This window comes from Peromyscus eremicus, chromosome 10 (genome assembly GCF_949786415.1).
Source record: "Peromyscus eremicus chromosome 10, PerEre_H2_v1, whole genome shotgun sequence".
NCBI lineage: Eukaryota > Metazoa > Chordata > Mammalia > Rodentia > Cricetidae > Peromyscus > Peromyscus eremicus.
Genome location: NC_081426.1, coordinates 4,349,537 through 4,421,625, shown reverse-complemented (window position 1 = coordinate 4,421,625; position 72,089 = coordinate 4,349,537).

Here is a 72,089-nt window from a genome sequence, read left to right as displayed (position 1 = left end):
CCCTTGTTCCAGTAAATAACCTTCTATCCATGCTCTGACAAGAAATTATAATTAAATTCAATGAGACAAACGTTACAAGAAGACATGAAAGAATGGGGGAGACTTTTTGAGAGGAAGGGCTCCAGTGGAAGAGGAAGGGAATGACATGGGCGTAGGACATGGAAAAAGCTAAATTAAATGCTTTATATACACGTATGGAACTGTCAAACAATAAAACTACAACGAAGACTTATTTATTTTCATTAGAATGGAGAAAACTATCATTCATAATATAAACCTGGGGACAGACAGAGAACAATCACAACCTTCGTAGAGTCTTCATGTAGGAAGCACGGTGATATTCAGGCACTTATGAAGTTAGACTGAACTGGTGTAGAAATTCTCATGGCTGTTTAAACATGGCAAGTAATATAAAGTTATACGCAGATAACAGTTCTTATTTGTGACAGTAAAGAGATGAACCCATTAACAGGACAATGGATGAGCATTGTGTTGCACAGTGGGTAGCAGAACACTAAGATGATAGCTAAAATTTCCACCCACTGATATAGATATATATGCCCTAAACAGTCACTTCCCTTGAGTATGGGCAGGATCTGCAGGTATGATCAGTCTTGTAATGAGGGCATGTCATTTGTTCTAAGAAAGAGATATTTTCAGATAAAATTAATATTCCACACCTATTGATTTTAAGTCAATTAACTTGAGATCATTCATGGAGACCCTGACTTAATCAAGTAAAAGTTCTTAAAATTCACAGTTGGTTCTTTCTGAGGAAAGCAAACTCTCTCACTAGCTTTGAAGGAGTGAGCTCCAGTTTGGTAACATGCTTCCTTCAAACACTGTTGACAAGGAACCCAAAGTCCTCCAGAACTGATGCAGCCGCTGGAGAAAAGAAAACAGGAAAGTAGGAGCCTCAGTCCTACAACCACAGGTCACTCATATCAGTCAGTAATCACAGGATCTAAGAAGGTCCCTAGCTTCAGAGATGTCTGAGATCAAGTGGAACTTTGAAAATGTTTTGTAAATACAAATAAAACAGAGTTCTTTTTTTTAAGATGGTATTATATTATATTTTATTTTACAATACAATTCAGTTCTACATATCAGCCACAGATTCCCTTGTTCTCCCCCCTCCTGCCTCCATCCCCTTCCCCCCAGCCCACCCTCATTCCCACCTCCTCCAGGGCAAAGCCTCCCCAGAGGACTGAGATCAACCTGGTAGACTCAGTCCAGGCAGGTCCAGTCCCCTCCTCCCAGGTCTAGCCAAGCGACCCTGCATAAGCCCCAGGTTTCAAACAGCCGACTCATGCAATGAGCACAGGGCCCGGTCCCACTGTCTGGATGCCTCCCAAACAGATCAAGCCAATCAACTGTCTCACCCATTCAGAGGGCCTGATCCAGTTGGGGGCCCCTCAGCCATTGGTTCATAGTTCATGTGTTTCCATTCGTTTGGCTATTTGTCCCTGTGCTTTATCCAACCTTGGTCTCAACAATTCTCATTCATATAAACCCTCCTCTTTTTCGCTAATTGGACTCCCGGAGCTCCACCCGGGGCCTAGCCATGGATCTCTGCATCCAGATCCCTCGGTCATTGGATGGGGTTTCTAGCATGACAATTAGGGTGTTTGGCCATCCTATCACCAGAGTAGGTCAGTTCGGGCTGTCTCTCGACCATTGTCAGCAGTCTATTGTGGAGGTATCTTTGTAGATTTCTGTGGACCTCTCTAGCACTTTGCTTCTTTCTATTCTCATGTGGTCTTCATTTATCATGGTCTCCTATTCCTTGTTCTCCCTCTCTGTTCTTGATCCACCTGGGATCTCCTGCTCCAAACTCTCTTTCCCTTGACCCTCGCCCTTCATTTCCCTGACTCATGTCCAGGCTGTTCATGTAGATCTCATCCATTTCTCTGTCATTGGGTGATCTCTGTGTCTTTCTTGGGGTCCTGTTTTCCAGGTAGCCTCCCTGGTGATGTGAGTAGCAGTCCAGTCATCCTTGTTCCACATCTAGTGTCCTCCTATGAGCGAGTACATATTATGTTTGTCTTTCTGAGTCTGGGTTACCTCACTCAGGATGATTTTTTCTAGATCCATCGATTTGCCTGCAAACCTCATGATGTCATTGTTTTTCTCTGCTGAGTAGTATTCCATTGTGTATATGTACCACATTTTATTTATCCATTCTTCAGTTGAAGGGCATCTAGGTTGTTTCCAGGTTCTGGCTATTACAAACAATGCTGATATGAACAAAAACACAGTTCTTGTTCTTGCTAAGATGAGAGAAAAGTGCAGTCTACCATTTTTTCTTAAACTCTAGAAACTATCAGAAGCACTTTGGAAAAATGTACTAACAAAGTCTGTTGGTTGGGTTTCCAAAGTAAATACAAAATTCTACCATTTGTCTTTATAACAAAACTACTTCGGTGGTCTAAGTTTTCATCATCTTGCTGATAGCACTGCAGTATCTCTCCTGGTTCTTCTGATTTTCTTTATCCACCTGTTCTCTCCATGCTCAGGTGGGACAGTCTCTTAAAAAGATCTTTAATTGCTTTTCTCAGAAACCTCCAGTGACTTCTCATTGTTTTGAATTAAAATGAAATCCAAAGGGAGCGAGCAATAGAACCTGACTTATCTATATTTTAATCCTACCTATTTCTTACTACTTCTTAGTTGACCCAGTTCTAACCTACTGCTGTGTGACACTATTTCTGGGGAGATGTGAGCAAATCTCTATTCACTTAAGATTGGAAACTGAGGACAGGCCACAGTAAGGATGTCAACAAAATTTAATTTGGTGATCCAATGACTTTTATTGGGGTTACTGACAAGAATATGGGTGAGGGGTTAATTAATAAAGCAAATGACATTAATGACAGCTGCATTAACCAAAACCCACCCTGTAATAGGAGATTGCTCATGAAAGTTGGAAATTTGTTCTCCATTGCATGACTTACAGGCTGTTCAACAGGTTAGAGGGTATCCCTTTTGGACAACTCAAGTAGTTTGGGCATTTTCAAGGCTGTTCCTATGTTGTGAGAGAGTCTTCCAGCAGTCTTAACTGTACATGCGTGCTTGCATATGGAGTGGCCTGTTAAACCTGGTCAATTTCAGGAACTTCCTAAAGCTAGGAATTGTTCACTTTCTGAATTTTAAGGAGGTAATGCTTCATTTCCCTATACAACATGATATATCTTCATTAGCTTCATTTCACCACTTTTTCTGGGAGGAAATTGCTGCACAAGACAATTCTGTTTTTCTTCTTTTCTTCCTCTAATACTTTGTTATGAAAATACCAGATTTACAGAAAAGTTGAAAGAGTTATTACTGCAAAAACCAGTACATTTGCTGTTATATTTGTTTATCATGATTTCTAAACATATCACACACTCATCATCCATGAATCCATTTTTTTCATGTATGTATTTCCAAGCATTTTCACAAATGAGCAATTTACTACTAAGCATTTCAGCAGGATGTTATATTTTATTAGAATTAGGAATTATTTTGATGATTAGATTACCAGGTAAAGGCATTTTGCTGCCAGGCCTGTGAGTTTGGCTCCTGGGACCCAAGTAGTAGAAAGGGAGAACTTGAAAACTCCATGTGGTCCCTGTCCTACAAATAAATAAGTTGTAATATTTGGAATAAAAATATTTTGATGAAAAAATTATCTACAAAATGAAAAAATTAAACTATGCCTTTCAATAAGTCTTAATGGTTGTATGTGATTTGAAAAGTTAAAATTTGTGATACAAAGTATCACCAGCCCTATAAGGGCCCCTCACTCTTCTTCCAAACTCTCAATCCTGTTTGTTCAATAGTTGTCATTTCTGATTTTCTAACTCCTTGTTCATTTTCTAGAAGTAGAGCAATTTTGGTGAGGCTTTTATTTCTTTTCTTTTATAATTTCTCTAGAAAATGTATGTTTGTGGTTTTGTCTACCCTGCTCAGTGAACTATGAACTCCATAACAGCAAAAACCATCTGCTGTTGATTGACTTTTTCACTCATTATTTTTGCAAGTATTCTTAACACATAGGAAATACTCTGTTGTATTTGTTGAGTGAGCAACTATATAGTAGCTAGACGTATAGAAAGACTTCCACACTGATAAAAAGCAAAATGTTTTGTGAGAGTTAAGTGTCCATAGATTAGCAAACAAGACAGCAAAGATCCTTCCTGGAGCTTTATGATTTTGCTGCCAGGGATGTTTGGCTACAGGCATCATGACCGTAAGTCTGTTTAAAGTAATGATAGTATGAGACTACCTTGCAATATATGGGAAAACTAGCGTCCAGTTTGCTTCCCAACCCAAACATTCTGATGGACTTAGAAAATTCACAGCTGCTCTTATTGTAGGGTTTTTTTGTTGTGGCTGTTGGGAGCAGAGGAAGCCCTATGTGAGTGGAGTCCTAAGTGAATTTGTATTTTGAGATGGACACCACCATGTGAACGACTCCAAGGCTTTGGATCCATGAGACAACTGGCAAAGCTGTACCCACACAGGCCAAGCTCAAGGGGAATGACAAAGTGGTTGATGAACAACTGATGAGCATGTGCAGACTATCAACTACAGCTTCCATCTTTTCGGTCTTTACAGCCCGAGACTGCTCCCTACAGAGACCTCTACTGAGACTAGCCAGCTCCTCCCCTTGTGCTGTATATCATAAACACACTGAGTTCCAGATGCCATGGCAGTGGTGGCAGAATCCCAGCTGATCCCCAATTTGCTCCCTGTGTCTGTCCTTTCTTCATTCCCTTACTGTCCATAGCCAAGATTCCAGGACCCAAGCCACACAGGATGGTGCGTGTGGCCTTGCCTACATAGGGCTGCCCTCTCTATTGGATGGTGGTGATGGGTGATGTCATTCTGTATGCTGTGAATATGTGTTGCTCTGATTGGTTGATTAATAAAGCTGTTGGGCCAATGGTGAGGCAGAATAAGATTAGACAGGACATTCCAACTAAAGAGAGAGAGGAAGGAGAAAAGCAGAGCAGAGGAGACACTGCTGGCCACCACCAGATGTCATTCTGTGTGCTGTGAATATGTGTTGCTCTGATTGGTTGATAAATAAAGAAACAAGATGTAAAGTACTGGTAAGCCACAAGCCACATGGCAAAGTATAGATTTATAGAAATGGGTTAATTTAAGATATAAGAACTAGCTATCAAGAAGCCTGAGCCATTAGGCCATACAGATCATAATTAATATAAGCCTCTCTGTATTCATTTGGGTCTGAGTGGCTGCGGGGCCATGGGAGCTGGGTGGGACCAGGAAAACTTCAGCTCCATGGTGGCCTGCACAAGAACACTCTAAAATGGTAAAGTCACTTGGTTGCTATCTACACGTGCCTTTTCAAATGTATTTACTTTGCTTCTGAGTAAAACCATCTTTTATGTTAAATTCATTTGTGATTTTCTTGGTTCACATTTCACTTGTACTCAAATGTCATTTAGGGACAATTTTTAAATACAGAAGTTATATGTGCTCACTCAATTTACCAGCCAAAATATGTCTGTCTCTTTGCTTGAACCCAGAAAAGAGACAATAGATGTGTCCCAACCACATGGCTGAAGATGTATGTTTCAAAGCCTGGCAAGGAATACTTTTTCTCAGCACAAACAAAGTGTTAAGAGATGTGGATATATTTTTGTGAACTAATTTTAACATCACTTAGACTATCTGGCAGACATTCATAATAAACATTTTGAAAGTGTATGAAATGGCTGTAACCCCCCCACCCTCCATCCCCATTACACACTGTATGTCACTCTTATAAAGAAAACACTTATGGCTGTTTAATTGTATACTGTTTCTGGAAATTGTTTTAAGATGTACTTATCTTCCCAGAATTCTCTTTGCTGTTAATGAGATTCTCATTTGAATATATTTAGAAAGTTTCAGAACCTATACAACTATTTGGTGTCTATGCACTATTAAACCTTTGCTCTGTCTTTTGTTCTCTGAGGAAAATTGAGGTAAACTATCCTGTAGCTAGAGTTTTCCTGCCTGGCCCACAGTCAGGACAAATCTCTCTCACCTGCCAGTCCCACAGCCGTTCAGATCCAACCAAGTAAACACAGAGACTTATATTGGTTACAAACTGTATGGCCATGGCAGGCTTCTTGCTAACTGTTCTTACAGCTTAAATTAATCCATTTCCACAAATCTATACCTTGCCACATGGCTCGTGGCTTACCGGCATCTTCACATGCTTTTTCTCATCGTGGCGGCTGGCAGTGTCTCTGACTCAGCCTTCCACTTCCCAGCTTTATTCTCCTCCTTGTCCTGCCTATACTTCCTGCCTGGCCACTGGCCAATCAGTAATTTATTTATTGACCAATCAGCAACACACTTGACATACAGACCTTCCCACAGCACTGTCCATTAGAATCAAGGAACAGACTTGCAAGCACAAGTGGAAACAGGGAAAGACAAGTGGGCTTTCTTCAGATTCTTTACATTTTTGATACTTTCAAAATGGCTAAGTCCTGAAAGATAGTTTGCAAATACATTTTTTGCTAAATGAAAAAAGTGTTTAAGTTTTTTTTTAAAGGTTTAGACTAAACCAAAAGAAAGATTTGAAATTGGCCAGTCTGAATTCAGAACCAGAAAAGATTCAGGAAGCCTGTGCTTATATTGTGATCTGAAAAGCATTTATGAGAAGATAAGAAAGTGATGGTCAGAAAAGAGAAGTCAGGGCCAAAGAAAGACGGACTGTCTCCAGGTTGTCTTTGCATTATTGTAATGTGATTTGAAGAGTTGTTGTCTTCTGATTTATTGAAGTCTGACTGCTTGGGTTGGTTAAGTCTCACATACTCGTGCAGGTGCAAAGCCTTAGGTCAGGTTTTACTTTAAGTACCAGAAAACCTAGGCTGCAGCTCATTGCAGTAGGAGTTAGCTATGTGAGGAGGGAGGGCTTCATTGAAAATCCAGTCTTATTTACTAGGGATTAAGTGTTGGAGTTCACAAACACACTGGTGTCATTTTATATTCAAGAATAAATGTATCTTTTTTTGACAATATGATAAGGGTGATCATTAATTTTCTCATTTGCTTTCATAGTTTGTGGACCTAGAACTGTGGTTCTTTTCTGCCCCATACATCTATTATTTTGGGAGCACATTATAATTAGTGAAAGAACATGATAGAACCTATTAAGAAAGGCTTCTATAAAATTTTGTTATCAACATATTTATGAGGCATATAGCATTATATATGTCCTTTTGAAGTGTATCAATATATGAAATGCAGTGACATGTATACTATGTCATTTTCCTTTTGTAGAATTTCTCCTTTTTTCCTCCCCTCTTTCATTTTTATGATGAAAAGATAAAACAACAAAGCCCATTTTGGAAGTTGAGATTTATGTAGATAAAATATGCTTTTTGTCAATGGCATGGAGACTCTTCTCTTGTGGAATAAACCCATGACTTATAGAATTAAAAAGGAAAGCCAATTTCTGTCTTCAAGAACTGTGAGAAGATGAAAGATGCTGGGAAGTGGTGGTTCATGCCTTTAATCCCAGCACTTGGGAGGCAGAGCCAGGTGGATATCTGTGAGTTCGAGGCTAGCCTGGTCTACAGAGCGAGACCTAGGACAGGCACCAAAACTACACAGAGAAACCTTGTCTCGAAAAACCAAAAAAAAAAAAAAAAAGAAAAGTAAATCCACAGAGAAGATAAAAAAAAAAAGAGAGAAATAGAATGTATAATAACCCTTTGCTTGGTACATTCCATATGCATGTAATGTGTGTGTGTGTGTGTGTGTGTGTGTGTGTGTGTGTGTGTGTGTGTTTGTGTATGTTTGTATGTATGTTTCATGCACCATTTTAAGTCTAATTCTGTGAAAGAATGAAGTTCCATGTATGCAAGTATGATCAGGGTGCAGTGTATGAACTTCCCAAATAACTAAAAAAATATTATGTTGGGGTGAAAAAACAATTGGATGAAATTTCAAGTAACATTTATTATAAACAGTTATTCAAGGACAAACATCAAACATTTAAAAGTCTTCTTATAACAAAAGAAAATAGACTCTGTGAGAGGTGGGGTGCTGCTGGTAAATTTATTTCCTGAACAGTCACTTGATCACTGGAGGATGCTGACTTCACATGTACTTGAGCAAATTTGACTTTCTGCAGGAGATACAGTTTACAAGCTTTGTGATTATAACAAGCCTGTGTGCTGTTAGAATTCTGTGGGGCGTTTACCCAACCACCCCCACAGTTCCCCAGAGTTTTCTTGAGTGCGAGCAGCAGGAAATATTAGATAGAAGGATTTATTGCGGAGAATATCGCGGAGATAAACAGATAGAAAATAAAGGATAGCCTCGAGAGGGCCTGGAACCTATTCCAACGGGCCCCCACTGTCTCTGCCCCAGGGTTTTTATAGAGACGCCAAGGGGTGGAGCAAAAGACCTCCTCCCCCAGCACAGCCAAGTGCAGACCATCTCAGACACCTGCACTTAGGCCCGTGGTCCTAATCATCCTCTATGGGGACCTGCTGAGTAAAGCCACGAGGAACCCGAGAAGGGCTCCCACAGAATTCCATGTTAGTAGATGAAATACCTCCACGTTAAACTTTGTATGGTTTGAAGAGATTTTTGCCTTTTATTGTTTGTTGAAAGCATATAAAGGATTATAGGCAGAATAAGGACAAATGGAGCATGGTTATCTTCAATTTTGGATATAGAGTTTCCCCATGAAGCTCTCTGCTCCTTTGTTTCTGGAATCATTGGATGCTTATACCGTAAACAATGTGAGTGAGTAGTTGAATGTGAAAAGACAGACAGCTCTGTCAGTATCCGAGCTTAGTTTTTTGACTGGGCGAATGAACTGGATATAGTTGACCAAGAATTTCAAAATACAAACAACAGTGTAAAATTTGAATTTCAGAAGTAGATGTTGTTGCTCACATCTATAATATCAACACAAGCTTAAGGCTAGTCTGGGCTATATGGTTGGTTCCAGGAGAAGCAATGACAGAGGCAGGCAGACAGACAGACAGACAGACAGACACACACACACACACACACACACACACACACACATGAAAAAGGGAGGGGTATAAAATAATTCATGTTGTATTTATTTTACATCTTAAAGTGTGTGTAATTATTCCTTTGTATAGCTTTAGCATTGGTGCTATGATGGTGGAGTAGCACAGTTCAACCCATTTGATAAATTACCTGGCAAATTAAGAAAATTAAATTGAGAAGAAAAACATACAGACAAAAAGAGAGACAGTAAAGATCATTCACCAGTCAAATCAAACTCTTTTTTTCCTCACCCAGTGCTAATGGAAAATGCTAGAAGATGCAAGTAGGAAAATTAAATAGACAAAAAACCCTACTCACCTTTAATCCCATGATTTAGACGTGTTTCCTCTTGATTTTGAGTACCTTTGGTCTCTTTTTTTTATATAGAATTGTGGGAAAAACGGTAAGAGTCCAGATTTTCCTTCTAAAGTATCATGACTAAGTCTCCTGTACAATATGCCCAATTCTACAGTCATTTTTCATGGTAAGACACGATTTTTCACAATTGACTACTAACAGATTATGTTAACCCAAGGAATGCTCAATCATACCACAAGGGCACTTGCTCAGCTATGTGCATATCAGCATTGTTGGTAATAGCCAGAACCTGGAAACAACCTAGATGCCCTTCAACTGAAGAATGGATAAATAAAATGTGGTACATATACACAATGGAATACTACTCAGCAGAGAAAAACAATGACATCTGTGGTGGTATTTTACTTGTACTGAAATGTGATTTTAATTGTATGTTAATAAATAAAGTTGCCTGGGGGTCAGAGTTATAGAGCCATAGCAAGTGCGTGGCGGTGGTGGCGCACACCTTTAAGGACCTGGAGGGTGGTACATACAGGCAATGACAAGGCAGTCACGTGTTTAGTTTACAACCAATGAGAAGGCAGAACATCTAGACTATTTAAAGACATACACACAGGAAGTAGGCCCCTTTTTCCGGAGAGCTCTCTTGGCTGAAGCAGGATAGCTGAAGCAGGAAGGGTAAGACTCTTAGTTCTGACCTCTTGGCTTTCTTCTCTGAATTGGCTCTGTGTTTCTTATTTAATAAGACGGTTGGTTACATCTACAGACATCATGAGGTTTGCAGGCATATCAATGGATCTAGAAAAAATCATCCTGAGTGAGGTAACCCAGACTCAGAAAGACAAACATGGTATGTACTCACTCATAGGAGGATACTACATGTAAAACAAAGATAACTAGACTCCTACTCACAACTCCAGGGAGGCTACCTAGAAAACAGGACCCCAAGAAAGACACAGAGATCACCCAATGACAGAGAAATGGATGAGATCTACATGAACAACCTGGACGTGAGTGGGGGCAATGAAGAGCAAAAGTCGAGAGAAAGACCTTAGGGGAGCAGGAGATCCCAGCTGGATCAAGAACAGAGAGGGAGAACAAGGAATAAGAGACCATGTTAAATGAAGACCACATGAGAATAGGAAGAAGCAAAGTGCTAGAGAGGTCCACAGAAATCTACAAAGATACCTCCACAATAAACTAGTAGCAATGGTCGAGAGAAAGCCTGAACTGACCTACTTTGGTGATAGGATGGCCGAACACCCTAATTGTCGTGCTAGAAACCCCATCCAATGACTCAGGGAACCGGATGCAGTGATCCTTGGACAGGCCTGGGTGGAGCTCCAGGAGTCCAATTGGTGAGAAAGAGGAGGGTTTGTATGAGCAAGAATTGTTGACGCCAATATTTGAAAAAGCACAGGGACAAATAGCCAAACGAATGGAAACACATGAACTATGAACCAATGGCTGAGGAGCCCCCAACTGGAACAGTCCCTCTGGATAAGTGAGACAGTTGATTAGCTTGATCTGTTTAGGAGTCATCCAGGCACTGGGACCGGGACCTGTCCTCAGTGCATGAGCTGGCTGTTTGGAACCTGGGGCTTAGCCGGGCAGTGGAGGCGCACGCCTTTAATCCCAGCACTCGGGAGGCAGAGGCAGGCAGATCTCTGTGAGTTCGAGGCCAGCCTGGGCTACCAAATGAGTTCCAGGAAAGGCTCAAAGCTACACAGAGAAACCCTGTCTTGAAAAACAAAAAACAAACAAACAAACAAAAAAAAAAATAGAAGGAACCTGGGGCTTATACAGGGACACTTGGCTCAGCCTGGGAAGAGGGGACTGGACCTGCCTGGACTGAATCTACCAAGTTGAACTCAATCCCCAGGGGAGTCTTTGCCCTGGAGGAGAAGGGAATGAGGGGTGGAATGGGAGGAAGGGGGGGGGAGCGGGAGGGGGAAGAACAAGGGAATTTGTGGCTGATATGTACAATTAAATTAAATTATAAAATTAAAAAAATTAAAAATAAAAAATAATTGCACATAAAAATTTAAGGTAAATTCAGCTAAATTTAAATAAATTTTATTTTGTTACTATTTATATACATGAGAAGTGATGTTTATATGTATCAGTCATATGCTATTTTCTTTCATTATGCTTTGCCTGTATTTTTTTAATATCTATTATTTCTAAACCTTTATTTGTATTCACTTAGATATGATCACACTCCTTATAGTTCTGTTACTTTTAATCCTTTTATTTATTCATTTAAAAATGTTTATGGGTTGTCTATGATTTTGTGACACTGGACACATGAGGTTTACACACACAGTCTTTTATCCAATGGCAAGAGTCATGGGAACATAACAATAAACAGTTATATATGTATATATATATGTATATATAAATATATATATATAAATATAAATAAATGGATTTCTATTTTCATTGATATATGAAAAACACACGGTAACTGAAATGTTTAATCCTGTGAATGGTCAAGGGATATTTCTTCATGAATAGATTTAAACTGAGACATGATAAGTATACCATGTTGGAAGAAGAACATTATTGATCAGGACCAGCTAGTACAATGGTCCTCAGTGAACTGAATACCACGGAGCTTGTCCAGCACAGAGCTAGCAAGGAGATAGACAGGATGAGGAGAAAACTTGAGCTGAGCTCTTTCTGATTTGCTGAGGGCTCTAGATTTTTTTATTGGGTTTTGCAGCATTTAGAATTATAGTAATATATAAAACATTGTTTACCTTTGCCTGAGGAACCTTTTAAATCACTTCTTATTTATTAGGAAACAGCTACCATGCCACTTCCTCCCTGGGAGAATTCTCATCAATCATTGAAGACTTGGAGCCCAGAGGGATGTAAGAGTCAGCGCACTAGAGAAGGGCGATGATTCAGTCCAACTTTTGCTCCACACACACATTTGGGCTTTGAGCAACTTCCACTTGTTTGCTCTGTGGAGTTATATGTCTCTGCTGTGTTATTGTTCATCTTAATGTTTTTATTATTTTTAACCATGAATCTTACAGATTCTGAGAAATTCATTCCTTTGTAACAAGAAGTGACTGGTCAGGGATTGGAGTAAAGCTTGGGAGAACTGGGTCCCATGATTAAGAGAGATGTTTGCCTACAGGAGGTATTACCACAGGTTGTCTCGTCAAAATGCCTTCTGTACCAGAAAGCTGCAGTTTGAAACTATGTAGAAAGTTGGGAAAAATGCAAATATAAGGAGAATTCATATACACATTTTTAAAGAATATTTTGTTTGTGATCATTTTTACTGAACTAAACTACAACCTATTGGTTTCCTTTAATATTCGTACTTAGACATTAACCAGGTAATTATTTAATTACATACATAAAATAAAATTGTAGACCTCTTTACCTACCAATAAACCAAAACCCAGAACCAAGGACTACCACTCTGTGACAGTACTTCACTAGGGGTTTATGACGGGTGTTAAGTAACATCCGCTCTGTTGGAAACCTTAATTTTGACTCTAGTTTTTCCTTTCAACCTGGAAAGACAGGAATTAATGTTTTGATCTTTTATGAGTGGAGAGTGAAGCCCAAGACACTGTATCTCTTTCTCAAAGTCACAGTAAGTGGTCAATTCAAACTACATCTCTTTTTCCAATGTCAAGACCATGACATTTCTGTGACCCTTTGCTGGTTTCCTTTTATTTGAAGAAATTCTTTTTAATATTATTCTTCAGAACTGGGGACTCTCCCTTCCCATATACCATCATTTTAAAATAAAGGTTCAAAAGAACACTTCACAGACTCTGGGCAGCCTAGTGCCAAAGGTTTGACAAACAGATTTGAGGACTAGAGCACTGGGTGAATTTCAGTCCCCATCTTCTCAAACTCGTGTCCCTGAGCCTGGAGGCAGACAGTGGTGTGCATATTGAGAGAATAAAAGTCTGTTGTGCCAACTTGTAATCTAAATTGTCTACTTAATATATGGAAAAACAATTAGTAACTTGAGCTACGGTGAAATTAAAAAGTCAGTTTTACCAGTAAGTTTGGTTATTCTGAATATTTAAATTTTTTCCTGGCATAGTTTGGAGTGAAGCTTTTTGTTTTGTCTGATGAATGCTGTATGCCCTTGTTAGTCATGGGTTTAATATTAGCTCATAATGGAATTCAACTTCACTTTTACCCGACATCTCTTTCTTAACTTTTAAAGCGAAGTAAAGTAAATGCCTATTTAAACACCAGTTTATAATACCTCTTTTTTTAATTTAAAAATGTTAACTGTAGAATTTCTGACACTGAAATAATAACGACTGTTCAGAGTCCACTAGGTGTAGAGGCACAACTACTTGCCTTAGGCAGTAGTGAATACTGGACTCTAAACACCAGCCCCATCTAACTGTTTATCATGATTTCATACAATGCTTTACATTTATTTTCTTATTTTGTGTTCCATGTGTCAGGGGGCATACATGCCATAGCATGCTTGGTGAGATAAGAGGATAACTTGCATGTAATATCTATTATCAAATTTAGTTTGTTGGGATTGGCAGCAGGTGCCTTTACTCACTAAGTCAAATGGAGGGTCCCTCCCTCCCTCCCTCCCTTCCTCCCTCCCTCCCTCCCTCCTTTCCTCCCTCCCTCTTTTCCTCCCTCCCTCTCTCCTTCTTTTCTTTCCTCCCTCTCTCCTTTTCTCTCTCTGTGTTTTAATCTTTACTTTGATGGTGGGATGCAGAGGCAATGGAAGGCTATGGAGCTGGGAAATAGCATTGGAAAAGCACTTTAAAAAAAGTCCAATGTGGCTTTTGAGGCTTCTACAATGTTGTATGGTTTTCCATGCCTTTATTTTTTGTTATAAATTGTACTCTAGAATCCACCTACTATGTGTAGGTGTTCCAAATGACAGATGTAAACAACACTCTAGTCTTAGCAAGCATTTGCTTCTGGAATTTTCTCTGAGGTGCTCGTGTTCTGACTCCAGCCCTGATTATAAACCTTCATGAAATATAATGCCTTGATGAGACCACTCACCCCAGATTGATGAATGATCAGATTAAGTAAATAATTTTTGTGAAGTTTGGATTTCTTAAGTATCAGTGGATGACCAAAGCTTTTGTATTTGAAAAACCACATACTACCAAAGAACAATGAAAGACAGTATCAATATAAGCAAAAGAATTTGAAATACAGATGCGACCAATGCAGGGCATGTGTCTAGAAAGAGTTTTAAAGATAAAACAAATCATTAGTTTAGTATTGAAGAAGTATGGATAAATTCATTTTGACATAGTATATATCAATCGCTAAGATGAAGAATTATGGTACTAAATAGAATATTTAATGTATAATTTAGGGAAAGTATTTTAAATACATTATAAACAAAGGTGTTAGTAAACAATTTTGATATCAAACCATTTATTTGTAATCATAATTTTATCTTGAATCACATAAACCAAAAATATGAAATGCTACAGATAAAAAAAAAGCAAATCAAACCTGAACTTGGACCATACAGAAAGGTTAAAGGCTAATTTTTGTAATGGAAAAAATGTATTTCATTGATGCATTTATAATTTATAAAGGAGAAAAATTACACAGGTAACTAAGATGGAATTAATTCTGACTGTTGAGATGGCTCAGTGGTTAAGATCACTAGCTACTTTTTCAGAGGACTTGGTTCTGTGTCATGTTAGTGGTTTACTACTTTATATAACTTTACTTCCATATATATGGAGGTCATAGTACAAGTTTCTGTATAACAAGAAATCCATGGGGCCTGTTTAATGGGAAAAAGAATTTATTAAGGGAAAAAAATCACTGTACAGAACAGAATTGACACAGGTTCTGGAATGCTATTCTGGCTGCCTGAATCAGTCTCACATCCAAGTCCCATGAGGGAGCAAAGAGAACTGCCTACATGCATCTTAAGTCTTAAGGGTCCATGAGGACACGCCTCAGGGGCAGGTACTTCAAGCTCATAGGCAGGAGGAGCAGTTACCTGCTGCATCTCTTGTGGCAGTTCTTCAAGGTCATAGACAGAACAGCTATCCACTACATCTCCCCCTTTTGTCTAAATCAGAAATTTATAACCTAATAAACTCAAAATTGTGACAATATGCAAAATATCTTAGAGGTAGAAATGTACAGTGCAATAAACAATATGACAATAATGTCCTTAATATGTATCAATATAAAAAATATTCTAAACAGAGTTAGAACATACATATAGTATGACAAATACAATTTTATTTTTGTATCAATATACAAAGTATTTCAAACAGGAGTATATGTGTGTATAATATGATTATAGTTTTGAATTTGTATCAATGTACAAATTATCTTAAATATGAATATAAAATGACTTAGATTTATATCAATACACAAGAATACATAACAGTACAAATTATCTAAGGCTGATATTTTACTAAATTTGTTTATTAGTATATACAATAATCTACCTTAATATACTATACTATACTATCCATTCCCATTTTTCTTTACTTAAAGAGAATACTTAATGAGTCTAATTTTTTTTGTTCTGCCTTAACCCCATTATCATTTATCCATAACCTTGAGAAAAAGGAGACCTTTGGGAGAGGAGGCATCGATTGCTTCCTGCTTTTTAGGGGGTGATAATATCTCTGTGGGGTCCTGTAAAAAAGCTTAGACAGTTAGGTCTAGTAGGACTAGCTGTATAGACTAAAGCTACTCTCAGAGTAATTGGTAAGGTTGTCTGAGATCCTGGCTAGAAGTGTAGTATGATGGACCATCTCATCTTGGAACAACCCTGAAGATTTTTCAGTCCAAAGTTGATCATTGAGTAATGTTCTTAGGTACAATGACATCATTCTGGACTGGGTAGAGTTGTTGTTGTGGGGCCCTATCTTCCTTCTGGAGACTTCAGAGGTTTCTATTGGAAACACTTATTTTTCACTGTGGAAAACTTGAACATTATTAATATAAAAATGGAAAGTTTGGATTTATGGTGAATCAAGAAAGTATTCCCAGAAATCAAGGATGAGCATGTAAAGAAATAGAATCTTGACAACAATGGTCCCTAGATTATTGATTTTTCTCCTGTCTCACACCAGTTGGCTCTTCCAATATGACACAGAATCTCCTAATTTTTCTTTTAGCAATATGCTTGGGTTTAGAGAAAGAGAGAGCTACATTCCAACTCTGAAGCCAATTGATTTATAATTTAATTGGGACCACAACTATCTTAGAATTAAAGCAATATTGATGCTGGGCAGTGAGATATTACCCTGTAGAGTATGTTGGTACCAATAGGTTCTTCCTTTCTCTTGTAGATGTCTAGGTATTCAAGGCCTTATGATTTCTTGAAGATGAGTACTTCTATTATCCTGTGAAGGCAAAAACCAGAACCCTGACCCAACCTTCATTTGCTGAATTTTTCTTGCAACTTGTAGAGTAGTCACATTGGTGGATGAGCTATTACTTCACCTCATGAAGAGGTTTCTCCTGTTCAAATAAAATTTTTACTAATTTTGTTGGTATCCATAGATTTTCTTTTCCTACAGAAACAAAAGCAAAACCACTTCCCCAACATAAGACATATCCTGGTTTCCATTCTGAGGTCAACACATCTTTGAAATAAACAGTGCAGTCTAGCTCAGCAGTTTTTTCTTTTGTTCAATGTCTTTCCACAGCTGTTGACCTTTTTCATCAACATTGAGAAAATTCAAGGTTAATATAGCATTGTGTAATTTTTTTCTAGGGGTCATTGTTACCTGTTGCTGTTTACTTAGCATATCCTTCTAAGTTCGATTAGCACTTTTTGTGACTGCTTGGCCTGTGGGATTATATGGTATGTGTGTAACATACTTTATATTGTAATAAGCAAAAACTGTCTCATTTTATTTGAGACATATAGTGGAGCATTGTCAGTCTTAACTTGTGCAGGTATTCCCATGATGGCCATAACTTCCAATAGGTGTCTAATCACAGAATTGGCCTTTCCAGAAATCATAGGAGTTGCCCATTGAAATCCTGAATAGGTGACAAAGGTATGGTGTACATACTTTAACCTTCCAAATTCTGTGAAGTGAAACACATCCATCAGTCAAATTTCATTTATTTGTATAGCTTTAGGATTGCTTCCTGCAGGTAATGGAATTTGGTCATAGAAGGAATAAGTAGGACATTTTTTTTTTTTTTTTACAATTTCCTTGGCTTGTTACCAAGTGATGGAAAAGTCCTTCTTCAAACCTTTGCTATTTACATGATGTTTCTTATGAAATTCTGAGGCTTCTAGCACATTACCAATTAATAACTGATCAATCTTATCATTGCCTTGTGCTAGAGGACCTGGCAGACCCGTATAGGATCTGATATGTGTTCTATATATAGACTGTTCCCTATTTCTGATGATTTCCTGTAATTGTATAGATAGTGAAGTTAATTCTGTATAATCAGGAATAAATCTGGCAGTTTCCACATGTAAAACAACTCTCTCTATATATTGAGAGTCAGTAACTATACTGAGAGGTTCTGTGAAGTCCATTAGTACAATAAGAATGTCATACAGTTCTGCCTTTTGTACAGAATTGTAGGGGCTTTGAACCATTTTACTTAAATCTCCTGATTTATAATCTGCCTTTCCTGACTTTTTTGAAACAGTATTGGTTTTTGAGGACTTCAGATATTGGTTTTTGCCATACAATGCGAGAAAGGACACATTCAGTTCTTTTTTTATGAATTCTAATTCTCTTGCTTTTGGGATAACCATTGTTAATCTCTCCCAAAAAGTTACTGCAGGTTCTCTGCCAGTATTCATTATCTTTCCATAGTGAGGAAATTTTTTCATTAATTAAATAGACTGTAATTTCTGCTGGGTCCATTCCTATAAATTGACAAAGTCTTAATTTTGATATTTGAATCAAATCAGAGATCTTTTCCATATTAGTCTTTAACTTCTTACTAGGTTTATGTTGTAGAAATATACATTCCAATATAATATCTTCCCTCTGCATTAAAATTCTTGTAGGGGAGTATCTGTAGAGAAATATGACCAGAATGCAATTAAGTTTTGGATTCTTATGATCCACATGTGCCTATCATATTTTCTTTTCTATTAGAGCCAATTCTTTCTCAGCTTTGGCTGATAATTCTCTTGGACTATTTAAGTCCTTATCCCCTTTTAGAGTATTGGCCCAATGTACTACTCCATCTTTATGTATTTCAATGATACCCTGTAATTTGGAAATGCTTCCTAATAATTTTTGAAAGTCATTAAGAGTCTGCAATTGATCTCTATTGAGTTGTACCTTTTGGGATCTAATTTTTTGGAGATCTATCTTATATCCTAAGTAATTAACAGAATCCTTGAAACTTTTCAGAAGCAATTTGTAATTCCCAGTGAGGCAAAACTTTCTTTCCTTCTTTGATATCTTCTAAGGTATCTAACTTTGGATAAACTAATAAGATATCATCCATATATAACAGTAAATTATAGATTATGGAAATTTTGCATGAATTATTTCCAACTGTTTTTGTACAAAATATTGGCACAGGGTCAGTCTATTTAACATTCCCTGTGGGAGGACCTTCCATTGATACCCTTTGACTGGTTTGGAATTATTTTAAGTAGGCACTCTGAAGGCAAATTTTTCTCTATCCTTTTCTTGTAGAGGTATGGTGAAGAAAAAGTCTTTTAAGTCAGTAACTATAATAGGACACTCTTTGGGTAACAGAGAGGGAAAGGGCATCCCATTTGTAGGGAGCCCATAGGCTGAATTTTCTGATTAATAGCTCTCAGGTCTGTCAGCATTCTCCATTTACCAGATTTCTTTTTAATAACAAATACAGAATAATTCCAAGGGCAGGTAGATTATTCAATACGTTGAGAATTTAACTGCTCCTGAACCAGCTGTTCTAAAGTTTGTAGTTTCTCTTGTGTCATAGGCCATTGTTGAACCCAGACAGGTTTATCAGTTAGCCTTTTTAAAGGTAAGGCAGCTGGAGAGGTCAACACAGTTATGCTCTGTTTATGTATAGCCTAAATGGTTGGTAGCTGTTTTTTTATAGTGTCTTATAATATTTTTCCCAGAAACATGAATTGGTTTATATTCCACTTCTGAGATTGGAGAAATTTTAATCTCTGTGTTCCATTGCTGTAACAGATCCTTTTCCCAAAGATTCACTGTCACAGTGGCCACATACGGCTTCACCTTTCCTCTTTGTCCTTCTGGCCGTATGCATTCAAACCACCTCAAACTTTGTTTTACGTGAGATAGGGTTCCAATTTCTAGAAATTGGACATCTACCTCTTGAAGAGGATGAATTGGATGCTATGATCTTGGTGTAATTATAGTCATATCTGCACCTGTTTCCACCAGGCCTTCCAGAACAATGTTATTAATTCATATGCTAAGCTTTGGTCTTTGTTCATTTATGGAAGTCTACCAAAACATATTTATTTTATAATGTTTTTTAGAATTTTTGATCCATCTATCAAAGCTGTTCTATCATCCAGTGTAGTATCATTCTTTACATTAGGCACTGGTTTATTTAATTGTCCTGGGGAGGAATTTCCTCCACAGTGGCTGGAAATGTTTAGACCATGTTTGATTCAGGGGCCTGCAAGAGGTCCCCAAGTCATTTCTCTCCAGTAAAGACTTGCCTCATATGTCTTTTGTTGATCTGCATTCATTGGTCCAATGTCAGCCTTTCCACATCTGCGTAATCCAGAAGGTTGAGGTCTCCTGTTTAGGTTATCTCTAGAAGAAGCATTCCTTCTAGGAGAACACTGTGTACAATTTCTTATATGACTCGATATATCACAGTTAAAATGTTTGGTACTTTGGTACCTCCTTTCACCTTTGGAAATCACTTCTTTCCAAGCCTCAATACCATATTTAAGAGACTCAACACTATTTGTATGTGGAATCCATCCCTCCAAAGGTGCCGACCTGATCTTTAAAGATGTAAATATTCTTAGACATTCTATATGAGCATTATCAAAAGCCAAAGATTAAGTTAATACTTCTCTTAATTCTTGGTCTGATATTGTCTTCTTTATAGCCTTTGTCAATCTTTATAAAAAAAAAAATCGCTAAACAGTTCTTTGGACTCCTGGAAGACCTTCGAATATATCTTAGTTATTCTCCCTGGTTCTGGAATTTTTTCCCAAGCATTTAAAGCTTTTGTATGGCATAGAGATAAGCTCATCAAAGGCAGATTATACATTTATATCATATCAGTGAAATAGCCCTCACCAAGAATTTGATCTTGGGAGATCTCAAAACCTCTAATCTTACCTTGCTAGTCAAGGGCTTTAGCCTCTACTCTTAACCAGTTTTTCCACGGAAGCTGCTGGCTGTATTCTAATATAGCTGAGATTAATTGATTCCAGTCATCTGGTGTGATTCTTTTTCTATAGGACCACATATTTAACATCTGTTTCACATATATTGAATGTATACCGTAGGTAACTACAGCTTCCTTAATGTGTTTTTAAAAACAATATCTCATATAAATAGGTTGCCAGATATATCCACATACTGTTCAGGATGTTTATCATCTGCTGGCTTTTTAAATAGTGCCAGGATAAGCCATTTTATAAGAGCCACCTGGCAATGTTATGACTTACATGGCTTTGACTTTCTGTTTATTATTTTCTTATTAGCGTTTCTGACAGACTCCTCCAAAGCTTGAAATTGATTAACTACCACCCTTTATAGTGTTTGAACCTCCTCTGTTGTAAAGAATTCTAGAAATTTCATGGAATCATACAATTTTTTTATGGTCATCAGAAACATACGATTCCAAAGACTTTGTTCTATCAATTAGCAATGATCTTTCCTCCTTAGAAATTATCTGAATGACATTAAGATTGCTCTGAAGATTTATTGTTTTATTCATTAAGTATTCATATTTATTATCAATAGAATTAAATCTGGTTGTCCAGTTATTATTAGTGGACTGAAGTTCTTGTGGTAAGTTAGCAGACCCCAGAGAAAGAATCCATTTGCTTAAGTCCTCATTACAACTTTGCAAAGTTTGTATCAGTCCCATTAATGTCTCATTAATTTCTTGGTATTGTTATTAAGCCAATATTTTTAATGCTATATTATGAATCACTGTGCTAATTGCAGTTATGGAGAACATTGTATACATTCCAGGAAGGTTGTAAAATTTTGTAAAAGGTTGAAAAATTGTCTTGTAAAATTTTATTCATAGTATGAACAAAGAAGTTTTATAATTCCTGAGTTGTGATATTATCTGTCATGCTGTGAGAAATACTCAAAATTTGTAAAGAAAAAATTTTTAATTTGTTTATTTATAAATCAGTTTAAGGTGTAAAATTATCGAGTAATCTTACCTCAGAGGAGATCCTTGAGAGTTTGTCCTAGGTCTTCCAGATAGATATTTGAGTTCTTGTGATTAGTTTTTGTGTGTAGTAGCAATGTTTGGCCAGCAGATGTGAGAGGTGTAGCGCTAAGGCAGGTCTTGAAGTGTGTTCTGAAGACATTGACCTGTATGGGCTTAAACAGCTACATGGAACACATTTAAAAAGAAGGCTCTGCCTCTTGGCGCTCGCTCTCTGACCTCTGTGGGCCCAAACTGTCTCACCCACTGCACGCTAACATGTATCTCTGACCACAAAAGGACATACAGTTAGTTGCTGATCTCTCGGACTATGGAACTGGCAGTTGAGGAGTGGAAGCCTGCCAGGGCTAATTACCAGGAGTGCAGCTGCCTCATGTTGCCATGCCATTGCTGCCTTGAGGGGTGCAGTCATGTGATGTGGCCCGCAGGGATGCTGAGGGCAGGCTGGTGTAAGTATACAAGTGGAGGTTAGTACAGCTCTAACAGGGACACCAAGAGGGTCTTTAAGGGAAGGATCTGATGAACATGCCCCTGGCTGGTGAGCCTGTGTGCAGAGGACAGTGCAGCAGTGCATAGGGCTGAACCAGCTTGGGAAGGAGGGATTAGGGAGTGTAAATCTGCCATTGTGTGTGGAATACAGATGCAGCTTGGGAGAGAGGGATCTGGCTGCCAGGGGTAAAAGGCTAGCTTTAGTCGAAGTTTCTCTACACCGATAAGGGGTGCCAGATATATCGAACAATCCACAGAGCCTGTTTAATGGGCAAAATAATTTATTAAGGGGAAAAACTCACTGTACAGAACAGAATTGACACAGGTGCTGAACGCTGTTCTGGCTGCCTGAATCAGTCTCACATCCAAGTCCTATGAGGGAGCAAAGAGAACTGCTTTAGTGCATCTCAGGTGGTATGGGTCCATGGGGACATGCCCCAGGCGCATGTACCTCAAAATCATAGGCAGGCAGAGCAGTTACCTGCTGCATCTCTAGGGGTGGTGCTTCAAGGTCATAGACAGACCAGCTACCTACCCACTACATTTGTGGAGTTGATTTTCTCCTTCTAAATTTACATGGATTTCAAGTGTGAAATTCTGGTTGTCAGGCTTGCATTGTTTAGGAAGCAAATAGCTTTATTCATTGAGCAACTCACTGGCCCATAGAATATATATATATATATATAACATTACATTACATTCTGGCCACATTTTTGCTTCCTTCCTTTCTTCCCAGTCCCTCCCTACTTCCTGTGTTCCCACACCTAATTCTCTCCTCCTCTTTTTCTATTCAGGAAAGGCCAGGTCTCCTGTGGATATCAAAAAAATGGCATATCATGTTGCAGTAAGACTAAGCACCTCCCTTGTGTTAAGGCTGGACAAGACAACATAGTATGAGGAGCAGGGTCCCAAAAGCCAGCAAAAGAGTCAGAGACAGCCCCTACTCTCACTATTAGGAATACCACAAGACCAGGTTACACAACAGTGACATACACGCAGAGGGCATAGGTCAATCCCATGCAGGCTCGCTGTTTATCAGTCCAGTCTCTGAGATCCCCTGTGAGCCCAGGGTAGTTGATTCTGTGGATTTTCTTATGGTATTCTTGACCCTTCTGGCTCCTACAATCCTTCCTCCACATCTTCTGCAGAATTCCTGAGAATCCCCAGGAGATCCCTGCGCTTCACCTAATGTTTGGCTGTGGGTCTGCATCTGTTTCCATCGGTTGCCAGATGAAACCTCTCTGATGACAGTTGAGGTGGGCACCAATCTATGGATATAGCAGAATATCATTAGGGATTATAACATTGACTTTTTTCCTCCAGTCATGTTTGATTCTATCTTAGGTCTGTGTGTTATCCAGCCTGTGAGTCTTGGGCTCTAGGCAGTGTCAGAGTGAGCTTACTTTCCTGGCATGGGTTTTAGGCCAGACCAGTAAGTGGTTGGCCACTCCCTCAGCCTCTAGGCCACCCTTACCCAAGCATATCTCATAGGCAGGGCACATGGCAGGTCAAAGATTGTGTAGCTTGGTTGGTGTTCCAGTCCCTCCAACTGAAGTCTTGCCTGGCTGGCCTCAGGAGATGGCCGTGTTAGGCTATCCCCTATCACTAGGAGTCTTAGCTGGGGTCATCATTGTAGATTCCTAGGAGAGTCCCTGTACCAGGTTTCTACCTGACCCTGAAATGCTCTCCCTTCCAGTAATCACGTTCAGTACTCTCCCCTCCATCCCCCCACAAACCTGATTGCTCATGTTCCCATCTCCACCTGCCTGGAGTCCACTCATTAAATCTCTTCTTTTTCCTCTTCTCTGGGAGATCCTGGCATTCCCTCTTGAGACCTCCTTGTTACCTAGCCTCTCTGAGTCTGTGGATTGCAGAATAGTTATCTCTTATTTTACAGCTAATATCCATTATGAGTAAGTACATACCATGCTTGTTTTTCCGGGTCTGAGTTACCTCATTCAGGATGATTTTTTTTTCTAGTTCCATCCATTTACCTGCAAATTCCACAATGTTGTGGTTTAAACAGAGTAATACTCCATTGTGTAAATGTACCACACTTTCCTTATCCATTCTTTGGTTGAGGAACATCAGTTCGGGGGTATTACAAATAAAGCTGCTATTAACATAGTTGACTAAGAATCCTTGTGGTATGATTGAGCATCCTTTGAGTATATGCCCAAGAGTGGTATAGCTGGGCCCTATGGTAGTGTGTGGTGATGTATACCTTTAATCTCAGCATTCAGAAGGCAGAGGCTGGTGGATTTCTCAGTTTGAGGCCAGCCTGGTCTATATAGTAAATTCCAGAACAGCCAAACTTAGGCAGTGACAGAAATGATACAAAGAAGAAAGCTGGTGAAGATGTAATTGAACAAGGGGGGAATGTTCCTGCCCCAGTAAGCAGCAGAACTGGGCAGCTTCAGCCACAGGGTTCTGGCTTTAGAGTTAAGGATAGAAGAAAGGGATAGAATTTGCATCAGCACCTAAGGAAAGTGGCAGGACTCCCTCAGTGGAGGCCCAGAGAGACCATTTTTTGAAGCTGTGAAGTTGAAGCCTGGATTGTTTTGGAGACTCCAAGATGTTAGAGATGCCAGAGTTGTGGGATACCTGATGAGGAGAGCTGCTAAGAGGGAGTGGAACCAGCCCAAGAGAAAGAAATATTTTGCAGTTAACAAAGCAGAATGGAGTTGGAGATCTGAAGAATGTTTTGATATCAGACAAGGAGTTGGAGAGTTTGGAGTTTGCCCAGCTGGCTTTTCATCTTGCTTTGGTCCAGTATTTCATCACTATGCTCCCTTCCCTACAGTTTGGAATGGTAATTTATATTGTAGGCCATTATATTTTGGAAGTATGTGATCTGCTTTTTCATTTTTATTTTACAGGGGATTACAGTTAAGAGATTGTCACAAGTCTCAGAAGAGATTTTGGACTTTTAAACAAGTCTGAGATTGTTACAGGCTGTGGGGACTTTTGAAGTTGGTCTAAATGCATTTTGCATTATGATAGTGTTACAAGCTTATGGGGGCTAGGGAGTGTATTGTTGTAGTTTGAATGTAATTGGCTCCCATAATCTCATAAGGAGTGGCACTATTCAGAGGTGTTGCCTTGTTGAAGTAGGTGTGGCTTGTTGTTGTTGGAAGAAAGTGTGTCACTGTGGGGGTAGGCTTTTAGGTTTCTTGCTTAAGCCTCTCTCAGTGTGACAGACAGTCCAGTTGCTGTTGTCTTCTGATCAAGATGTAGCCAGCCTCAGGTTTACTGGCATACCACCGTGTTCCACACCATGGTGATAATGGATTGGACCTTTGAAAATATAAGCAATTCACCTCAATCAAATGTTTTCCTTGTAAGAGTTGCTGTGGTCATGGTATTTCTTCACAGCAATAGAAACTCTAATTAAGATAGCTGTTTTTTATGCTTCTTCTATGTTGGATTGTTCATGTCTTCCTGTCATTGAATAGCTGGGTTCTGGTTGTGCCATATTGCCCTTTTTGTTACTGACTGTGTTCTTACACTGTCGTTTAGGTATCTTGATTTGGGATAATTATAGATCTAGGAATTGATTCCTACATTTCTCATTGTTGGATGGGTGTTTTGTTCCTTGGTTTCTGTTTCCTCTCTGTTCTTCTGGTCTAAGTGGCCAATGGTTCTGGTGACTATCAAGTCTTCAGGTCGAGTAGGTTCTGTGGGGCATGCAAAATTTCTGGAGTTTTGAGTGGCAATGATGCCTCTGTGGTTCCAAGTACCTGTATGACCACTAGGTTCTGGGTACCTGCTTGGCTCTGGGACTCCTAATATGGTGTGGCCTCCAGTGCAGTAGAAGGTTTCTGCTGGGGCTAGGGTGTTATGCCTGTATTGGGAGTCCCCTGACAAGACCACCAAGGAGCTGACTTCCAATGCAAAAACAAAAGGTTTCTTTATTTGAGCCCCGGCAAGGGCCCTGTCCAGCACTCAAATTCAGCAACTGAAGGAGGAAGTCCCAAGCACCTATTACAAGGGGTTTATATAGGAAAAAATTTACAAGCAGTGGGTTACATGTCTTGGCATTCCAAGATTGTATGGGGAAACTAGGGGTGAGGTAATTCTTTGAAGTTATTGGTTGAACTATAAGCATGAAATTACTAGTGGCTGACAGGATGTCTGCAGAAAGCCCAAGGATGGTGACAGGATGCAGTGTATCTGTAGAGACACCTGGTCTTTGTTAAATTTTTACTGTCTATATCCTGTTTTGCTGAGTCCAGGATATATACATTTAGATTTATTGCTCCAGCCTATTTCCACATGAGTTCAGTCTCCAGTCATCTCTGAGCTCAGCCCCTGGTCAACGAATGCCTTGAGATCGGGGTCAATTATCAAGAAGGCTATTGGTTTTTCCCCTTCAAGAGTTCCTAGATCCAGCCTGGCCTCTGGTAAACCCAAAGTCTATCATGAAGTTTAATAATACATATTTGCATTCAGAAGTCTAAATTTTGCCCATTTTCAGTTCTTTGAGAGCAAACAAGTTTTTTTTTTTTTTCAGCAACTGGGGAAGGGGTGTCCCAAGACCAGAGAAAGAGGAAGAGACCCCACACATTTAAGAATATGTAGATGGAGAAACAGTTTGTTGACTGGAAGTACTTATCTGGAGTCCAGTTTGACCTGTGAGAGATGGATCCAAATCAATTTCTGGAAGCTTATGAGAGCCATTTTTAAGAGGTAAAAGTTCCAGATATGTTAGTATTATCACTGTATGTAGTTTATATTGAAATCCACACTGTAGAGAAAGCACTAGACTCATGCCTTTGAGTCACAGGAAAAGTTTGGATACCTAAGCATGATTTTGGTTAAAAGCATTAACACTCTTTCCTCTGCCCAGAACAGTGAATGTATATATATTAGACAGATGTTTTTAGCACAATGAGAAGCACTTTTAACTTTATATTTAGAAAACAACCAAAGGAAATTTAAAATCTTGTGCTTGTGACTATGATAATAGTGGCCAGTGTTCATTGGAACTAGCTAGATTAGTAGCTTATCAGAACTCCACTGATTAATGTTAAGATGGAACTTTTGAAGTCTCAATATAATAGGAGTATAGAGAGGGAAATAAATCTGAAAAAGTTTTTTATTTCCTTTATATACCTTTAATCATTTTTGTCATAACTTAACCTTTTATGTCTTTAGATCTTGTATAAATTTGTGTTTATATAAAACACATTAGATCTTAAAACATTTTTTAGATCCTTACAGTTTAAGCTTTAAACTTATCCCCTTTTTTTTCCCCCATTCAGTCATTCATCAGAAGACACAGGTGGTTGATTACTGAAGCAGTCATTATAAAGAGAGTTCCTTTAAATAAAGGAAGAGTTAAAAAGTTACTTTGAAACCTGTTTGGTGGGTTTATCTCTTTGAAGTCTGGTAACAAGGCAAATTGTTTTAAGACCTGGTTATAGCCTTAGGAAAATGAGGCCTGTGGCCTGATTTTTCATATGAAGAGAATTGAGAAGGCAGCTGAGGTCCTCGGAGAGGAGTTGGGTCCTTGCTGCTGTTAAAGCTACACTCAGTATCCTCAAAGATCTAAGAAGGATGGATTATGACTGGAAATATAATCTAAATGGTCTACATATCAATTTAAAAGACAGAGACCCATTGCCCAGATGTATTACATTAGGCTCGGGTGGTTTCCCTAGCCTTGTTGGAGGGCAGTACTGTTACGGGAAGCTTAAACATTTTAAATGCCTGGGGGTTAAGTAATGAATTAATTACATTAGTAATTAGCATGACTACATTTATAGTTTTGAACATATTACAAACTTTGGTCACTTAAAAGGTAGGACTAATCATTAACTTTCATTCTTAAATTATCCTTAACAGGATATGTTAGTAGCTTTCATAATCTAGGACTTTGTGTTAACTTTAGCCTTAAAAATAATGATGTTGAGGTTTCTAGCACGACAATTAGGGTGTTTGGCCATCCCATCACCAGAGTAGGTCAGTTCGGGCTGTCTCTCGACCATTGCCAGCAGTCTGTTGTGGGGGTATCTTTGTGGATTTCTGTGGGCCTCTCTAGCACTTTGCTTCTTCCTATTCTCATGTGGTCTTCATTTACCATGGTCTCCTATTCCTTGTTCTCCCTCTCTGTTGTTGATCCAGCTGGGATCTCCAGCTCCGCCAAGCTCTCTTTCCCTCGACCCTCGCCCTTCACTACCCCCACTCATGTCTCATCCAACTACTGAGGGATCTGGATGCAGAGATCCATGGCTAGGCCCCGGGTGGATCTCTGAGAGTCCAATTAGCGAGAATGAGGAGGGTTTATATGAGCGAAAATTGAGACTAAGGTTGGATAAAGCACAGGGACAAATAGCCAAACGAATGGAAACACATGAACTATGAACCAATGGCTGACGGATCACCAACTGTATCAGGCCCTCTGAATGGGTGAGACAGTTGATTGGCTTGATCTGTTTGGGAGGCATCCAGGCAGTGGGACTGGGTCCTGTGCTCATTGCATGAGTTGGCTGTTTGAAACCTGGGGCCTATGCAGGATCGCTTGGCTCGGCCTGGGAGGAGGGGACTAGACCTACCTGGACTGAGTCTACCAGGTTGATCTCAGTCCGTGGGGGGGGTGGGTAGGGAGGGAAGCTTTGCCCTGGAGGAGGTGGGAATGGAGGGTGGGCTGAGGGGAAGGTGAGGGGGGCGGGAGGGGGGAGAACAAGGGAATCCGTGGCTGATATGTAGAACTGAATTGTATTGCAAAATAAAAATAAATTTAAAAAAAAGAAAAAAATATAACAACAGCAACAATAAAAAAAATAATGATTTTGAATTGAAGTTATTTTAGTATTGAAATAAAACTTTTAAATCATAAATACAATCCACAGGGAGACTGGCAAATTTATTAATCCCTCTATCATGCACCATGAATGAAAATAGCCATTCTGTGGGTGAAAATGGAAAAAGTTTATTCCAAACTGTCAATACTGCTTCCTGGGAAAGCAAGGAGAAGAATTACGAACAGATTTTCAGAGTTAAATGAAAATTGAGAATGCAGGCAGCTCTTAGGGAGAGGTAGGGAAATTACAGGAGGGAGCTAAGGGGAGCTATGAGGAGGCAGCGGGGGTAAGTGTCCTGGTAACAAGAATCTCAATCCAGGACATCTCCAAATGGATTGAAAGATTTGTTAGAGAATAATGTTCCATCTCAAATTACAGAGGAGAGGTGTCCCTCTCCATGTGATGGGGGCCCTCTAGGGTGAGAGGAAGCTTCTTGGCACAATGGTGTGGCTTTTGTAGTAAAAGTAAGCAAAGCAGGGAGCCCGTAGTGATACTTTCCCAGTAGGAGGGGCAAGAGGAGTGCTTAGAGCAGCAAGGGTAGAAAACAGCTGGATAAATGAAAAAGTAGAATTGTCCCCAGTGATGCAGTGTCAGGGGCCTGTCGTAGCAGGCAGACTTTGTCAGCAAGGCTTTATTAGTTTTAGCCTAACAACACCTCCAAGTCATTCCTCCACACTCATAAGCAGTTTGCAAATTAACTCTTTCTTTTCTTTCCATAATTATTCACCCTGCTAGTGAGCCTGGCCTAAGGCAACAACAAATCTCATTGGCCACTTTTTTTCTCGAGGGTTGTGTGGAGTGATTTACCGTCAGGCCTTGCAAGGGTGGGGGACTATTAGGATTATGACACTTCATTGCATTTTTCTTAGATCCTAATGAGATAATAACAAGAGTATTGCCTCATGAGGAGGGGGAGCACATATGAGCTATTCATCACATGCCAATGACTATCTAAGTACATCCCAAATAGAGAATTCTGGAGGAAGTGTGTTCTTTTCTCCAGTCTGTGTATACCAGTTCTTACTAGCTATTTCTATTATATCTCATATTTCTACACCTAAAATTCCCAGGTCTGGAAACTTTTCTATTTTTTTACCAGATTCATATTTTGTGCTACATTTACTTTTAATCAATAACAATTCTTAAAATATATTCCACCATATTCTGCATGGATTCTTAAGTGTTTATTGTTTCTTTTTTTTTATATAGAGAAACAATGTTGAGAAGTTCTGTGACAAATATTTCATTGAAAATATAAAATTTCAAGCTCTATTCCATTTTCCATTTTGCTTTATTTTGTGGTCTAATTCAACTAAGCTAATCCAGGAGATGTATTACATTTGCATCTTTTCTGTGAAGACATACTACTGGTGTTTATCTTCTGGGTTATAAGATCATATTCAATTTTCTAGTGATACAGGAATCTGGTATGCATGATGTAAACTCAAGCCCATTGTTTGGAAATTTAACAGCATTTGGGGATGAGATCATCAATGCATTTGTTAAATTAAATCTCCTTGTATTATAACACATTTATTCCTTTGATGTATTCTTAAGCTACTGTGGTAATTTAATCCTTTAATGTCTCTTTAATACAGAAAAGCTAGGGATGTGTTCAACTACATAGTAACAATAAATTATAGAGGTATCATTTCACACCACAAGGCAAATGGTGAATTATTTGATATGCAACTGAATCCATATGGGTTAAAAGAAAAAAGAAAACTCACACTTCTACTTTATGATATTATTTCATGTGTTTTTATATTGTATTAAAGACTTATTTTTAAATGAAACAATAAAGTAACTAAAAGTAATACAGATGAATATTTAAATAATCTTGAGAAGAATGTGGTTTCCTAACCATTAAAATAAAAGCTGAAATTTCACAGAAATGTGTACTTGATAGTACTACATTATAAGACATTTGGCACAAGTGCTCAACAGAAAATCACATTGATGAGCAAATATTACAGATAGATTTGTAATGCATGTCATAAGAATCAATTAGGTTTCTGTGTGAGCAGATGACGTGTTCAGATGAGATAACTGAAGAAATATAAGTAACTGTAAAAATGTGTGAGAAGGGTGGACAAACAAACAAATCTAAGGAATAGTTAGTTCATTGGAGGCCATTGGCTCTACCTGATCTGCAAGGCTGGGAACAGGAGCTGTGGGAAAGAATGCATCTTACAAACACTAGAACCTGCCACAGGTCATAGTGTCAAGAGGACAAATATTGAAAATTCTTTTTACCTGTTCCTCACACTCAGAATTCCATTCTGAATTCCTGACAGCCAAAACCAATCAGAATGTGGTGAAGAATACATCTTCGGAAAGCCCATGTGATACCTGAAATATAAAAACTCCTATATGGATTATGCATACATTCCTTAGAAGGAGAATTGTTGGCTCACCATAACAAAAATAATAGAAAAGCTTGCTTTTTTTCCTCACAAGGAGATCCTTTGCTTCTGCTATTGGAAGGATAGGTGTGCAACAGTGATGGCAGCAGACCAGCTTTTTTTCCTTTCATTTTTCTTTATTAAGAAATTTTCTATTCACTCCACATACTATCCACAGATCCCCCCTCTTCCCTCCTTCCACCTCCAGTCCTCTTTCCCAAGGCACCCCGCATCCCCATATCCCCCAAATCGAGGTCTCCCATGGGGAGTCAGCAGAGTCCAGCACACTGAGTCTAGGCAGGTCCAAGCCCCTTCCCATTGCACCAAGGCTGTGCAAGGTGTCACACCACAGGCACCGGGTTCCAGAAGCCTGCCCATAGACCAGGGACAGATCCTGATCCCCCTGCCTGGGTGCCCCGAAAACAGTTCGAGCCAAGCAACCGTCTTCCATATCCAGAGGGCCTAGTTCAGTCCCATGGGGGCTCCACAGTCACCAGTCCACAGTTCATGGGCTTCCACTAGTGTGGCCAGTCATCTCTGCACGTCCTCCCATCATGATCTTGACGTCCCTCGCCTGCAGTATCTCTCCTCTCTCTCATCAATTGGATTCCTGGAGCTCAGCCTGTTGCCTGGCTGTGGATCTCTGTAATTAGACCAACTTTTGCAAAGGAAGTCATAGCATTGATTTTTTTATGTCCATGGAAACAGGAAAAGAGGAGCCAGGAGAAATGGATAGTAATTTCTGGGACTGGCTACAATTGTATAGGCCCACCCACAGCAATCATGAGGGTACCATCACCAAGGACCATACTAGGAACCAAGCCCATATGTATTTCTCATTTGCTAGCTGGCTATAGGGGACAACCCAGATGGTTATAAATGTCAGTGTGGAAGAATTAACAACCCAAAGGAAGAAACCCAACAGCAAGAAAATAAGTACTTCTCATATAGCTTTGTAGAGGCTGCTCACACTTATTCTATTTTTACTTCATAATGTAATGTTGCTGAAGACCTATAATTCTAGAGTTTGATGGGTTACATAGTGATCAGGACATGGAAGACGGAGTGGGATATGTAACCACAGGCTGTGAAGTAGACAGTGTTGTCACGACTTGAGCTAATATTACAATCTATCCATGTGGGTCTATTAAATGGGTAACAGAGTTTATTAAGATATAAATTGAGGAAATCCACTCATGATCACAGAACGGAGAAGACAGTGGAAGCTGTCCTCTGATCTGACTGAGAGTGATCCACCTCACAGGCAGGAGCAGGGAGAAGGGTCATGTAACCCTTCTCCAACTCCTTATAAGAAGTCATGTGCAAGGCAGGAAGCACCACCTCCTTTGGGCTTTATAGCCCAAGGTCATGGGCAGAGCAAATACCACTACTTTTAAAAGCAGCCTTTTGTTTTGTTTTTAAGCATAGGAGGCCATGGCCTAACTCTAAGAGTTGTGCTGATTTTCCTATTTTGGTTTTCCAAAGACTATAACAGCACCTCAGCCTGTTACAGGCATTTCGGAAACATTTGCTCAGCTAATCAAATGGCCTGAAGAGTAAGATTAATTGTATCAGAACTTGGACTGCTGAAGAGCAGTTCATGCTTTACATATTGTTATAAATAGGCAGCCTGTAAGCTTAAATATTCTATTGTAATGTGGCAACTGCTTCCCTCCAAATTCAAATGCCAACGTGTTCTATCAGTCTTCTTAGTTGGAGGTCATGGAAAGTAAAATAATCCTTTGGTTTAGAGGCCATATTTTGGCATGTCCTGACAATCAAGCTTTTAGAAAATTTGCAGGTATTGCAATTCCTTGGTGCAATGTCAGCAATATAGTGAACTTGAATCATAATTTGTAGAACCTCATGATAATGATAGAGCTCCTGTATGTGTATTGTGAAATATTCCTTTACATTGAGTGAATATTTGTCACTGTGATTGGTTTAATAAAAAATCTCAGTGTCCAATAGCTGGACAGGTAGAGGTCAGGTGGGAAAGTAAAACATAGAATTATGGGAAGAAGAAGGTCAGAATGAGGAGTCTCAAAGAGAAACAGAAAGAAGCAAGATGGGAATGCCATACTGAGAAAAGATACCAAGTCATGTGGCAAAGAATGGATAAGAAATATCAGTTCATTTAAATGTAAGAGTTAGCTAGTAACAAGCCTGAGCTATTAGCTGATCATTTATAATTATTAAGCATCTGTGTGGTTCCTTGGGAGTGTCTTGTGGGACAGAAACTTCCACCAATAATATGTTTTGAAAAACAGCTGATAAAATATGTAACTCCTTTCTGACTGTCCTCAATGGTTGAAAACTGTTTCAGAGTGTCTTTATTGATAAGAACTGTTATGTAAAAGTATTTTTAAGGTGTAATCAGTTAGCTTATCTTATAGTGGAGTAGCTAAATATTTTGGATTCTGAGTCTTATTTTGTAAAGTTTTCACATCTGCTTTTAGCAGTACATTCAACACCTATAAAACATTGTTCCTTATTGGGGCATGCTAACTCAGTTCACTGGGATCTGTTTGCTAACTCTTCTACTAGATTGTCACTATACTTGGAATAACCAGTGAAGTTCAATTACTTACAGTCATTGTTCTAGAGATGTATATCCAACAGAAGTGTCTCCCGGTGATGCAGTGTGGGCTGTTCTTGTTACTTTCCTTTGTTACTAATATGCTATTAATCTCAGAAAAATATAAGAAGTTTCCTTTAAACATTCAGATTCTTTTTTTATTGGAAAGTATAATTTCAATTCACTTTTAAACAAATTGTCTTTAATGATATTAGAAACCTGGATTTTTCTTCTATAGAGGTAATCATCATTCTCCTAATGTTTTATCATATGTAGTTTTGGCATAGAGGTCAAATATCTTTTATAATAATATATTAGGAAAGATTACTGCAGTAAAATTATTAAGTTAATGGCACAAAATTATTAGGAGCTCTTTTGTGTGTCAAGGGGTCAGAATTACTCATTCAATGATTTATCTGATATTTTTCAGAAAAAAGACAAAGTTAAAGCAGCCCCTTTGCCTTATAACTAAAAACTATTTTTTCATATATCTTCAGCTGATGTGTTAATACAATGGAGTTTGTTATCTTTGGCAGTTTTTCAGTCCCTTAAAAGACACTTAGAGCTCCAAATAGCCTAGAATGCATATTAGGTATGATTTCCCTTGATCTCACAAGAATGTTTTTCTTTAATGCTACCATCCTGAAATGTCTCATGAGAATCTCTTATATTTTGTCAGGATGCTTATATTACTAGTAAATATTGATGGTGGAAATAATTTATAAGCTAATGGAAGATACCATATATATTTTGTTACTCTTATTATCTTTTGTTTAACACATAGTGCTATCAGGCACTCTATGAAGGTAGACTGCAAAATATTTAATTTTAATAACTGTTTAAAAGTGCAAATTATTAAAAAGTTAAGCTACATGCAGCAGAATCTATTCTTTGGAAATATATAGTAGAAAAATTTTAATTTTCTGAGTCTGGTGCACAGTTAGCAGATATATAATGTCACTTTTTTGTCTGAACTGATATATTTGCTCAACTGTTACTCTGACTTCAACTGTGCATATGCTATTTTGCCAGTGTCTGTGTCTTCTCTGATGATTGTTTTGCTTCTTCAAAGGTGAAAACATGCTGTTAGACCCCAAATTCCACCACAGCTGCCCAAGGACCAGGTAACTTACTGGGATCCTGGGAGTTGGAGTCCTTGGAAACTAACAGAAAAGCCTCATGTGAAAGTACAGTGGCCCATATAAGCCCCACCAACACATGTCTGGAAGCTACTTACTTGGAAAATTTCCAGGTGATGGTCCTGGCCAGATTCTGTCTTGTTCAGAATTTTAAATTTTAATAAAAGCTTGCTTAAATTAGGTCAAAATGGTGAAACTGAGTTTTCTGGAGAATTTCAGGATTAACAATATATTAGCAAAATCATAAGTTTACACACTACCACCTGGGACCATGAACTTGGTTAACTTAAAGGAATTTTTTCTTTCCTTAAAAAAACAATTACTGAGCAGTTTCTATTTTGCTTTAATAATCTCTAACATTTATCACACAGGTGGAAATGCTCATTTTGTATGCTGAGATGTGCTAAATTCTAAAAGTTCTAGAAACTTCTATCCAGAAACAAAAACAAAAAACAATCAATTTAAACTCTCTACCAAGGTATCAGAGCATCTTAAGCCTGTTCTTGTACCAACTTAATTTCTTTTTCATTTTTATTATTTTTAACTAGAATTTTTTATTAGCTTCATACATGCATCTACATACCCATGCCCATTTCTTTCCTCTCTCATCTCTTTTTAAAAAATATTATTGTTATATGAAACATATATTCATACATGTCTGAGTCCATCTAGCTTTGCTCATAAGTACATGTGTCTAGGACAGACCACTTGTGATTGGACAACCTATGTGGAAGCTTGTTCCTAAAGGCAATTGACTGTTTCTTTTTCAACAGCTATTCACCTCCCACAGCTCTTCATTGTAGGTGTGAGCTCCTGTGTCTCTTTTTTCCTGTTCCCATGTGCACATCTCTTACTGCTGTAATTTTGTTAGTTTTATTCAGGGAACCATGTAGTTGAGGTTTCATGAGTGCATTTTCTTTGTCATGTTGAGGAATATGATTGCTCCATAGACATCCTTGACCTCTGGCTCTTTGTAGTGGGTAGCCATTCCAGCTTTAATCTGGAAGTTCCAACCCCCCATTGAGACTTCGGCAACTGTCACGCCTACAAGGCAGGGCCAAGGGAGGTGCCTGGGGACCCGAGATCTGGATCGGCGAGTGCTCTCTCCGTTCCGGGACCCTGGATGGTGGAGGTGGGCCAAGCAGAGCTCCAGAGAACACCCCTGGACTGCGATACACCTTCCCCAGACCCTATGACCTACCTATCCCTGAATTTGTAAGTTACGCCATTAAATAAATCTCCTTTTAACTACGTGGAGTGGTCTTAATAATTTCACCAATGTCTGGTGCTCATGTGGGGAAAATTCCAAAGGCCTGGGTGGCTCCTGCCCTCAGCCTCCTCCCCGGCTTGCGGGAGCGGGTACCTAAACCCGCCTGCAAAGTTCCATATAACCAGGGAACGCCTACACGGTTCCATTCCTGAAAAAGGGAGCAGCTAGTCTGGTCTCAGCTCCCTAGCTTAGCCCCGAGACCAGCGAAAGAGGCACTCCCCCGCTTCCTGAGTGCCGCCGGCTCCCGCCATCTTGACTCTAGCGAGCTGCAATCAGCCAAGATCACCAGCAGGCCCTGCTTTGGAGCTGTACCAATGCCACCTGCTGGCTGAAAAGTGCTACTACACCCCCCCAAAACCACGAAAGGTAAGTAAAAGTACTTGATAATTTTACACCTTAAAATTGACTAACAAATTTTGAGTAATTCTTGTAATATGGCTGACAACATTACCTCACAAGAATTTGAAAACCTTTTTGCCTGTATGATGAATGACATCTTCCTGGAAATATATGACCTTCCTAAGGCATATCTGGCCTGTACCATTTTGGCATTCATTGTAATAATCCACACAGTGTTCAAACACTGGTTTAATAACAAGAACAAAGATGAGTCATTATTGGGACTGATACAGGCTTTAAGCAAGAGCAATGAAGGCTTACAGCAAAAGATTCTCTCTCTGGAATCTGCTAACCAGGATTTACAGGCTTTCAAAAATAACAATGAAGGCTTACAGAAAAAGATTCTATCTCTGGAATCTGCTTTTAAGGATAGCAATGATACTATACAGAAAAAGGTTCTTTCTCTGGAATCTGCTGATCAGGATTTACAAAACAGGCTTGTACCAAAAATTGATCTTATTGATAATAAATGTGAATATTTAATGGACAGAACACTAACTCTCCAGACACTATATAAGGAAGAAAGATTATCATTAATTGATAAGATAAGGTCCACGGAATCATGTGTTTCTGAGGAACATAAAAACTTCTATGATTCCATGAGAAATCTGGAGTCCCTTGCCAGAGAGGAGGTTCACTCCATAGAACAGACCCTAGGTGCTCGTTTGCAGACCTTAGAAGAAACTCTCAGTAAACATGACAAGGGACCTAATAAGCAGAAGGGCAAGACCATAGAGGTTGTAACATCTCCAAATGGCTCTCACACAATGGCTTATCCTGTTATCATCCATGAGAAGCCAGCGGATGACACACACCCCGAGCCATATAATACATATACATTACAACCAATTTCAACAAGGGACTTTAAAAATACAAAGGAAGCAGTAGTTACATATGGGATACACTCCACGTACGTAAAACAATTGTTAAATTCGTGGTCTGCCTCACATAGAATCATCCCAGATGACTGGCATCAGTTAATTTCAGCTGTTCTAGAATATAGTCAGTAGCTACAGTGGAAAAGCTGGTTGAGAGAAGAGGCAAAAAATTTAGAACAACAAGGTAAACTCAGAGGTTTTGTGATCTCCCAAGATCAAATACTTGGTGAGGAATGTTTTGCTGACAGGAATGTACAAGCCATTTATGATGAGCATACAATATCCCTATGCTGTACAGCAGCTCTAAATGCTCGGGAAAAAATTCCAGAACCTGGAAAGCCAACTGAGGTATACACAAAGATATTTCAGGGGCTGCACGAACCCTTCACTGATTTTTTACAAAGACTGAACACAGCTATAACAAGAGCTGTATCAGATAAAGAATTAAGAAAAGTATTAATTGAGTCCTTGGTGTTCAACAATGCTAATGCAGAATGTAGAAGAATACTTACACTATTAAAGATCAGATCAGCTCCTTTGGAAGAATGGATTCAGTATACTAATGGTGTTGAGTCTCGTAACTACAGTAATGAGGCTTGGATAGGAGAGACAAATCCCAGAGGTGAAAGAAGGCCCCATGTTACCAAATGTTTTAAATGTGGTACACCAGGTCATATAAGTAAAAACTGTACGTGGGGTACTCCTAGAAGTAATACTCCTTTTAGGAATAGCCTAAACAGGAGACCCCAACCACCTCCTGGATTATGTAGAAGGTGTGGCAATGGCCGACATTGGACCAATGAGTGCAGATCAAAAATAGATATACGACATAGATATAAAGACAACCCTTTAATGGCGGAAAATGCCTCAGGGGGCCTCTTGCAGGCCCCCAAATCAAATGTAGTATGAACATTCCCAGCCACTGTGGAAGAAATTCCTCTCCAGGACAACTGAATAAACCAATGCCTAATGTAAAAATCAATACTGCAATACAGCTCTGATGGGTGGATCACAGTTTACAAAGAACACTATAAAACAAATATTTTGGCAGAATTCCATAAATGATCAAAGACCAAAGCTTAGATTTCGAATTAATGGCCTGGTTACGGAGGGCCTGGTAGACACAGGTGCAGATGTGACTATAATTACACCAAAATCATGGCATCTGAATTGGCCTCTTCAAGAGGTAGATGTCCAACTTTTAGGGATTGGCACCCTATCTCAGATAAAACAGAGTTCGAGATGGGTTGAATGCATAGGGCCAGAAGGACAGAGAGGAAGGCTGAAGCTATATGTAGCAAATGTAGCAGTAAATCTTTGGGGCAGAGATCTGTTACAACAGTGGAATACCCAGATTAAAATTCCTACACTTTCAGAAAAAGAATACAGATCAATGCATGTTTCTAGGAATAATATCATCACATGCTATAAAAATCAGTCACCAACCATTCAGGCTGTTCACAGACAGAGCACAACTGCTGTTGAACTCTCAGATGTACCAACTGCCTTACCTTTAAAATGGCTAACTAATAAACCTGTCTGGGTTGGACAATGGCCTTTGACAAAAGAGAAGCTACAAGCTTTAGAACAGCTGGTTCAAAAGCAGTTAAATGCTCAACACATTGAAGAATCTACCAGCCCTTGGAATTCTCCTGTATTTGTTATTAAAAAAAGTCTGGTAATTAGAGAATACTGACAGATCTGAGAGCTATTAATAAAGTAATTCAGCTAATGGGCTCCTTATAGACGGGGATGCCCTTGCCCTCTCTGCTACCTAAAGAATGGCCTATAATAGTTAATGACTTAAAAGACTGTTTCTTTACCATACCCTTACAAGAAAATGATAGAGAAAAATTTGCCTTCACAGTACCTAATTATAACAATTCTCAGCCAGTCAAAAGATATCAATGGAAGGTCCTCCCACAGGGAATGTTAAACAGCCCTACTTTGTGCCAGTACTTTGTGCAGAAACCGTTGGAGATAATTTGAGTAAAGTTTCCACAATCCATAATTTATCACTATATGGATGATATCCTATTAGCTGATCCAAAGTTAGATACATTAGAAAGCATGTTTGAAGAAGTAAAAAAAGTTTTGCTGCGCTGGGGACTGCAAATTGCTCCTGAAAAAATACAAAGAGGAGATTCTATTAACTACTTAGGATATAAGATAGAGCTACAAAAAATTAGACCCCAAAAGGTACAACTAAGGAGAGATCTATTGAAGACTCTTAATGATTTTCAAAAGTTATTAGGAAGCATTTCCAACTTACTGGGTATCGTGGGAATACCCAAAGATGGACTACAAAATTTGGCTAATACTCTAGAAGGGGACAAAGAATTAAATAGTTCAAGAGAATTATCAGCCGAAGCTGAGAAGGAATTGGCTCTAGTAGAAAAGACAATTCGAGGCGCACATGTGGATAGTGTGGATCCAGAACTTAAATGCATTCTTGACATATTCCCCTCCAGACATTCCCTAACAGGTATTTTGATGCAGAGGGAAGATATTATATTGGAATGGATATTCCTACCACGTAAACCAAATAAGAAATTAAAGACTTATATAGAAAATATCTCTGATTTGATTCAAAAAGGTAAACTAAGACTTTGCCAGTTGACAGGAATGGACCCAGCAGAAATTGTAGTACCTTTAACTAATGAGGAAATTTCATCACTATGGAAAGATAATGAATACTGACAGAGAGCTTGCAGTAACTTTTTGGGAGAGATTAACAACTACTACCCCAAAAACAAGAGAATAGAATTCATAAAGAAGACTGAATGGGTCCTTCCTCACATTGTAAGACAAAAGCCAATTTCTGGAGTCCTCACATTCTATACTGATGCAAATAAATCAGTGAAAGCAGGATATAAATCAGGAGACTTAAGTAAAGTGGTACAAAGTCCATACAGCTCTGTACAAAAGGCAGAACTGTATGCCATTCTTATGGTACTGATGGACTTCACAGAACCCCTCAATATAGTCACTGACTCTCAATATGCAGAGAGAGTTGTTTTACATATTGAAACTGCTGAATTTATTCTTGATAATACAGAATTAATGTCATTATTCATACAATTGCAGGAAATTATCAGAAAAAGGGAACATCCTATATATAACACATATCAGATCCCATACAGGTTTGCCAGGACCTCTAGCACAAGGTAATGATGAGATTGATCAGTTACTAATAGGTAATGTGCTAGAAGCCTCAGAATTTTATAAGAAATACCATGTAAATAGCAAAGGTTTGAAGAAGGATTTCTCCATCACTTGGCAACAGGCTAAGGATATTGTGAAAAAATGTCCTACTTGTTCCATCTATAACCAAATTCTATTACCTGCAGGGAGCAATCCAAAAGGTATACAAAGAAATGAAATTTGGCAGATGGATGTGTTTCATTTTGCAGAATTTGGAAGATTAAAGTATGTACATCATACCATTGACACCTATTCAGGATTTCAATGGGCAACTCCTATGAGTTCTGAAAAGGCTGATTCTGTGATTACACACCTATTAGAAGTTATGGCCATCATGGGAATACCTGTACAAATTAAGACAGACAATGCCCCAGCATATGTCTCCAATAAAATAAGACAATTCTTTGCTTATTACAATATAAAGCATGTTACAGGTATACCACACAATCCCACAGGCCAAGCAGTCATAGAAAGATCCAATCGAACTTTAAAGGATATGCTAAATAAACAGCAACAGGTAACAGTGACTCCTAGAAATAGATTGCATAGTGCTTTATTAACCTTGAATTTTCTCAATGCTGATGAGAAGAGAACAACAGCTGCGGAGAGACACTGGACAACAGACAAAACTCCTGAGCTAAACCAACTGGTTTATTTCAAGAATGTGCTGACCTCAGAATGGAAACCTGGATATGTTCAATGTTGGAGAAGGGGTTTTGCCTTTGTTTCTGCAGGAGGAGAAAAGCTATGGATACCAACAAAATTAATAAAAATTCAATTCGAACAGGAAAAACTCCTTGATGAGGAGAAGTAAAAGATCATCCACCAATGTGACATCTCTACAAGCTGTAAGAAAAATTTAACAATCAAAGGTTGGGGTAGGGTTCTGTTTTTGTTTTTCCAGGATAATGGAAATACCCATCTTCCAAAAATCATAAGGCCTTGGATATCCAGATTTTACAGCAGAAAGAAAGAATCTATTGGTACCAATCTACACATGGTAAAATCTCACTGTCTAACATCTATCTCTCTATCAATCTAGAAAAGTTGTGGTTCCAGTTCAATTATAAGCCAAGCTGGCTTTGGAGATGGAATTGGCTCACTCCTTCTCTAAACCCAAGCATATTGCTAAAAGAAAAGTTTGAGAGATTCTTCAGTCCCATATCAGAAGAGCCCTCTGGTGTGGGACAGAAGGAAACCAATAAAAAGGGACCATTGTCTTCTAGATTCTAATTCTCTCCATGCTTACTCTTGATTTCTCAGAATCCTTTCTTACATGTTATGTCCTCTTTAAATCCAAACCTTCCATTTTGATAACAAATAAGTTTTTCCAATAGCAATCTCGGAAGTCTCCAGAAGGAAGATGGGGCCCCAACAACAGCAACTCTACCCAATCCAGAATGATGCCATGGTAATTATCATCATACTACACTTCTTGCCAGAATTTCAGACAATCTTACCATTACTCTAAGACTTGCTGCAGAACCTACAGTTAGTCTAACTGAGATTTAACTATCTGAGCTTTCTCACAGTACCCAACAGAGACAACATCACCCCCTAAACAGCAGGAAGCAATTCTAAGAAAACGACGCCCCTTCTCCCTTAGGTTTCATAATTCTCAGGGTTATGGATGATGGTTATAGGGTTGGGGGTGGAGGAAAATGTTAGACTCAGTATTCTAAAAAAAAAGAGAGAGAGAAAAAAGGGAAAAGAAGAAATGGAATGGATAGGTATAAGATATTATGGTAGATTATTGTATATACTAGTAAACAAATTTAGTAAAATAGCAGCATTAGATAACTTGCACTGTAATTTGCACTGTTATGGATTCTTATATGTTGATACAAATGTACACTATTTTTATATTCCTGTTTAAGATAATTTGTATATTGATACAAATACAGAACTATATTTGTTAATAATGTACATATATTTCTACTCTTATTTGAAATATTTGTATATTGATACAAGTGTAAATTTAAATCTGTCATACTTTATATATGTTCTACTTCTGTTTAGGATATTTGGTATATTGATATTTATTTAAGATTATTGTCATATTGCATATCACACTATATATCCCTACCTCTGTTATAAATATCTTGTGTATTGTCACAATTTTGAAGTCATCGTTCTTTACCATACATTTGCTTATAGACTGTTTACCTTGTTTACATGAAGCCTTAGTCCTTAGGTTATTTCAGTAGATAAGACTTATAGATTTATAGTCACCTATGCTTGTCATCTCTATAGTTACATTAGTTAGGTTATCCAGATTTATGGATACATAGGTCAGATGGACAGGTAATCTTCAAACACTTCATAGACCTAGAGAATATGTCATTTAAATAACTTCAAATTCTGTTGATGTGAGACACAATTGCTCCTGGCTGCACCAATTTGATCCCAAGATAATATTGGGCTTCTAAGCCATTTCCATTTGGAAGTTTGTCTTCTTGGCACAAAATGGCCTACTGGGCAAAGAACTGCCCTTGCCTCAACGGCTGACAGTACAAATGCAATGCTGTCCTTTCTGGACAAGCGGGACACAAGGAAAGCGACCACCATACTCTGCCAAGACAGGGTAAGATGGTCTTTCAGAATTTCTGCTTCTGAAAATGGTCTGTCAGATACTTTAGGCCTGTAGCCAATTTGAATGCACCAACAATGCTGAGAAGCATTAGGTGACTGTCCAGGCTGCCAGCTGTCTCTGTCTACTCTTGCAAGATTCCCGAAAGTTGCTTGCATCGATCTACCATTTCTCAGGTACCACTATATTCTTTCTCAGGTCTTTGATGGGACTGAAGACTAGCAGTTATAGTTACAACTTAGTAGATAGAACATATTAAGTATTAGATTCAGGTTCTTTAGGATAGGATACCTTTTGGAATGATCTTTGTAACATGCCATTTACCTATGCTCTATACTTCTCTGGATTTTAGTATGTGTTTCTTGCTTGATATTGTTTGCATTGGTTGTAGTTCCATCTTATCTAGGTCATTATCCCTCATTATTCCTGGACAATATTTGATAACCATTCCTTTGTATATAGTCTTGTATTAGGTTAGAACTTTCTTATTTAGACAAAAAGGGGGAGATGTAGTGGGTAGCCATTCCAGCTTTGATCTGGAAGTTCCAACCCCCATTGAGACTTCAGCAACTGTCACGCCTACAAGGCGGGGCCAAGGGAGGTGCCTGGGGACCCGAGATCTGGATCGGCGAGCAGTCTCTCCGTTCCGGAATCCTGGATGGTGGAGGTGGGCCAAGCAGAGCTCCAGAGAACACCGCTGGACTGCGATACACCTTCCCCAGACCCCACGACCTACCTATCCCTTAATTTGTAAGTTATGCCATTAAATAAATCTCCTTTTAACTACATGGAGTGGCCTTAATAATTTCACCAAAAGCTCTTACTGTCTTTCCACAACACCCCTTCCTCTGATTTTTCCTGAGCTTTGGATTTAAGGGTTTCATTACAGTTGGAACAGTTGGCATTAGGATACTTGCTATCTGTATTTTGACCAGTTGTGGATCTATTTAATTGTCTCCATCTGTTGTAAAAAGAGCCTTTTTTGAATGAAGGAGTGCTACACTTACATGTGAGTATAAGGATAAGTATTTAGAAAATTGTTATAAATTATATTTGTTTAGGAAAAAGAAAGAAGTAGGTTATCCTCTCAGGTCTGACCTCTACAGTCACAGGTATCTAGCTGCTTAGTTTTGAAGTACCAGCTACAATTTCCCTCCTGTCAAATAGGCCTTAAGTCCAATTAGACAGCAGTTGGTAACTTTAAGATAAAAGGGTCATTATTCTAACAGTGTAGATATCTTGATCAATCATTGTTGTGGTTCATAGGCTTTATAGCTAGCTAGAACTATTGATTGCTCCCTGGCAACTCATATAACACTTTCAAATACTATGAGCACTGAACTTCAAGGAGGTGAGGCAGCGTCCAATCCTGGGAGTCATCCAAGGGCAATGACATTAGCTTACACTGTTTAGCTGTTGCTTGGGCTCCCTGATCAACTACCCCAAGGGAGAAATCTCATCCATGACACTGGGATTTTGTTAGGAAAGCTATGTGTAGCTAGAGTTTTCCTGCCTGGCCCACAGGCAGGACAAATCTCTCTCCCTTCCAGTCCCACAATCACTCAGACCAGACCAAGTAAACACAGAGACTTATATTGGTTACAAACTGTATGGCTGTGGCAGGCTTCTTGCTAACTGTTCTTACAGCTTAAATCAATCCATTTCCACAAATCTATACCCTGCCACACGGCTCGTGGCTTACTGGCATCTTCACATGATGCAGCTTGTCCTGGTGGCGGCTGGCAGTGTCTCTCTGACTCAGCCTTCCACTTCCCAGCTTTATTCTCCTCCTTGTCCCACCTATACTTCCTGCCTGGTCATGGCCAATCAGTGATTTATTTATTAACCAATCAGCAATACACTTGACATACAAACCATCCCACAGCACTTCCCCTTTTCTTTTTTTTTTTTTTTCAAAAAGGAAGGTTTAACCTTAACAAAGTAAAATTACATATAATTTGGGAATTTGGGCGTAGCTTCTCTTACTACTTCCTGCTGGAGGGGGGCGCTGTATCTTATGGGGACACAAAGAAAATTTTAGGATTATGGAATAGTCTATGAGGGTGTATCATCTGAGCCAGTTGCCTTGAAACCATTCTGGATGTTGGATCATCTGGGCCATGGTGTCATCGGAGACCTTTCAGGGGGTCTTGGCTGGTCAAACCTGATGTATCTTAATCTGGAACAAATCTATAGCCTCTGGCTTTCTGTGGAAACAAAAGCAGAGCCTCCTTTCCAAAGCAACACATCCTTACATCCAAATTTTGAAGTCAAGGTATCTTTAAAATGTACATATTGGCATAACTCAACAGCTTTTACAATCAAATGTTTTTTTGCAGTTAAAAATCCCAAAGACAACACAATCCAGATTCTCTGTGTAATATTCATCTTCTTGTGGCTTATTTTTTATATTAATTTTACTGTCTCTTTAAAGATTTTATTTTTTAAAACTATGTATTTGTTTCTATAACTGTATATATCACCTTTTTTTGTCTCTTTCAAGCCTACGTATCTTTTACACACATTGTAAACTATTACATCTAAATCTGTCTTATTGTAAATCTATTGCTTTAAACTGTAGCAGCTGTGGCTGCTAGCTCCGCCCACCTCAGCTTCCCAACATGGTGGTGGTTCATTTACTGCCAGCTCTGGGAACTATTGTGAGTCTATGCTTTTATCCAAGCAGCGAGTAGCCCAAAAACCTCCTTTTTTTGTTTTGTACTAGCAAAGGCTAAATCCACCATGCAGCTTAATGTGCCACATGCAGAGGCCTCATTCCCTCCATACGGTGGCAGGTCGAGCGCGTACACTAGGAACCCGCCAGTAGGTCAAACCGGCAGCTGCCGCTCATTTGAGAGAGACAATTAGGAAGCTGTTTTTAGCTCTGTTTTAGAATCTTTTCTCAGGTTTTAGGTGGAAACTCTTGCCAACACGTTGGGCACCATTTGTAGATGTAACCAACCTTCTTATTAAATAAGAAACACAGAACCAATGCAAAGAAGAAAGCCAAGAGGTCAGAGCTAAGAGCTAAAATCTTACCCTTCCTCCTGCAGTGGTCCTACCTCTCCAAACCAGAGCTACTTTCTGTGTTGAAGTCCTTATATAAAATTTCTGTTCTGCCTTCTCATTGGTTGTAAACCCAACCACACGACCGCCTCGTCACGGCCTGTCTGTATAGACCTCCAGGTTTTCCATGATTGGTATTGAGATTAAAGGCATGTGTATCCAATAATGGCTGTATCCCTGAACACACAGAGACTTACCTAGCTCTGCCTACCAAGTGCTGGGATTACAAGTGTATGCCACCACTGCCCTGCTTTCCTATGGCTTGCTAATAGCTCTGACCCCCAGGCAACTTTATTTATTAACATACAAATAACATTTTAATACAAATAAAATATCACTATAGCTATGTCTATCAGGTGGATTATTATCACCCCAAGTAGTATAACTTATTTAAACAATATATCTATGTTTGTATAAACACATATATTTATATATTATATCTAACTTTAGGCAAATATAACATAATATGATTCTCTATGTTTTATCTAATAACTGATAAATTAAACTTTAAACTAAAACAAATCAGAAGAAATAAAGAACAGTTCATTCTAATAAAAGAAACATTAGCTGAGAAGACACTGCAATCTTAAAAATAGGTACATCAAATTCTGGCACTTCATAAAAGGCATTTTTTTTCTTAATCAATTTTTCTTTTCATCATATTATTTATATTATCTTGTCTTAGTTATATAAATGTTATAAAATACATAGGTTTTCCTTTTTTCACACAGTATGTGAACTTTATTTTGAAAGACTGACAATCTAAAATAAATTTCCTAAAATTAAAGAAATGATATTGCTGAAGCTAATTGGCTTTGTACCTTTAATAATAGCACATCAGAGTTCCATCAGAAAAAATCTAACTTGGATGTAATGAAATACCAATTATTATGACTTTTATGTATTGACACATTTTATTTTCACATTTACTGTCTAAAATGTTTAGATATTTATTAATATTTAGTTCTTGGTTAATTTCTGCAACTATTTAAAAGGCAATACCTGTTATTGTATATGATAGTTTATAGTTTTAAGTATCAACTGCTACAAAATTTTACTCAAGCACTGGTAAATATAAGTTTACACTCATATTAGGTACAGAATTTTAACAGTTACATTTAGAATTTCAAGTGGAATCTAAAAGTTTATCTGTATTTAACCCAAGTATTTAGGCATTTATAATTTTCAAAAGCAGGTCTTAATTGTATTGCTGATACACTAATACTGACTAAATATGATGTTAACCTATAAGACCATTTACTGGTTAGATGAATGTACACATGTGTAAACAGCAATGTTGAAGGAAGCCGCAGCATTCAGCAAGTGAATGAAAAGAAGGCAGTGCTCCCCCGCATTCTCGGCTTCCGTTCTTACCTCCAGGTTTCTGCCTTAAGTTTCTGTCCTGACTGTGCTTAATGTTGGACTGTGACCTCAGGGTTGTAAGATAGAATAAACTACACTTCCCCAAAAAAGATAAGGTTGACATGCTAGATTAAACAAAACATGATGAATTCAAGATGAGCTATTTTTTAATCTTTATTTACCACCAACTTTTGCACGTCATATATTTCTTATTGATACTTTTTTTCTGTGTCTTTCTATGTCTATCCTTCCATGTTCTCTTCTCTCTCTGTCGGGCTAATTATTTTTAAGAAATGGATATCATAACCACATAAAAGTTATATTTACTGTGGAAAATTTTAATTATTAACAGAATAACTATGAAAATAGATTTATCTAATTCCTTTTTATATAAACTTTATTTTATTGAATTAAAATTAATTTATCTTTTGAAGACACTTTCAAATATGGTTGGTGACAAGCATAGACTTTCACAGTTTTAAGTTTCTATTTAATATTTTAGAACTTTTTTATTGTAATGTGTACCTTGTTTATCTTGCTTGTTTATGCATGTTATTCATGGTACCATTTGGCCAGCTTTAATTGGAAAATAATTTTGAAACATTTAATAGTGTGGTTTTTCTAAAAAGTTCATGGCAATGTGGGTGCAGCAAAGTCGTTTTAATGAATTTCACCTTTAAACAATTTTAATTGCACCTTAGATTATCTCTCTTCTTCTTCACATACATTCAACAATTCATCAATTCTTAATTTTTGTTTACATATTAAGGAAATATCTGTTTGAATCTATTTTACTTCCATAAATATTAATGAACTTATTTTTAAGCACTTTATTTGGAACTGTAATTTCCACTAAAATAAAAAAGTATGTCCCTAATATAACTAGTATTTTATAAAAATTAATAAGGCCTAGAGATGAAAAAAGATTAAGAAAACTCACTCACAAAATATTTTTTTTTCATGTAACCATTTTCTGCTGTTTTGGCACATAAGCCAACATCAACCAAAATGCTTTCTTTGTGAACTGACAGTGTTTACTGTCTTTTTGCATCTGATTTAATACTGACCTTGAGTTTTTCAGGAGCGCACTTCAATGGCGCACTAAATTGAATAAAAGATTGAAATCATCTACAAATGGTTACCTAGTTTTGAATTGCAGTTTTCTTCATTTTTTCTTTGCTTTTCCTGAGAAAAATAAAATGAGATCTATATCATCCATTTGTATGATATGTTTCAATCTACATGTGTGCTGATATTCTAAAAGTGAAGATGCTTTAGGAGCAAACTTTCAAAATTTCCCTTTTATATATGTAAATATAGTGTGGAAAACTATATGTTAGTAAGTCTAAAAGAATCCTCAAGTGTGATATAAAAACACTAAGTGCAATGAAAGCTTTGTAATTAAGTTAAATTGGCAGTTTTTTTATTTATCAGTAGTATTTTATCTGTGTACAAATATTTGCATCTAATTACAATTTTCAAGATCTTATATTTAACAGAGTATATTAACGATAGTCCTGCTTTAGATGACATAGATGAGCACCACATAGTTAGCTTGCCAAAATGCACAAACTGGTAATTGGATGCATTAGTTTTCCAAAACTACTGCAATAAATTACCACAGATTCAGTAGCTCAAAATAAAATACATTTATGTGTTTCAGTTGAGTTGTTCTGAAGTTAAAAAATAAGCCTTGCTAAGCTGAAACTGATCTCCATAGAGGGTTCCTCCTTGGTGGTAACTCTACTGGATACTTTACCTCCATACCTTCCCCAACTCTAGAGGAACCTACTTGGCCCCTTCAGTAGAGTTTTGTGCTTGGTTATTTGTTTTTGTTTTTATTTTTGTTTCATTTTTCATGTAGAATCATTTGTATACTAATTTTTGGACTTCTTTAATCTACAAGAATCCTAATAACTCCACTGAGATGATCTGGGCTAATCTCTATCACAAAGTGAACTGCTTAACAACCTTCTTTCTATCTGCTACCTCATCTACCTCTAGAAACATATCACAGGCTCCAGGATCAGAACACATACACCACTGAGGGGCTATTATTTTGTCTGTTATAGTTGGTTGGGGGAGTTGAGAACTATATTGTGTATTTGCAAAGTTCATGTTCTTCTTCATTTTGTTCTATTGATTATTAAATATCAGTCTTAAATTGTCCTTTTAGTATAATCTCATAGCTTAAAATTATAGTTTCCATTAAAAATTATATCACTAATCTGATCATTATTTTGCACAAACTTGTAACATGTGGAGATTATTTAAAAAAAAATAGTGAGTATATTTCACTGCCCTGAGAAAGCCAGTGATGTTCAGTAACTTTGAACAGTTAAGAGATGGAGAGGGACCTGGCATTATTTGCTCCTTGGTAATGGTCATGATTGGTACTAGAGCCACAGGCCTTGGCTATAGAACAACAGTTTACTGTGAAGCATCATGCCATATCTAAAAACCAACAAACAAAACAGAATGCATGCAAGAGGCAGTGGGAGGTTGTATATGAGAAAGATTCTCTTTACTGAGTTGGTCTCCAGAACAACTGCTCAGCATAAAGGTTCCTGAGAGCATCAGCATGTAATATTCCTACTTCTGTTGTGACTGACTCCCATCTACCTATTGCAGCATAGGGATGTTTTTAGTTTAAGGAACTTGATAAGAGAATGCATTTGAATTCTAAAAACTAAGGAGTACTAGGCAGGTGGAACCAGAAACAGTAACCAAGGCAGAAAAGCAAATGAAATGGGCACAACTGACAGCACTACTAGCAAGGGGCTTATGAGTCTTGAGTTCAGGAAGTAATTAGATGAACAGGATTTAAATGTATGTTAGAGGAAGATGATGTGTAAAGTGTCCAATGTGATGCTAAGCCAAACTGTACATCAAGGACTGTTCAGTTACTTATGACTCACAACAGAACTGCGTGGAATGTTGAATTGGTCTGAGCACAGAGAGAAGATAGAACTAGAAATTTAGCTGTGGGAAGCCAAGAGGATGTCAATGCTAGAATAATATCTGTCTCTCTGTCTCTAATGTATATGTCTCCTTAATTATGTGTCTATAAGACTTGAGCTCTCATTTCACTGTGGCTGTCCAGGGATTTTACCTCTGTACTCTGTTATTGGGCAAACTATGACTAAAATATTGTCCTAGCAAGAGAAAGCCACCATGAGCTGTATGTACTCTTTGCTCCTCTGGGTATTCATGGCAACTCTTTTTTGTTGTTGTTTTTATAAATTAACTAATTAATTTTTATGTGCAAGGATGTTTGGTCTGCATCTAAGTATGTGCAACACATGCATATTTGGTGTCCAACGAGACCAACGAGGTGTGTCAGATCCCCTGAGACTGAAGTTGTAAGCATCTGTGAGCCACCATGTGGATGAGGAAATTGAACCCATGCATAGACAGAGTTTTTCTCTCCTGTAGCCACTCTCAGATAGTCACTCATAGGCTTAACACTAATTACAAATGCTCAGACAATAGCTCGTTCTTGTTACTAGCTAACTCTTACATTTTAAACTAACCCACATTCCTTATTTATGCTTTGCCACATGGTGGTGCCTTTATTAGTATGTGTGGCATGTTCTTCTCCTGCTCCCATTGCATCTGGCTGGTGACTCCAGACTCAGTCTTTCTTCCTCCCAGCATTTTCCTAGTCTCGCTTTCCTGCCTAACCTTATTCTGCTCAGCTGTTGGCTAGTCAGCTTCTTTATTAAATCAATCACAGTGACATATATTCATACAGTGTAAAGGAATATTCCACAGCATTTCCCCTTTTTTGTGTAAATAAAAAAGGTTTTAACTTTAACATAGTAAAATTATATACAACAAAACAGTTATCAAGTAAGAATTACAGTTACCATATCCAGTTCATTTATATTTGGCAAAATTAGAGAAAATACTCTATCATCTTATCTTGGTGAGTCTAAAGTTTTACATTTAATTTACCTTTTTATTATAGATAAGGAAAATTATAATTATAACTATCTAGTCTTAAATTCCATCAAAAGCCCCAGAAGGGTGAAATGTTACCTAATGGCAGGGACATCAGCCTGCCTGGAGAGTCACACAAAGTTCTGAATTCTGAAGGACTATCCTACCTTGTTTTGGTTAAGTTCAACAGTCACATTCTTTTGCATACTGCTGGTTCAGTTTGGACAGAATCTGTTAGCAATTGAGGCAAGGGAAGTTTCTTTGCCCACATGAGTAGCTTTTGCCATAAAGAAAATAAACTCCTTATGGAGTTTTTTTGATGCCCATCATCTTTGTTGAAGTAGATTGGTTCTACCAGGGCAGATGTGTTTCACTGTCATGAAAGGCCTTATGTTATTAAACATATTTAATGCTATATTCTTCAGGTATTTGAAGTATTTAAGACTATCTATCTATCTATCTATCTATCTATCTATCTATCTATCTATCTATCTAAATATATCTGTATATAGCCTTGAAAACATACCTAACATGACTCTAAGTTTTACTGTTATAGATGACTAATTTATCTGTATTTCTTAATTATGCATTATATTTTTAAATCAGTTATAAAATCAAAATATCCTAAATAAGAGTAGAAACATAATAGAGTATAGAAAAACTAAATTTAAATTTATATTAATAAACAAAAATCTACACCAATGTAAAATATTTAAGACTAGTAGTTGCTTTTTTTAGTTTAAAAATAGGTTAAATAATTTACCCTTTTATTCTATCATTTCTATATCCCCTTTTTCTTTTCAGAAAGATATCCTTGAATATTATCTCCTTTGTTCAGCTTTTTTCCTGACCATTACCAATAATAACTTGTAACCAACATCCTTTAAATGATAATAAATATACATAACCATCTTTTGTGAATATGGACATCATTCTCTAGACTACTTCCCACTGTTTGTGGGAAATGTTATCTTTGGAGGACCATGAGAAAATTTAGGACTACGGTCAAGTCTGGACTGGAGTATTCTGTGAGGCTGTATCATATCAGCCAGCAGCCTTGAAGCTGTTCTGGACCCAGAATCATGAGGAGACTATAACAGAGGCATTTTGAAATGCTGGATTGCCTGGACCATCTGTTTTCATTGGTGTTTGGTTGTTCTGAAAATACATAAACTTTTAAAGGTAACATACATATTTGTTACATAAATATCGACTGTATATTGTACAAAAGTCAGCCAAAGATGATTTTTTGTTATGTGTTTGAGCTGGTAAAATATACATCACATGTCTTGTAGTTCTTTTAGGTTCATTTCTTTATGTCTGCAGTCAGGATTTCAGGGGGTCTTCCTTGATCAAACATGATTTTCTTTAACCCAGAATGAATCCAGAGCCTCTCATTTCCTGTGGAGTTAAAAGCATAACCTCTCCCCCAAAGCAACACATACTTTGACTTAAATTTTGAAGCTAAGATATTTTTAAAATATATAGATTGTTTGAGTCTGGCAGTTTTCATAATCCAGTGTCTTTTTGCAGCCAAAAATTGAAAGACAACAGAATAACATGCAGGATCCAGACTGTCTGTGTATGCCACATCTTTATGTGGCTTACTATATTCTTTATTACTCTATTCCTCTTTTAAGGACTTTGTCTACCTTTTTCTTTTCTCTCCTAAACCTATGTATATTTTAAACACAATGTAACCTGTTTAGTTATTTTTCCATTTGAATCTGTCTTTACTGCATGTTTGTAACCTTTTCTGTCTGCATGAACAAAACCCCTAAACCTACCAAACAATACATGCCCATGTGAGAGACTGTGGGAATAGCTCATGGCATCCTGGCAGTTACCAGGAAGATATGTCTCTGTACTGCAACAGGTACGAGAGACACAAGACTAGGAAGTCATGCCTGGTTCTGTTTCTGTGTGTTTAGAATGTTTTAAAAAACTTTCTCAGGTTTTATTTGGATGTATGTACATGGCGCTGGACATTGGGCACCATTTGTTGGCAGAGTTTTCTGTCCTGCAACCACTCTCAAATAATCAGTCAGAGGCTTAATATTAATTACAAATAATCAGACAAAAGCTTAGGCTTGTTACTGGCTAACACATTTTAAGTTAACCCATATTCCTTATTTATGCTCTGCTACATGACAGTGCCTTTATTAGCTTGACATGTTTGTCTCCTGCTCTCTGTGGCTGGCTCGTGACTCTAGTCTCTATGCTTCTTTCTTCCAGCATTCTCCTAGTCTGGCTCTTCTGCCTAGACTTATCCTGGTCAGCTATTAGCCAGTCAGCTTCTTTATTAAACCAATCACAGTGACATATATTCACACAGTGTAAAGGAATATTTCACAGCACCCACGTCCTCTGAAAGAGAAGTCAGTGCTCTTCACTGAGCCATCTCTCTAGCCCAGGAACTCTTGCAATTAGTTCTTCAAGAGAATCTGCCAACATCTCACTGCTTGCTTCTCAGCCATCCCATCTCCAAATTATCATAATAATGAATGATTCATTATGGTTTGTTTTGAGAAGAAATATAGTTGAAAAATCAGAACTCATTCCTGTACACTGGAGATGCAAATTTGTCAGTCATACCTATATTTCTATTTCATTTATGGGAATATTTTTTTTTAGAAATATTAAATATTCTTTATTTGATATTACATAAAAACCATACTGAAATGCCTTCAGTAAGTGAAAGGTAGCATCTTTTGACACAAGAAATTCTGATTAAACTGCCATAGAAAAGAATAATATAGATAATTGCTTCACTCTTTCAAACATTTCCTGTAGCTGGATAATGATGACAGAAGGACACATAGGCATATCTTGCTCAGCCCTGAGCCAGTGAGATGATTGTTTCCAGTGTTCAGACATGTTCACACAACTAGTACATAAGTCCACGTGTAAAACAAAACTGTAGTAGCTTCTGAGGTGGTATTCCCATCTTTGTGGGAAGTTAAACATTACTAATCAAGCAAAATCTCCTCTTTAGAAAGGAAAAGCAGGGGTCTTATTCAGTAAGCTGGACCTGCTACTTTTAAAAAGATCATATTCACTTTTACCATAGGCAAATTTTACTTAAACCCAACAAAAATGTTCTGCTAGCCCTTCGTGATCATGTATAAATGAAATCATGGGACAAGTTAAAAGCCATGAGGCAATTGGTTTGCAGTAAGTAGTGGGTATTACTACTTACTGTGGATTACCAGTGGATATTAGTCATTAGTAGCTTGGTTTACAGTCAGTAGGCAGTGGATACTAGTCATTACTAGCCTTTTTAGTGTAAGTCATCAAATCTGCCTATTCTCCTGCCTTCTTTTTTTTTTTTTTACCTTTTTTCAAAAATTTTTTTATTTTTATTTTGCAATACAATTCAGTTCTACATCATTTATGGGAATATTTACATACATATTCCTTTATTGGATATGAGAACAATCCAGGAAGCATTAAACCTAACCCTAAAAAATACAGATAAGTTAAGCTATGATTCTGAGAACAGTAATAAATCGGTATAAAAATACTTTTATGAAAAGGCTAGTCTTCCAAGTTGAGGTTTATTTGAAAATGAGTGACAGAGTTGTTTCTAATTAAAAGCAAGAGAAAACAATACAAATGATATATTATAAAAAATACTGAGACTGGCAATAATAATACATTCCTTTTTTTTTGAGACAGGCTTTACTGTGTAGTCCTGGTTGTCCTGGAACTCACTATGTAAACCAGGCTGGCCTTGAACTCGTAGAGATTTGCCTGCCTCTGCCTCCTGAATACTGGGATTAAAGGTGTGGGCCACCACTGCCCAGTCCATAATAAATTTTCTAACTTCATAACTCATCAATAAAATATAAATCAGAGCAAAAACTAGACATTGCTGGATTTCCTGAGACTGAAAGAAGAAAATGAAAATGTTAGGAATTTGTGCAGATGATGAACAACAGATCCTTCATATGTTTGTGGTAAATTGGTATGATAGCTTTGGAAAATATTTGACTAAATGTTCTGGGTGGAAGGTTAAATCATTTTAGAAAATATAGAATTAAGACAGCTATGGAAGATAGGGTCCTGGTGGCAAGAGGCAGGCAGACATTATATGTTTTAGTTGTAGAGGGTAAAGTGCACATTAGTTGTATTTGCTAACTTAAAAAAATAATAAGACAAGTAAAAATTCAGTCTTTGTAACATGTGATGAAATAAACCTTGGAACATCTATATTTCTGAATTCTGTGGTTAAGTTTTAAGAGCCTCTAAAGAACATTTAAGAGGAATGACATTGTAGAGGTCTAATGCTATGCGTTTCAAAAGAAGATGATATGGTTGGACTGGACTCTTCCATGAACACCCAACTTCCCATGTCATTGTCTCTACCTGAAGGCCAGATGCTGCCATTTACTGCAGAAAAGATAACTATGTCTGCTTGATCTTTCCTTTAATTCTGAAAACAAGTCAGATCTTTTAAATATTTTATTCTCAAATTAAATTGCCTTGCATTTATCTGGGAAATGTAATCAAAGAATTTCCAGGGCTGTATTTGAGGAAATTGTGATTCCTTGTAGATAAGGTGGTCCTGGGCATCATCACTCCTAATAGGCTCTCCAAGGCCCTCTTGACTTATAGTAAAGGGTTTTCCCAGGTCATGCTGTATAATGGTATCAACCTATGTGTTTTTATATTCATAGAATTTAATATTGTAGACTATATTGTTATACTGGTTAATGAAAATATATTATTAAAACTGGCAAGTAACAAAAACTGGGAATATGTAACTACATTCAAGAGAATCCTTTTTCCATAATTTCAAATATTAATCAACATCATAATTATTTTTTTGTTCTGAGCATCATTATAATTATTAGTTCTGAAAGACAAAATGTTGTTGATAATATTATTTTAGTAAAAACTAAATTTCACAATCCAGGTAACTGAGTGTATTTTCAATTGGTCTTCCTGATTCTATAAATTATATATTTAAGGTATTTATTTGGAACCGTTCTGATTTGAGGACAAATGATTATCCATAAATATATAATTGATATTCAGAAATCACTGAACAGATCTTTTTAAAATTAATTGTGCTCTAAGATTTTGTGGTAGTTTGAATGTATTTGGTTCCCATAAGCTTATAGGGTGTGGCACTATTAGGAGGTGTGGCCTTGTTGTTAGAAGTGTAGTCTTATTGGAGGAGGTTGGAGGACATCATGCCTTTAGTCCAGACCTTGAGGCTGGAGGGCACACCTTTAATCTGGGCCACACCTTCTGGAGGAAGTGTGTCACTGTGGGGTGGGCTTTGAGGTTTCATATACTTACGTAACACCCAGTGAATCAGTCAACTTCCTATTGCCTTTGACTCAAAATGGGGCAGTCTCAGCTCCAGCACCATGCCTGTCTGCATGCTGCCATGTTCACATTCATGACCATAATGTACTGAATATCTGAAACTATAAATGAGCCACCCTCAATGAAATGTTTTCTTTATAAGAGTTGCCATGTTCTTGGTGTCTCCTCACAGCAACAGAAGCCCTAACTTAGACAGACGTATAATTTTTGAGTTGATCTTGGAACTTCTTTGTAAAGAAAATATGCTGTTAGAGATTCCTTGCTAATTCTCAGAAAGAGCCAGGCAACTTAGCAAAAGTAAAACTTTCAATTGATCTTAATACATCTCTCAGGTTGTATATTCTCAGCATGCCATCATCAGTAAGTAAATAATGTGAATATACTCTCCACTTTACAGCATATTTTAAGGTATCTGCCCTCATGTTTGTAGTCAGATGGTAAGTGAATGAACACAAAAAGGGAGAGGGAAATGCATGTGTCATCGGGTTATTTTCTCCACACACTAACCATCCTGACTTACATTTATTAATAACAAAAAATTCCAACTTGATGACAAATTCTAAATGCATCTTCAGTATACTCTGTTTATCAGATTGTTTCTGTTAATTATCACCATAATATTTTCACTGGCTCACAAATTTTCCATTCTCACTTTTTTCATAGATTACTTATTGTCTGTCAGGAACATGACTGGAAACTTAAAGAGGGGCATGGGAAATAAAAATAACTGTTTACAAATACTACAAGGGAGTGGGAGCTTCTTCACGCCCTAATGGTATAATGAAAAGCACTTAGTGATTATGAATCTGACAATGATTGATATGCAAAGTGTAAATATCACCTAAACTTAAGAGTAGCACACTACCAATAGATACTCAACATGGAAGAAGACTTGAATAAATATTAGTCAAGATAAGAGATGACCAAGTACAAAAGATATCCTCAGCTTTACTAAAAGTCACAGGATTTATTCATCTCTCTCCTAGATATCTATATATAATGAAATTAGGACCTCAAAGAGGCATGTGCACTGTCAAGTTCACAGCATTATTTCCAGTAGGCAAAGAGGTATATTTTAATAAAATATGCTGATGAATACAATGCAGTTTTGCAATTAAAACATTCAATTTGTGGCCTACCTGCTGAAGACAGATAAGTCCTGTTCTTTTTACAGTAAATATATGGTAATAATCACAGTCAGAAGAAGAAAGGAGCATGCTGCTGCTCACATGTTTTGCTAAGGAAGGAATTATGGTGTTGCACTTCAGTGGATGTGTAGTTTCAGTCATGCAACAAGAAATCCTAGAGAGCTGCTGCTCTGAAATGCACATATAATCAGCGGTGCTGCACTGCACACCCAAAAATCTTCCAGGTAGCAAATCTCATGTAAGCTATCACAGTAAAAGAACAGTAAAGGACTTGGCAAACTAATGTGAAGCGGGAGAAGAATTGAATTCCAATAGCTTGAAGTCATCACAGTTTCCTGAGTTAGCACTACCAAAGCTGCCCATTTTCCATCACATGAACAGGAAGTGAAAAGACATGGAAATTCAGAAATGGGAATAATGAACAGTATGAATTCAGAAAGTTAAAAACTTTTTTATGTAGTTGTTTAATAATAGAATAGAGATAAGAGAGAAAGGTCAAGGAAAGATTAAAGATATAAAGCTGAAAACAGTTTGAATTTTATCTTGTGCAAAATCAAGGAGATTTGAAATGACTTTTTAAATGTTTTGTTCTTTTTTTTTAAACTATTACATTTAATATATATTCAGGCTTTCATTGTATTTTAAGATAATATTTAACTGGTTTTAGAGCAAGAGATTGCAAAATGTTTAAATGTATTTTAAATATTTATGCGCACATATATATTTATATTAATACATTAATGTAATGATATATATATATTTATATATTTGTCTTAATATAGATATTCATAAAATATTTCTCTTACTTGAGAATAGGGTAAATATTTCAAGACCAGAATCATAGATCAGTGGAAAAGCCTTTTTTAGCATGTGTAAAGGCATTGGATTTATTCTCTCGCACTAAAAAAAAGACATTTTTCCCAATAAAAGTACTGCAACTAAATATTTAAGATATGCTCGTAGGTGACTAATGAATGTGTGAACAGCTTGTATCAAAAGTTTTGTGTTTTCTCAAGTAGTTGATTGTAGAGTGTAGCTTCACGAGGAATGACAAGGTAAGACTGTGCTGTTCAGAAGTGAGTCTTTTGAATGTTCTGAAAAGAAAAAACACCAAATGTAATCTATTTTGATGACTGATTCCATGAGATGCTACTTAGCAAAGCTAGTGAAATACATATATATATATATATATATATATATATATATATATATATATATATATATATATATATAACTTAGGAAACTGTATGGAATTCATATATCTGTGTTGGGGAATTGAAAAGATGATGTTCAATACTGATGGCATACGGAAATATAGTCACAGCTTTGTTCACATCTTTCCTTTAAGGAATCTTCTATATGAAAAGATATTACAGGAACAAAATGGAGAGAATCATTCAGGAGAGGTGGCTTTTCCACAAGGTCACCTCTAAAAGCACAAAAAAAATGTCTTAGCTGTGTGAGAGCTACTGCATTTGCAAACTGTTTCAGAAATTAGGAAAACAGATTGAGATGGAGTTCCCAAGATCATGCTGAAAACTCAAGGACATAGTTTTGAAAACAGAGTACTGAGTGGGAGAAATAGTTTTCCTTAAGAAAGAACACACCAGCTCAGTGCATGCATGAGTTGGCTGTTTAGAACCTGGGGCTTATACAGGGACACTTGGCTCAGCCTGGGAGGAAGGGACTGGACCTGCCTGGACTGAATCTACCAGGTTGAACTCAATCCTCAGGGAAGTCTTTGCCCTGGAGGAAATGCGAATGGGGGGTGGGCTGGGGGGAAGGCGCGCGGGGGGGGGGGGGTGAGCGGGAGGGGGGAGAACAAGGGAATCCATGGCTGATATGTAAAATTAAATTTAATAAATAAATTTTAAAAAAAGAAAGAACACACCAATTGGTTATCCAATACCAAATTGTCAGCCCTGAAAACTTAAACATACAGGAAACATTATATAGACAGAGCACATGTGTGTGTGTGTGTATATATACTTGAAAGAGACCCAGGAAGGATATATGGAAAGGTTCAGAAGAAGATAAGGAAGGGGGGGTGATATAATTATATTGTAATATCAAAAATAGTAATTAAGAAGAGTACAAACCTGTATTCTTTTTTATTAAGAAATTTTTTTATTCATTTTACATACCAATGAAAGATCCCCCCTCTTCCTTCCTCCCCCCTCTCCAGCCTCCCCCCTTCCAACCCACTCTCCATTCTCTCCTACAAGAAGGTAAGGCCTCCCATGGGGAGGTACATTTAGGAAAGGCAGGTCCAAGTCTCTCCCCCTGCCTCAAGGCTATGCAAGGTGTCCCATCATAGATAGTGGACTCCAAAAAATCTGCTTATGCACCAGGGATGAATTCTGGTCCTACTGCCAGGGGACACCTTAAGCAGACTGTTTCACCTACGCAGAGGGCCTAGTCCAGACCCATGCAGGCTCTACAGCTGTTGATCTAAATTTCATGAGTTCCCAATAGTTCAGTTTGGTTGTCTCTGTAGGTTTTCCCATCATGATCTTGATGCCCTTGCTCACAGAATCCCTCTTCTCTCTCTTTGATTGGACTCCTGGAGCTCTGCCTGGTGTTTGGCTGTGGATCTCTGCATCTGTTTCCATCAGTTACTGAAGAAAGGCTCTATGATGACAGGGTATTCACCGATCTGATTACTGGGGTAAGCCAGTTCAGGCACCCTCTCTACTATTGCTGGTAGTCAAAGCTGGGATCATCTTTGGGGATTCCTGGGAACCTCCCTAGCACTTGGTTTCTCCCTAGTCCCATGATATCTCCCTCTATCATGGTATCTCTTTCCTTGCTCTCCCACTCTGTCCCTGTTCCAGCTCGAACCTCTTGCCCCCTTATGTTCTCATTCCCCCTCTCTTGCCCTCCATTACCCCCCATTTGCCCCCAGTTTGCTCATGTAAACCTCATCTATTTCTTCTTTGCTGACTGATCCATGCATCCCTCTTAGGGTCTTCCTTGTTAGCTAGCTTCTCTGGAGCTGTGAGTTGTAGTACGGTTATCCTTTGCTTTACATCTAGTATCCACTTAAGAGGGAGTTCATACCATGTTTGTCCTTCTGAGTCTGGGTTACCTCACTCAGGATGATATTTTCTAGTTCCATCCATTTGCTTGCAAATTTCATGCTGTCATTGTTTTTCACTGCTGAGTAGTACTCCACTGTGTAAATGTATCATGTTTTCTTAATCCATTCTTTGGTTGAGGGGCATGTAGGTTCAAACTTGTATTCGTAAGGTTGCAGATTCTGTTTCTCATTTATAGGATTCTCCTTACACAATCTACATTTAGAAACACTGTCTAGCTCTGCTATATTCTTCATCCAACTTGTCTTAATGTTAATCTCTTATGAAGCCATTAAGAGATGACAATTGATACTGATTTGTCACTCTAAGTAATTGAAGGATCACATGTGAAGCTTGCTAGTTTTCCCAATAGGGTTGTTTCATGAGTCTGAATCCCATACCTGTTATTCCAACCCGCTTGCTGTCATGTTTTCTGAATGTGCTTCTGTCTGAGTTGGTTTCTTATTTTTCCAAACTGCATTATCCTTTGGGACATTAGCAGTTCTCCAGTTCCTAGGCTAGATATTGTTAGGACACCCCTCAGTTATTTTGAGATGTGTTTTTTCGTGTCTAGGTTGAAGTCATTCATTTTTAGCACAAATGCTGCAGCAGGGAATGTCCTCAGTGTACCCCATGAGTGAGTCTTGAGATACAAATGTTATATTGTGTGTTATATGAACTTTTTTTCACATGGCAAAGGTTATGCTGAAAAGTTCTTTTCCAAACAATTATAATTCCTCTTTAAAATTTACATTTCTCTAGTAGGGAAAACTTTTAGGCTCCAAATATCCTATTCAAAATTATTTTACTATTTGATTTTTGACATTCATTGATGGACCTTCCACAATTATTACTATATTGGTCTGTTAATATGCTTCTATTTTGTTTATTCTTTTTTCACTGGTTCACCTGGCATTCTCCTATAAAGAATCATTATTTCTGATATGCTTTTGTAACTTATTGATTCATTCATATATTCGTGTTAGTAAGGACTCATGTATGTATGTTTTTATTTCATGTCATTTATTTGTTACTACGTTGGTGGCAGATGTAGCTCTTGATGTGTCCTTTGAATTGGCTCTTGGGCTCACTCTACACGCCCCATCCTTTTCTGTGTATGACCTAACTCACTGGCAAATCAAGATGTTTTGTTATTCTGTTGTCCATTTTTCTCTTTCAGTTCTGACACTGGACCAAATTGTACACTGTGGAATAGTATTAAGAAGTTAAGAATTGGGAAAAGTGGATTTTGGATTAAAGTTAGGCATAGGTGTCTGGACATGAGTTATGATCAGATGAATGCATTCCTTAATCAGAACTTCCAGGGCTGTATGATGGAAACAATATAGCATATTTTTGCTTTGTTACTAATCTTATAATCCTGTGTTCTGTATTTTTACATAAATAATAGGAAAGGGAAATTGCAACACAGTCAAGAATATACAGTGTATGAGTAATGACTGACCTTGTGAAGAGTAAAGTATACCAGCTTCATTTAGATAGTAACATGTGATCACAATTGAGAAGTTATATTATTTTTTAATTAAACATTTTTATATATTTTAATCATGTTGAGAAATTATATCATAGTGGAAATAGAATGCTTCAGAAGTTATGAATTTGATATTTAAGTGTGTCTTAACTCCATCATTGAACAAAAATATGTAAAAAAGTAAAATATTTTATTCAATTGAAGTATACTTGTGAAAACTGGGTTGCCTATTATGCTGATAAGTTTTGAAATCAATTTGACACAACTGATAGTCTCTTGACAAGGGAGTTTTGATTGAGAAATGGTCTAGATTGGGTTAGTTAGCTTTTGAATATTTCTTTGCAAAACTGTCATGATTACAAAATGATGGGAAGAACCAGCCCATTTTGGGTGGCACCACTGCCCATGCCACGGACCCCGAACTATAAAAGAGACAGGAAGGTTACATGAGCAAGCAATTGGGAAGCATGGTTTCATTTGTGTCTCACTGTTCTCGACCGTGGATGTGGTGTGACCATTTCAAGCTCCTACTACTGTGATTTCCTACAGTGGTGAACTGCAACCTAGAATTGTAAGCCAAATAAATACCTTCCTCCCCTAAGTTGTCTTTGGGCAGGTTTTCTTTCTCTCTGCAACAGAAGTAAAACAAGGTCATGAATACATGAAACAAACAGGAAGCAATGTGAAACTAAAGATTTTTGACATGAATATCCCCTATTTATTTGATCTTATTTCAAATTCAATTTTTATAAAGCATAGTGCTCAGATAGTAGCTGTTTCTTTCCTAGAAGTATACTTGCCATCAGTGTTTTTAGAATATGCTGACATCTTAACAGAGAATTGTCATATCATGCTGCCCTTGTGTGCTCAGTGCTCTCTAAATGTCACTGCTGAGCCCATGAAGACCTCTGAAGGGCACCTTAAATCTGAAATGCCAGGGCTTGCACTGAGCACTGATGCTCAGCTTTAATTGGCCAAATAACAAAGCTAGGGATGGAAAGACATCATTGCTCACTGTTAATTAAGACACCAATCATCCACATTTCAAATTGTGAGCCAGGGCATTTGTGTAGCCATATCAAATGGAGTGTGAGCCTTGCCAATACCCAATTATTTAAACTTGAATATTGTACTTAGTTTTATATTACTTTCCCACTAACTATAGATGTTAAGTTGTAAAATTCAAATAAGAATAGAAAATAAAAGCATAAAATATTTTAAAGATCAAGGCTATTAATATTACTCAAAAGTATTTTTAATAAAATAACAATAACGTACATTTAAAGATAGTTTTGTATTTCTTTTTAGTTTAAATGTATTGTATACAATAAATAAATAAAGCTGATATGTAAATAAGAATTGAGCACTCTTATGTCTACCATGTAATGTTTCTATATGTTGCACCTACTATGCAAGGCTTAGATTGAGTAAATTTTTCCTAACACATTTATAATTTATCTAAGATTAAATCATTAAAAATCTTTCATCTAGGTTTAAGAAATACAGAATACTTTTTTTTATTCTCTATGATAGCACACCAGAGCTTCTCAGACTTTCTAATCATTCTTTACTCCATTCTGTCTCTCTATCTCTTCTGCCTTTCCAGCCTCCAGTGGCCACCATTTTACTCTTTTCTATGGAATCAGCCTTTTCAGGTGCTATGTGTTTATGACATGTGATGCTTGTCATTCTGCAGCTTGATGATTTCACTAAGCATGATAGTCTCAGGGAATATTTCACCCAATTCAACAGCTGGATTCTGAAACCACCGCAAGCTGGTGCAGCTCAAAAGTTGTAACTTCAAACAAACTTTTGTACACTATAGAATTATGAAACAAGTCATGATTGAAACTGATTATAAGATGTTGAAAAGGGAAAGAAAACATAATGTCTGGCACAGTTAATCCAACTTTATTTTAAAAGATAGGAGCATTGGTCTGATTCATATACCTATGCGGAGTCCTCTGGTCACAAGCCCCTCTCCCTCTACCCTGTTTTTTCCTTGGGGAGAGACTTTGTTAGTTTTTGCAGTCAAGTAAATAAACCTCTTCCGCTGAATTTCTCAAACAGGACATATTTCTAAGAAATATTTTGATCTAGTGTTTTCCTCAATGTTTATTAAAGTAATAAATTATTTGCAATGATTTAAAGATTTATGCTTTTTATTGTAGTCTGTTGTGAGACAGCAGATATGTTATTTTTTCCTTGACTTTAGTCAGAAATTAAATCAACTCAGTGAAAACATTGATAATTTGTTTTTGTAGTTGTCTATAATTTTAATAGAAAATTACCAAGGAAGTGGAAAATTACCATTTAATAAATGCAATTTATTTGCTAGATAATTAGTTGATAATATGAATTCTTTAGAAATAGCAAAATGTGACCTTAGTTCTTATTTTTTATTTATTTCTTTATTTATTCTTCTCTCATATATTACATCCAGACTGCAGTTTCCCCTTCCTCCATTCCTCCCAGCCCCTCTACCACCTCCCCTCTCCCCTAGATCCACTTCTCCATTTCCCTTCAGAAAAGAGCAGGGATATCAACTGAACATGGCATAACAAGTTACAATAAGCCTAGGCACATACCCTCATATCAAGACTGGATTAGGCAACCCACTAGGAGGAAAAGTTTCCCCCAAGCAGGCAAAAGAGTCAGAGACAGCCCCTGCTCCCACTATTCTAGTTCCACAAGAACACCAAGCCATAACATATATGTAAAGGACCTAGGTAAGACCCATACAGGCTCCCTGATTGTCTCTGCTTAGCTGGTTCTATGGGTAGTGGTCTTGTAGTGTTCTTGATTACTCTGGCTCCTATAACACCCCCTCTTTTGTGGCATTCCCCAAATTCTACCTGATGTTTTGGTTATGGGTCTCTGTATCTGTTCCTATCAATTGCTTAGTTCTTTTCATATGCCTTTCAAAGCAGATATGTATTTTAAGCCAAGTAGGATACAATAGGAACCAAAAATACTATATGACAAAACTAATACAAATGAATAACATTTTGGTACTGAGTAGAGGGGAAGAAAGGACCAATAGAGCTTATAAGGACTTTCTTGCAAGGACATTCCAAAGACAAACATAGATGAACTCTAGTCAGAGTGCTTGACTCAGGGGCTAATTCAATCATTGCTGAAACTGCTCTTTGTAGAGTCTAAAATCCAAGTGTAAGAAAATGTAATAAAGTAAAAATTTCCATATTAGTGCATAAGTTATGATAAAGGGAAAGAAAAGGCCCAAATATACCGTTTGTTGTTAATTCTTTAGCAGTGGTATTGATTGACATAAAGATAGTAGATATGTATGGGAAGAAAAGCACAAGAAAGGAAGAGAAAAAAAACAGAAAAGGAAAACAGGGGAATCCACATGTGCTCAGTGTGGTTACTGCATGTATGTTTGCTTCCTAGTTCTGTCAGTCTCTAAAAGTAATATACTGTGGTAGCAGTGAGTATGCCCAAATTGGCTGGTACCAGATTTTGCATTACTAACACTGTTATCTGTCTGAAGGGCTCCAAGCTCCTTATCTAACTGTTTGATTTCAGAGCTGAGATTAGAAAGTACAAGAGAATTTTGAAATATCTTTTAGTTCCAGTAAGAAAATGTTTAAAAAAGGAGAGAGAGGAGGAAATGAAGAACACACAAGAAAGAGCAGAAGAGCCAACATGAAAGGATTCCAAGTGAGCAGAGCCAGAGCAAATTGTTCCAAACCACAACTAACGATAGTGTTAGAATAGAACAGAATAAATTTCACATACACTCACTCATGTAAGCAAATACATTAGTTAGATAGAAAGGACATAACATCCTCACATTAAAACTCAAAAGGAAAAAAGAGTAGACAAACTAATAGAAGGACAGACTGACCATTACACTTTGGTGTTCATCAAGAGATTAAAAGATAAAATTACCATGTGTATATATATGCAGTGGAATATATAAATATATATTTATATATTCCACTGTAAAGAAGAATAAAATCATAGCATTCAATAAGAAAATTGGCAGAACTGGTAATTGTGGTAAGCTTTTAAATGAGACATATTTAGAAAGACAAATATTATGTATTTTTCTGTCATATGCTGAATATTTAAGCATATATATGTATATATATGATAGATATGCTTTTATGTGTGCACTAATATGTCTTTCCTTCATGTCAGCACATAAAACTGGAGACATAAAATGTGTAGCTCTGGGTGACCTTGAACTCATGATCCTCCTTCCTTTGCCTCCTTCAGCAAATACTCCTGGCATGCAATACCACAACTGGCTATAATTTTTCTTAATTTTTTTTATTTTACTGCCCAATGTGGAATTCATTAAATTAATATTATTTTAGGCATGTGTATAATTTAATAAAACTACTAAATATTTTTCTCAAAGTAACCGGTATTTTGAATCTCTGGTAGTGGGTCTCTCTGCCGATGCAGTACACTGAATTAAGTCAAATTAAAAGGTAAAGGACCAGGTTTAAAATGATCAAAGCACTCCTGAGTGATCTTGGGGGAAGGGAGGAGGAGAAATCACATGGCAGGTCTAAGGACCAGAGTCTAAGCAGTCTTGAGCAGTCTTGAGCAGCTCCGTGGGAGGAGTTACCCCTTGGCAGGCTTTCTGAGTGGCAGAGTTCTGAGAGGAAGGAGGGGTGACTGAAGCAGAGCTTCCAATGGAACATTCCAACCTTCTTGGACATATGGGCACCAGTTTAAGTCTGGCTACTTCCTGCTGGCATGGGACGATGTGAGGAGGGGGAGTTGGGAGTCAGTGAGCTCATGCTCAGTGGGAGGTGTGGGTGAAGAAGCATTCAATTAACTGTCATCCTGGAGACCTCAGGGATCTGTTTCTTGAGGAAGCAGAGAAAGCAAGTTGCTATGAGAAAAAATAGGTTAATATCACCAGCCTTATAAATGGGACTAGGCACGGGGAAGGTGGAGATTGCCAGTAAGAATAGAATGGAGATGTGTCCATTTATCCTAGATAGGTGCCCGTTTGAGTCTGGAGAGGTGATACCAGCACTGATGTCCCAGGAGCTTGGGGGGATGGCATGCCAAACCGGGGAATGATGTGTTCCAGGAATACCTAAACCATCATATCTGCTGTTTCCTTGGAGGTAGGGAGTGCTTCCATACATCTTGTAAAGGTGGCAATAAGAGTTAAGAGATAATGGAGCTTTTTATGAGTGGGCATGTGGGTGAAGTCAGCCTGCCAGTATGTGCCCAGTTGGTGTCTTGGTTGGTATCCTCAGAGCTGGGGCAGGTGTAGTATGAACTGTTAGAAGGTCTTATCAATAAAAACAAACACAGAACTAGATATTGGAATGAATACTGAAAGATTCGAGAGACAGAACAAGCCACAGCTAACCTCAACTCACCAATTCCTCAGCTGATCTTGTTTCCTCAAACTGAAAGCTTCTGTGTCTTCACCCAAATGGATCTCAGTTGAACTGCTGCTAAAAGCTAAAAGCTTAAAAAGGCTCTAGTTCCTAGTCCTCACACCTTATATACCTTTCTGCTTCCTGTCATCACTTCCTGGGATTAAAGGCATGTGTCACCATGCCTGGCCGTTTCCAGTGTGGCTTTGAATTCACAGAGATCCAAATGGATCTCTGCCTCTAGAATGCTGATTAAAGGTGTGTGCTACCACTGCCTAAACCTATGTTTAATATAGTGGCTGTTCTGTTCTCTGACCCCCAGATAAGTTTATTGGGGTGCACAATATATCAACCACATGTAGGGGCTGGTGTATCTGGAGGGCCCCCTGTGGAATGACCTTGCCACACATCTGGCAGGAGGAGTGGACCTGTAAAATATGGACTCAGAGGTGGGTAGGATTAAAGAGGTGCTCTAGAGACTGATACTCATTTCTACCAGGAACATGTAGGTGTCTGTAAAACAACTGGAACAGATTTACAACTTAGTGTCATAGTAAAAGGCTATGGCTTTGTGTTAGAAGGCATGAACATTTTGTCCTAGGGCCTGGTTTTAGCCCAGCGAAATACACCTTTAAATTTATACTTAGAAGATAACCAGAGGAAATCTACTGAATGAATGAGGTTGAGCAAGCAAAAGAGTGGGATGCAAGGATGCTGAGGAGCAGACAAAGAGTTGAACATGCCTGCAGGTTTCCATACCCTGTTTAATGCTAACTTGTTTCAGAGGGAGAAGAGTTGGCATTTCAGCAGAGTTTTGCCATATGTGGCTAACGATAATACAGCAAGGCTGAAAAAGTCTCTTTCCAGTCTTAAAAGCTGAGACCAGTAAAATTCACAGAAATTTAAGGACTCCTGAAAACTGTTTGTAGTCAGTGCTCTATCAGTTTCTTAAAACTGCACTTATCAATGCTAAAACTCTGAAGCCTGTTTATCTTTTACTATGAAGCCTGTGAACAAGGCAAACCTGTCTGTATTTTTAACAGGAAAATTAACTAATGAACTAATGAGCTACCAAGGTGGTTATAGCCTTAGGGGGTTAGGGGGAGCTGTTAAAGTGGTAGATCTATTAGTACCCTAGTCATGAAACACCATCAGATTGGAGAAGGATAAATTTCACCTGAGTAAGAAGAAGTGCGACAGCTTTCTGACTATCTAGGCAGCTATCCCAGGCTTGTCCATGGTCACTGGGGATGGGGTTCCAGGGTAATAACAATCTTCAGCTGCCAGACCTAGAAGAGCTGACAGACTTTCCTGTGGAGTAGGAATTTGGGGAGACTAGCCTACCTTGTCTTTGCAAATTTGGGCAATCAATTCCCCAGTGTCCTGCTTGTCCACAGTCTGGACAAGGTCTTAGCAGCAGTTAAGGTACAAATCAGTTTTTTACTCTGTGCCTGGCTTTACTTCATTTAAAGAAAGTACCAGGTGGAAGTTTTTCTGTGGCCATCTATCTTCTTTGGAGGAGATACAGGGTGCTGCTAGGTGCTGGCATGTCTCCATCATGAGAATTTTTTTTCTTTTGTTAAATACCATATTCTTAGATCTCTGAAGTGTTTGAAGATCAGGTGATCATTTTCTGTTACATATAAGCAGTTTAGTATCTCTAGAAGGCAAAACCCACTTTTCACAGTGTAAACAATTTAATGTTTCTAAAATCAATACCAAGGGGATTACTCTTATGTTACAAAATTTGACTGCCAGCAAGATATGTCCCTGTACATGAATGCATGGAGGTGCAGCTTTGATACCTCAGTAAACCAGCACTGTTTTATATCCTATCTTTCATAAACGTTGTTTATAGGACAGGAAAGGAATTATCATACAGAAATCTATCCTAATTCAAAATATCTTGTAGACCTAGTATCTCCTTGGTGGGTCCACTCCATGTGGTGACCTTCATTCAAGATGGTAGTGAAGTCACATGACCTCCCTCTTCTCCATCCTTAGTCAAAATGGTTTGCTGTGGGATGTTCTGTATGTCAAATATATTGCTCTGATTGGTTAGCAAATAAAACACTGATTGGCCAATAGCCAGGCAGGAAGGATAGGCAAGACAAGCAGAGAAGAGAATTCTGGAAAATAGAAGGCTGAGTCAGAGAGACACTGCCAGCCGCCACCATGACAAGCAGCATGTGAAGATGCCAGTGAGCCATGAGCCACATGGCAAGGTATAGACTTACAGAAATGGATTAGTTTAAGATATAAGAACAGTTAGCAGGAAGCCTGCCATGGCCATACAGTTTGTAAGCAATATAAGTCTCTGTGTTTACTTGGTTGGGTCTGAGTGGCTGTGGGACTGGCGGGTTAGAGAGATTTGTCCTGACTGTGGGCCAGGCAGGAAAACTCTAGCTACAAATGGCACCCAATGTGGTGGCAAGAGTTTCCACCTAAAACCTGAGAAAAAAAGATTCTAAAATGGAGCTAAAAACAGTTCCTAGTTGTCTCTTTCAAGTTAGTGGCAGCCTGCGTGTTTGAGCTACTATGGTGGGTTCCTGGTGTGCATGCTTAACCTGCAGTGTGGCAGGAATGAGGCCTCTACAAGTGGCACATTAAGCTGGGCCTCTGCAAGAGGCACATTAAGCTGTGTGGTGGATTTAGCCTTTGTTAGTACAAAACAAAAAAAGAGGTTTCTGGGCTACATGCTGCTTTGAGAGAAGCATAGACCCACTATTTCTAAAAGTTGATGGCTCCCAGAGCTGGCGGAAAATGTACCACCGCCATGTTGGGAAGCTGAAGTGGGCAGAGCCAGCAGCCACAGCCCTGTTTCAGTCTTAGAATGCTGCAGTTTAAAGCAATAGGCTCAAGGTAGTATAAAAAATAAGCCACGTAAAGATGGCTACCACACAGAGAATCTGGGTTATGTTCTCTTTGATATTCGTAACTGAAGAAAAACATTTGATTGTAAAAGCTGTTGAGTTATGCCAAAATGTTTATTTATTTATTTATTTATTTATTTTTTCGAGACAGGGTTTCTCTGTGTAGCTTTGCGCCTTCTCCTGGAACTCACTTGGTAGCCCAGGCTGGCCTTGAACTCACAGAGATCCTACTGGCTCTGCCTCCCGAGTGCTGGGATTAAAGGTGTGCGCCACCACCGCCCGGCCAAAATGTTTATTTTAAAGGTACCTTGACTTCAAAATTTGGATGTAAGGATATGTTGCTTTGGAAAGGAGGCTCTGCTTTTGTTTCCACAGAAAGCCAGAGGCTATGGATTTTTTTTCCAGATTAAGATACATCAAGTTTGACCAGCCAAGACCCCCTGAAAGGTCTCCATTGACACCATGGCCCAGATGATCCAACATCCAGAATGGTTTGAAGGCAACTGGCTCAGACAATACAGCCTCATGGACTATTCCATAATCCTAAAACTTTCTTTATGTCCCCATAAGATACAGCACCCCCCTCCAGCAGGAAGTAGTAAGAGAAGCTACACCCAAATTCCCAAATTATATGTAATTTTACTTTGTTAAGGTTAAAACCTTCCTTTTTGAAAAAAAAAAAAAGAAAAGGGGAAGTGCTGTGGGATGTTCTGTATGTCAAATATGTTGCTCTGATTGGTTAGTAAATAAAACACTGATTGGCCAATAGCCAGGCAGGAAGGATAGGCAGGACAAGCAGAGAAGAGAATTCTGGGAAGTGGAAGGCTGAGTCAGAGAGACACTGCCAGCCTCCACCATGACAAGCAGTATGTGAAGATGCCAGTGAGCCATGAGCCACATGGCAAGGTATATTACAGAAATGGAATAGTTTAAGATATAAGAACAGTTAGCAGGAAGCCTGCC